The sequence below is a fragment of the Eurypyga helias genome, unplaced genomic scaffold (genome assembly GCF_000690775.1).
Source record: "Eurypyga helias isolate BGI_N326 unplaced genomic scaffold, ASM69077v1 scaffold30349, whole genome shotgun sequence".
NCBI classification, from domain to species: Eukaryota; Metazoa; Chordata; class Aves; order Eurypygiformes; family Eurypygidae; genus Eurypyga; species Eurypyga helias.
In genome coordinates, this window is record NW_010274425.1 from 12,628 (window position 1) to 78,909 (window position 66,282).

General features: G+C 49.7%; 2 protein-coding genes across 2 annotated transcripts; one reads left to right on the forward strand and one right to left on the reverse strand.

Moving 5' to 3' along the window:
* The first annotated feature begins 4,883 nt into the window (after positions 1 to 4,883).
* Positions 4,884 to 37,074, forward strand: SHROOM3 (shroom family member 3). Its single transcript, XM_010159812.1, has 9 exons — positions 4,884 to 4,915; positions 14,613 to 14,744; positions 17,715 to 20,955; positions 23,951 to 24,027; positions 27,733 to 28,650; positions 29,713 to 30,228; positions 31,062 to 31,209; positions 35,183 to 35,455; positions 36,104 to 37,074. The coding sequence occupies exons 2-9, from the start codon at positions 14,686 to 14,688 to the stop codon at positions 36,461 to 36,463; spliced, it is 5,592 nt and encodes a 1,863-aa protein (XP_010158114.1). The 5' UTR covers positions 4,884 to 4,915; positions 14,613 to 14,685; the 3' UTR covers positions 36,464 to 37,074.
* A 9,999-nt stretch (positions 37,075 to 47,073) lies between these two features.
* LOC104515726 (16 kDa beta-galactoside-binding lectin) lies at positions 47,074 to 55,977 on the reverse strand. Its single transcript, XM_010159813.1, has 4 exons — positions 55,969 to 55,977; positions 48,063 to 48,142; positions 47,755 to 47,926; positions 47,074 to 47,285 (listed from the first exon to the last, which is right to left on the reverse strand). The coding sequence occupies exons 1-4, from the start codon at positions 55,975 to 55,977 to the stop codon at positions 47,133 to 47,135; spliced, it is 414 nt and encodes a 137-aa protein (XP_010158115.1). The 3' UTR covers positions 47,074 to 47,132.
* Positions 55,978 to 66,282: the final 10,305 nt, after the last annotated feature.

Below are 66,282 nucleotides of genomic sequence, written 5' to 3' on the forward strand. Positions count from 1 at the left end.
ATGAGCAGATAAAACTTGAGAAGTTTGGTTTTGTACTGTTTCCCTGTGTAACACCTCTCTCCTCTGAGAATTATAGCCAGGCAGCTGAGCTTCCACCGCAGCGTATCCTCAATGGGAGCAGTGATTTATGCTACTTCTGTTAGTTGGGGAGCTGTTTTTATGAAACATGGGGTTTATTTCACTGAGAGTAGTATCTGTGCAGACCCTGGCTGAATTGGTCAGCCGATTCAGACAGAATTATTGGGGATCTGCAGGGCAGAGGCATGCACCACCACTTACTGTCTAGGCTTCATCCAGGAAGCCAATCTGTACCGGGATGTAAAGGTTATAAATAAGGATAAGGGAGACCAAAGAAAGTGAGAAAGAAGAGCCAAGAGCCCAAAGGTTAAGATAAATGGTGTGAAGCGTTTCAAGTATGCAGGTACAGGGAGGTCAGCATGGGAGGCAGATAGGGCGGCCAGAGGAGGTCGGAGTCGTCTGTGGCCAGAAGTGAAGGATCTCCCTCCCTAAAGCAGCGAATGAGTTGTGTGGGGATTGTGGTGGCTTGGGGAGGACGTGAGACATCAGATGGCAGCAACAGGCCAACCGCCTTGTAGGGAGTTGGTTAATATAAAATAAGGCCACCAATGCTTACATGGAGGGCTCTGAAAAGGGTGGTGAAGACCAGGGAAATGATGTCTCCTTCAGAAAAGGCAGAGGAGAGACTGCTGCGCGGGCTGAGAGGGGCTGCCTCTTCCTTCTGGCGGCTGGTGCTCTCTGCACAAGGTCAGTCAAACTTCTGAGGAGCAGGTTTTTCTTTAAAAAAGGCTTAAATCTGTAGTGGTCTATTCCTTCGCTGTTTGTCAAGCAGGCATCAAGAAAAAAATCCTAACAGGCCATATTTTATATGAGGGAAAAGCTGAGCAGAGTGTCTTTGTACAGCTACTCATTAACATGTGTGGTATTAAATACCAAAGGCACCATGGAAGCAGCAAGTATAAATAACAATTCATAATTAAACACGAACTTTGCAGAAAAGGAAAGATTTCAGAGGCAGCTGCTGGCCTCAGGTGGGAGGTAAAGGAGTTTTAAATAGACTGCGCTAGGTTTCCTGTCTCCCACTTGCGAGCTTTAGAAACAACGTGATAACACAAAGAACAACTGCAGGCCACTCCTCGCCAGGGATACTTCTTAGCCGTGCAATTGTGCGGCACTTTGCAACATCCCGAAATAAAATGCAGCCCCGACCTTAAAGAGCATCCCGGCGGGCTGGGTGCTGCTGCAGAGAGCCGTCCCGCTGTGCGACGCGGGGCAGCTCGAGCTTTGGGAGCAGGGTTGCTCTAAGGAGAAGGCGTGAGTGGCGACGGTCAAGATGCAAGGTAGACCCTCAACGGCTTTGCACTAGGGTGCCTGTTTCTGTGTTAGAGTGCCTGTTTGCACGTTAGGGTGCTTGTTTCCGTGCTGCAGTTGAAGAACTATCTTCCCAGAGATGAGCACACTCCTGATGGTTAGACTGAGCTGCTTTAGAAAATGATTTGGACATGTCTTAGGAAAATCTTCCGGGATAAGCAGTCGGGTCACTTGACTGAGTGGGAGGCAGCAAGCTGCAAGGAGAAGGAAGGTGTTGGGGTTGTGGGCCCTATCTGTGGAGGTCTCCACCTCTGGAGCTGCAGCCCTGATGCTGGCCTCGGCTATTTTCCCTGCTCGGCCACCTGTGCCCTCGCTACAGGCACCCCTGCGAGGCTGTTGTCCCCTCCGGCAAAGCATGCATGGGGACCGCTGCTGAAGAGCTGCTGGGCTACATCCCTGGTGTGTGTGTGCTCCACTGGTGGAAGGATCCTCATCGCCTGCGTTTCCCACTGGGCTTGATTAACGGTGTTATTTATAGACTGGCTGATTAGTTTTCAATGTCTTACTGAGCCGGCTGTTCCACACAGAGCTCAGTAATTACGGTTTTTTAAGAGGCTCGGGAAAAACTCCGTTGCATTTCCTTCTTACCCTGAACAACAACCCCAGAGCCCATGCAGACACTAATTAACGTTTCTTTGTCTCTGGGAGGTAAACCCTGAAGTTATGCATGCTGGCGAGCACGGGTTTCTCACCGTGTGAGGGGGAACACCCAAGCTGCTTACCCTCCCGCTGCTTGTAGCTGCTGATTGTGAGGGTCGGATCTGTGTGGATCCATATGGGAACGCTTGGAAGTGACTTGCTTGGAAAGCTCTGCTCACGGCAGCGTTTAGAGTCTGTGTTGTCTCTTGCTTTCTGCATGTGTTTTGAAAGCTCTCTTTAAAACGAAAGACGCTACGTGCTGAAAGATCGCTAGGCTGTGGTGAGGGGAAGCTGCAGGCACTTGCTCCTCTGTATCGGTTTCTCAGACTGCTGATTACTCTTTTTAATGTATTTGGCACAGGGGCAATTTCCCAATCCTAAATATTGTTACTGGCTACTCCGGAGAGAAGACACGAGCAGCTTTACTCATTGAGGGAGTCCAGCTGGTGTGTAGCCTGGGAGAGCCAAAGTCTGCTGTTCAGGAAACGAATAGGGAAGTTACAACTGAATGTGTTGGGAAAGTCCATTGCCGATCTGAGGCATCTCCTATGAACATGGCACAGATCTTCCACTGTGTCAGCATCTGCTTTCAAACAGGTTTAAAGCGCACTCTGAGAATTGTCTCAAAGAAATTGCCTCGCCTTTGTAATGTTTCGGTGTTGTGATGAGAGTTAACATGCCGTGGCAGTTGGCAACACTTTGGGACATCCAGATGCCTTTTCCGAAAAGGCTTAGCACTTGCATTGTCCCTCAAAATCAGCAGGAGCCACAGGCATCGGCCCTTCTGCAAAGAAGGCTGCCAGGCCAGCGCCCAGTCGTGACCCAATTCATGCAAGGGCTACCCCGAATCAATAGGGTACAGTCACAGACTCTTCTCCCCTTCAGGCTAGGGTAGTGTCACCCCAACGTGGCACTGCCTGAAAGCATCTTCAGGTAGACTGTATCATCTCTTCACGGCCCCGTTGGCAAATCAGGGAGGTGTCAGGGATGTAGTTCCCTGTGTGGGAAATGAGGCCTGAGTACAGAGGTCAGACTTCGCTCCGGAGTTCCAAGTGCCTGTGCTGACATCCTTCCCCTCTAATGGGATCCTGCCACCACGCTGTCAGGGACACACCTCGTTAGGCTTCAGCACGATACGCAGCAGCCTCGCCATGGATTGGAGCTGTACTTAAACGCTCCCGGGGGCTTTGTGGGGCCCCTTGTCACAGAAATCTCCCAGCGCCAGCGTTGTAGGGGCAGAAGTGCAGTTCCTTGTGGCTGGGACTATGTCTCCGGTGTTTGCATCCAAAGCCTTAAACAGAGGACTTTGTCCTCTGAACACAACAGCTGTAAATATATTTTGCTTACAAAACTGTGTAGCTGTTTGTATATACAAATTATTTATGTACATTCTTTTAAATCCTCATCTGTACCAGGCCTTCTGTCCTTTCTCTTGCTGTGAAATCTCTAAAAACGAGTAATTTTTCATGGTAAACCTGGGAAGCAGAGAGAATTGGAGCAGTTAATGGTGTTGGCACTTGACAGGGTACAGGAGCCGGGAGGGGGATCTCTGGTTTGAGCTTGACATCATCCCAGAGGGAGGGGTGGCAGAGGAAAGCAGATCGGGATTCGGCACACGGAGAGAAAAGGCAGCTAAGGCAGGATTTGGGGTGAAATTTGGACGAAGATCAGCAGGGTGAGCAAAAAGGCCGTTCCAGACCAGTTGCTTTCCCTAATCTAGGTGAAAGTGCTGCTGCGCTTCCCTGGTATATCTCATCCGCAATGTGAGGCTTAACATTCCTGCCTGGCACGTGGGGGCTTGGGGAGGGAGCGTGGGGGAGGACCAGCCGGACACAAAGACGGCTGGCCTCTCACCGGAATGGCATTCAAGCCATCTCAGCTATCCAAAGCCCCAGATGCCGGCGACTGAGCACACAGCGAGGGGTGGTCACGGCGGGCCGGGGTGCTGCGGGCCAGGGTGGCGCTGGGGGGGCCCATCGGATCCGCTTCTGTTCTGCGTGGGGGTCCCTTCAGCATGGACAATCTTCAAATCTCTCCCGCGTTTCAGTGCTAAAACTGGGAGCGAGTGGGAATACCGGCTCGTTTCAGGCTGTGCTGTGCCCGGGGGAAGGAAGGAGCTGACAGGATGGTTACACGATGTTTGGGTGACTCCCGCATGCGTGTGATGAAGCACGGTAAATACCTGTTTGGTAACTTGGTGGAGATATCAGTGGAGGGAGGGCACAGGCTTCTCTTTCTTGTTCTCGCTGTGTGGACCTTTCTCCCCTGCGTTCAGTGTTCCCTGACCTCTCATAAGGTGGTTATGTGTGGAAAGGGCACATGCCCACAGTGGAACCCTTGAACTCCACACTTAGTGGTTTCGAGTCCCAGAATGCAGATGTAGGGTAAGAAGTTTTGTGCCGTGGATGCTGCAGCCGACCTCGCTCCCGTGTGCCGAGAAGCAGTACTGCGGTACCGTGCAGCTCCTTCGGAACGGTTGTGAGGGGCACTGCAGGGGCTGAGTGCTGCCGAGGAGTAAAGGAGAGCAGAGTCTCGCTCCTACAGCCTTCCCGGGCAACGGCACAGAGAAGAAAAGGGGTACATGTGGCTTTCTGTGACGTGTTCCTTGCACTTCTTAAAAACTAGACTGATGCCCCTGCCTTGCCCACTGCGTCTGTGTGTCACCTTCTTTCCTAAAATCCTTATTAAATGTAGGATACAAGGGCTGTAGGATATTTATCTGTGTCGATGTTTACACGGCCTTGGTTTCCTTTGACAGGGACACGCATGCAGCAAAGGGATGCACCGACCTGTCTCCCGGCCCACTCACTCCGGACTGCCTGACCACTGACTTTCCGCCCAGCAAAACCACGTGGTCGGGAGGAGTTAAGTTACGGCTGAGGGCCAGGTGAGCACGTGTGTATCGGTGTCCCTGTCTGCTGTGTGTGTTTTGTGGCCGCTGTGCTTGGAGAGCGGCTGGCAAACCCCACTTCCCTCTTCGGGAGTGTGTGCAGCAGTAATGCTGGAATGGACTCGTGTGACTCCCCAGCATCTGTGGCCTTAGGCAGCGGAATAGGTCCAAGACAGTTTCGTAACCTGATGCCAGCCTTTTCCCAAGGCTTCCTTGCCCTCAGCATGGTGCCAGGGAAATGAATTTGCCTTTTGGGCCTTCAACATTGCTGGTTGTCAGTAACATCTACATAGGGCTGGGTGTAAAATAGTTACAGCTTTGGCTGCCGACATGCCTGAGGGTGACAGGCTGAGGAGGAATCCTGGAAGAGGTGTCATTTCTCCTCAAAAACTTTTGTCAGTGGTAGTAAATGTCATCAGAGATGCTGGATCAAAGTACTTCGACAGAAGCAGTGTAAGCCTGCTGTGGCTCCCCGCTTTAGGTGCCTGGCTTTCCAAAATCACCTGGCTTCCGAGTCCATGAGTTGCAGTGGAAGCTTGGCATTCGTGACAACCCTGCTGAGTGCCTATCTGCATTTTTAAACGATTAAATGCCTTCAGAAGTCAGTTTCCTGAATTGCTCTGGATCGTGGTGTAGCAGAGCCTGACTTCCTTCCTTTGTCCATGCATTTTAGGAGCAAATCCTACAGCATTTACTCAGGCAAAGCTTTTGCTGGCATCAAAAAAGCCTCTTACATCAGTCAGATGGCAATCTGGATGACCTCATAGATTTTTGTGTCTCAGTCTTCCGAGATTTGCACCGTGAAGTCAGAGCAGTGACTTTTATTGGCAGCATTGCATCAGGCCAGACTTACTTGTAGTCAAGAAGCTGCGTTGATTTCCTCTAGCTGGAGGAAGTGTGGCCCAGCGCCTGTTAGTGAGGAGCTGAGAAGGGAATGGGACATGTGAAGTCACATTCTGATCTTACCAGCAAGGGTGCACTTCTGGAACGAACCAGAGAGTTACGGATGCTGACCCTCCACGGCCTGGGCAGCTGCAAAAGGAGAAAGGGCTCAGCTTTTGTGAGGAGCAGAGGATTTGCACCATGAACTATCTCTTTCTCAGATGGAGCTGATTTTACAGGCTGAAATCTTTCCTCAAGCTAATTTTATCAGGGAGAGATTTATCTCTGACTGGGGGGTGGGACTCTGCAGTTCCTGAGGTATGTGACCCACAGCAAATTTGGAAAAGGAGCTCCCATACATCCACCACCGTTCTCTAGCAATGAGTTATCCAGCATATGCCTGCTGTAAACTCCACTTGCTCATCAATCTAGTAGCAGATTTTCGCAGAAGCTCCAAAGTTTAGCATTTCATTTGGATGAATTTGTCTTTGGATGCAGAGCTAATGCTTTGCTTTGCTTTTCTGGCAAAAAGTTGGGGGCTGTGTCTGCATATCTCAGCGTAACTCGGGCTGAAGCTTCAGTTACAAACAGGAAGTTGCTTTAATGTATAAGAATTTGAATGTGGGAGGGTATTTCAGACTCAGCAGCCTTTGTTTTAGCCATGGCACCGGGTGCAATTCCTTTGCTTGTTTACTCTCCGCACTCACCCTCGGCGATGAAGGCAACGGGCTGTCAGCAGTCCCGATCGTCTGGTGAAATTTGGGGTGATGAATGAATGCCCTTAGTCAAAGGGGAAACCCAGAGCTCGGGACCGGTTTCTCAGGTGTTGCAGTTAAGCATCTCTGGGAAGGTGTAGCACAGCACCAGTCTGCAGTTCGCCCTCCCAAGTGTATGCTCGGCGATTGCTCGACAAAACTTGCCTCATTTCCTCCGCTGAGCCAAATAAACAAGGCCAGGGTGGTATTGCCAGCTGGTGCAGCCCTGCTACTACAGCTCTACAGCTGGCAAAGGGCAGTCTGAGATGAGAAGGAGGGAAGAATTAGGTGTAGAAATGCAGGGGTGTCTTTCACCAAAAAAAATGTTTATTACCAAAGCCGTTAAAAGTGTCCCTGCCGGGAGAGGACAAGTTGGTTAGCATTCTCAGAGGAGAACCCAGCTACTGTCTGAAACGCCAGCCCTGAAAATCCCCTTGGTTACCTGCTGTGACGTTTGGATAATCGGGCTCACAGGGCGGTGTTTCTACTGCCAGCCACTGAGTTCCTCCTAACCACCGAATGAGACTAGGAAAACACATTCCTTCCATTGTTTTTAAGTCTCTCCTGCTGCAAGTTGCTGTGTGTTTGATATCAGGGTGCAAAAGAATCTAAGCTATGCTTGTTTTTCTGTCTTTTTAACTAATTTACTGACTGGAGGAGAATGAGGAAAAGATTATTTGAATTAAGCCTGTTGGGCCAATTCATCAGTATGAATAAATCAGTGCAGCTCTGTGACTTCTGCAAAGCCACAGGCAGGGGAAGGCACTGTAGGGTCTGGCTGCTGAGATTTTCTGCCCGTGCTCTGAGAGCTGATGTGAAAGCTTGGCCAAGACAGGAAATAACAGGGTCCTTCTCAAAGACTGTCGGCCAGTCAGCTGTGCCTTTTCCATGTCTCTTCTTTCTTCCTCATTTTTTCAGTGAGGGAAACACAGTAAAATTGTAGCAAAAGAGGAAAGTTTCAGAGGGTCTTTAATCCAGTGCTCTCCAGCTCCTCATTGTAGCCTCCACACGCTCTGAGTACCAGGCAGGAGGCTGACTTGGCTTCCACATGTTTAAGCAGCAGTCCTGTGTGAACGGCACAGATGGACTATCCTGGCAGCAAGTACTTTCTCAAAACAGAGATCTGAAATGCTCTTTATTTTGCAATTTAAATTGTACTTACGTGTTGCTTGGTAATGCTTTCTTTAAAAGAGAAAGCTGTCAGAAGATCCCAGTAGGACAAAGTCCTTGAATCCAGTAATCAACAAGAGTGAAGCTTGTATACATCACCTCTCACACTAATAACCAAAGCCCTGCTGTTCCTATTCAAGCCTGCTGTCTGGTTAGTGTCAGGGAATGTCAGTGGGACCCTTTCTTTGTGTAGGGCAAAGTCCTCAGTCTAAATATTGCCTGTCAGACAGACGCTTGGGCAACAGGAAGACGGAGCGGCGGCGCACGGCCCAGTCCCTAGCGCTGCACTCTGCGGTAGGCCCGTGGGTGATCTTGTGTAAGTCACTTCACCCCTTCAGGCCTTTGTTTCTTTTTCTGGAAAATGGATAAATCCCCTTTTCTTGGATAAGGCAGCCCAGGGGTTACCAAAGGAACGTGATAACACAGAGGTGTGACGTGCAAGGCCAATAGTCATTAATTACAATGTTTGACTGTTCCTGAGTTCAACCAAGGAGCGGCCGTTGCTCACAGCTGCCATCGCCTCTGAGCGATCCCAGCATTTCCTTCTGCAGCCTGGGCAGAGAGTGTTTCTTTCAAGAAAAGCCAGCCTCAGTGTCCTGCAAACGGGCAGGACCTTATCCCTCACCAGAGACAGCACGATGAACATGGCTGCACCCTTGGGGGTTCCCATCCACAGCATAATCTCTCTGCACCATTTTTCACTGCCTGCTTTTGGTGCCAGGGAGAGGAGGAAGAGAGACAGGCTGTTTCCTGCATGTGGAGATGAGCAAAACAGCAGGAAAAATCTGTGTGTACATCCACATCATCTCTGCTTTCTCCCAGGGCATTCCTTTGGAAACTGTTGGGGAGTTTTTCCCAAAGAGTTGGTGATGGTAATGGTAGGAAATCTGAGCAGAAGCCTCTTATTCTCTGTTTCCTTGTCCCAGAGAGACTTTAGGGAGCTCAGTACCTGTCTCCCAGCTCTGACATGGCACTCGGGGCCTGATGCAACCCAGAGATCCTAAAGGATGCTCGTCAAAGGGAAAAAACAAATGTCAGCTGGAAACAACACTCAGGCACAACATCTGCCTGTGCCATTGGGAGAGGGGCTGGAGAGAGAAATGCAGCCGGACTGGCCTGGGGTAGAGCCCTGAACTCAGCTGGGGTATGGTTCTCCAGGGGTTTCCTTTTTCTTTTTCTTTTGTTTGAGACTGAGACTGCTAAAACTCGTGAGAAGGAATTCCCTGAGTGGGGAGTTGTCCTCTAGAAGCAGCAGAGATTAGCATATTATGGAAAAGAAGGTTGTGTGCTGGTACGAGAATATTCACATGTTTCACTGAAGTATTCTAAGTGAGGGGGTTTTCAGTGTGTTTTACTTAAGGAAAGTTATAATCTGAGCATGAAGGGGTGGGGGGTGCAACTCTCCCTTTCCGTTATAGGTGAGGAGACACTCTTGCCCCAGATCCATGACATGAAACATCATTTCATACACTTTGAGTCTTTCTAACAAGTTCTCCTTCTCTTTAGTCACAATTGAGAAGGGTCAGACCTCACTCCAGGTCTCTCCTGTCCCAGAATTTACCAGGTGGGCCGCTGTGAGCCGAACAGGACAGATTCAGTGAAAGACACAGCAAGCTGACGCCATTATGGTCCGACTTCTTTCTAATTGGCCTCGTCTGTTATGCTTATTTTTAGAACCATGACTGAGCCTTAATTAAGAGCGACATTGCTTTGAGTAGATTGTGGCCTCGCTCCGTCGAAATCCTAATAGGCTTCCAAGTGCTTTAGTTTTTCCTTCATCTCCTGCTTAATAGCTAGGCAGAGGGATCGCAGCAATGCGTTAGGATGTCTGCAGAACGTACCCTTGTTGTGCCAGCGCTCCTTTTAGCTGTGGCCATCTTGGAGACAGTCCACAGCGGTGAAAATTCAGGCCGTTGTTCATGCTTTGTGTCGATGCAGGTACACGGTCGCCCTACACTCCATACAGGAGGAGCCCACTGCCGCGGGCAGCAGGGTACGGCTCAGGACATACTACCTCGGCCACGTCCTTTTTGTTAGTTTAGGAATATCATTAGCTTGCAATCTTAACTGCTGCGAGGATGACGTGGTAAGGATGGGCAGCTCGCTTCTTGGCTTTCTCTCTTGTGACTCAGTGCCTGGGATTGGGTCCGAGAGGCACAGGCTTTGCACTTGCGTCTAAATCTTCCTTCCCTCCTGCAGGAGGAGGGTCTCCATGGCAGAGCCATTCCACCTCCCCAGATGAACAGGTCAGGCCATGGCTACCCCTTCCAGCTCCAGCTCTCAGCCACACAGCCACCTGGGCCACATGGCTGCTGGGGTAAAGCACATCCACAGGGATTGTGGTTGTCTGTGATGACACAGAGTGACCCTATTGGCCTTAGGTCTGTTCTCTGTGTCTTCCCATCTTTCTTGGGCATGTTAACACCAGCAGCTGGTCAAACCATCCCTGCAGGTCGTGGAGAATGTGTCCCGATGACCACTGCTCCTGCCCGGATCCGCAGGTGGATTCTGCTCCTTGGGGAGAGATGCTTTTCTTGAAAGGTTTTCCTGCCTTAATGCTTTATCCCTAAATGCTTTATCCCTAAATGCTAAATCCCAGCATTTATCCCTAAATGCTTTATCTTCAGCATTCCCCATCTCTGCTGCGGAGGGGTTTGAAGCTCACTGGGACAAAGGACAAATGAGCACAAGGTCAGCAGTAGAAGGAGAATTGTTCCCAAACATTTGGCCATCTTGGATGATGTGTTTGACAGATGTGAGGTCGATGAGAACTGAACTGCCCACAAGCTCTGTGGGTGTGTTGCAGTAGGAACAGATCGGTTTACTGGGGCATTGATGACTCTGAGTTGCTAATTGATCAGCCTCAACATCCCCTCCTTGTCTTTCTCTCGTTAGCTCTCTAAAAGGCCAAGTTACATCCTGTTACTGTCTGCAAGGATAAAATTCAGCCTGTATTCCCTAAGAGAAGGTGCTTTCCTTGTGAAATCCTTCTCTTTGAGTTTCAGCAGCCTGCTCTGATACTGCTGGCACTGCTGTATTGCTGTGCTCCTCGGCCTCAGCCCAAGTGTGCCGCTGGCAGCTGGGAGGCTGCTGGCGGAAGGAGCAGAGCAGTCTGCAGGGGTTAGTTGAACATTGTTTTTTGGAGTTGTTTTTCTTCAAAACTGCTCCACTTGGAGGTTTAGGAAAAGGGAAACTTGTCTAGGCAAACACAGCAAAAATGCAAAGGGCAATTTGAAGAAGCTGGGTTGTTTGCTTCAGTTAAAGATGGGCCTTTTGACACAGAAGTGTCTGTGTGCTCTTGAGGGACACTGGGCTGGAGTACAGCTGAATTGCCGAGTGCTCGGGATGTGCACGTACCCTGGCATCGGTGAGGAACGGTATGTAAGGAACGGAAATTACACCCAATACATTGTTCTGTATGGTTTGTTTGTAACCTTGGGAAAAAGATAAATCAGCCTTTCAGTTATACCGTGAAGAAAGCTTCAGATGGCGCCTCTTTAGCTGCTGATTCATTTGTAGAGTTAGTGCCAAGGTATCTTTATAAAGTTCCATTACTCTTTTGCATACAAAGCATAAAAATAATCTACAGAGATTCCAGAGAACATGCTCAGCTCTTCCTAATGAGAGAGTGCTACGGAGCCGTTAATGGTAAAGGGCTCCGAAGTGTCAGTATGGCCCCTGCAGCCCAGAGCGCACCAAGCCTTTGCCAGGCTGTGTCAGAGGAGCCTGCTAATGTGCCGGCCACGGTTCTGTCTGAAAATGCTGTGACTAGTGGAGCAACAAGGAGCACCCGGATAACAGCAGCTGGGCAAGATTAAAGACTATTCTTTCCCCTTTGGTTTTCCAGTATATGGTGTGGATTTGGCAGTGTCTGGTGCGCGATCAGTGTTTCAGCTGCCGTGGAGCCTGTTTAGATGCCAGCGTTGCATCAGGGTCCACCGATTCCTCCAGGTATCTGCGCTCCGAGGCACTGTTGTCATGCCAACCTGACCTGGATGCCCAGGTTATCTGGTCGCTGGAGGTGTCCATGAGGAACCGGGAGTCTCTTTTCCAGCCTTGGCATGTACAGCAGAGGGATCACTTTCTCCATTACCTGAAGTGGAGAATTTTTAGTAATGAGATTCTCCTTTGCAAGTGCGGTACAGGTGCAGCCCTTGAGGAACTAGTGTAAAGGATAAGGGGATGAGGTCGTTTTGTTACTGTTGTTATAATTATTACAGTTCTGTATTTTTAAATCTTGCAACTTCCTGGAACAAAGGGTTGTCTGTCGCCCCTGGTTTTGTGGAAGGCAACTGAGCTACGCCAATTTTCTATCTGTTAGAGGTAGAATGATTTATTTGTCTTAAGTCAGGAATTAGCTGCTGCATTTGCAAGTTTTATCACTCAGCCAGTTTGTCTGGGATGAATCAGGATCTGATGCTGTGGGCTTTAGAAAAACAGTTCTTCTCCCCTTGCCTTAAAGAGTTTAATCTCGTGCTGGCTTTTATTGCTTCCTGAAAGTTGTGCTCTGCAGTCCAGCAAGAGTAACCGAAAGCTGTTGCAAAATGGGCAGATTAACCATGTTCAGCTCCCCTTCCCTCTGTAACGGGAGACAGCTCTTCTCCTGTGGGTGCTGTGTTGCACTCCAGTTCCAGCCCTTTTCCCTAATTAGGCAGTAATAATTACAAACTAAGCTCAGGGAAGCAGGGTAAAGCAAGGTGCTATTTTCAGGTGTTACGGAAGGCTGAAGGTAGGAACTTCTTGGCGTTCCCTGGACGCCCACACACAGGCACTGGCAGCGACAGCTGTGCTATTCTTTTACAACCCCAGAGCTCTGTCTCCAGGGGAGCCTTTTGGTTGGTTCAGAGCAGACCGGGTCAGGCCCCCCGCTCTCTACCGTTCCGTGCACGTGTGTGCGCAGAGACCCTCCATACTTCCATCCTGCCGCCTCCTTGGAGATCACCTGCGTGAGTCTGCAACACGAGCTGGAGATCATGTGTACCACAGCGCTTCCTCTCTTGGCTTAAGCTCGGCTAAGATTCGGTTACCCTTAATCCACATTTCCAGGATCAGGTAGGTGTGGAAACAATGCAAGGTTATCCCGTGCTGAGCTGGTACGGCATGTCTTCTGACATATTCACAGCTTTGCCATCCATGTGCTGTGTTAGTACAAGGGTATCAACCACAAGGATTTAAAATACCTGTGGCTCAGAAGGTTGGCTACACAGCTCCCTTGCTGCTTTTTGCCGATCAAATCAAGGGATAACGTGCTTTGCTTGGGATCATTCAGTGTGCATTCCCAAGCAAAAAGTAATGCTGGGTGCTCGTACCACTCAAAAGTACAAGGAGAGTCTTTAAATCTCTGCAACAGAAAAGGCAAGAATGCAGCTTATTCTTAATGAACACCTTTGTCAGCTTCCCATCCGGCAGCATTCAGCTTCCTTGTTTCTCCGGGCAAGGAGCTTAACAAAAGAGCTCTGTTCTAAACACACCTACGCGTGTAGTGGTCAAACGGCACTTGGTTCGGCTCTCCCTCTGTAAACCTCCAGTTCAGCTTTCCTGAAGACAATCCTGTCACAACAAAGGTTAAAAGGAAAAGAGGGTCCTTTTTGTTGCTTCTTTTAGCTGATGATGAGAGAATGACCTGTGCTTCTGAAATCTGTGTGGAAAAACTACTGGTGAAGTGGTTCCACCTCTTACTTTCTGGCGATGCTTTCCCATGTCGTAGAACGTTAGCCAGTGCCGGTGTTAAGTTGCGGTAGTAAACAATAATTTTTTACTTTGTCCATTTTCCTGTATTGTTCCTTTTTGCCGTCTTAGGCAGTACTAGGAGACTCCTTTCTCGGTGTCTGGTTTACATCTGCAGAGGGTGTTTTAATCTATTTACTGACTTAATCAGGATGTGCTGTACCGTGAAATTTTCAGTGAGACAAGGACTTTACAGTTGTGTCATATCCTCCTCTTGCCTTTGTGCTTTATAGCTAGTCAAGGTTGTCCTGCAGGCTGTCACATTTGGGACTTTGGTGGTACACAGGTTCAGTGCTGCTCCTTGTTCTCACAGGGATAGTTAGAAACCGCAGGGAGGAATGCTAGAGTACAGGAAATGGTCCCCCATGGAAAGCAGAGGGAGGATTAAGGGCAAGCCCAAAGGCTGGGGTGAAGGAGAGTCTGTGCGGCATGTTCAGCTTACTGGATCGCTAATCTCCTGCTTTGACTTTCCATTGCACCACCGTGTGCTTTAAATAAGGCTGTCGGTGGGGGTTTTTTCCCTAAGATCTGGTGGAGGCCTTCCTTAGCGCTGGTGACTGAAGCCATCGAAGGCCTGGGTGCGGTGCCGTGCCTGGGGACAGCTGGCTGGCTGCAAGGCCCTGGGTGATGCAAAGGACACGCATTGCTGGCACTTGGTTGTCACGTCTCTTCCTGCATTTTTATCAGCACAGAGGGGGTGCAGGTTTCCATGCCCTCACGGTATTTGATTCTTTAGATGACTTTGCCAGCCATCACTTTAAAATGAAGGGAATCTTTGGAGAAAAGCACTCCTTTGCCATCCATCGCCCTGCCTGGGGCACGTGTGGGAGTCCACACGCAGCCCAGCCTGTGCATGGGCCCCCAGGCTAGTGCCTGAGGTGTAAGGCTTCTGGCAGGGAGGTAGAGGGGAAGACCCCCCGCATTCAGTGATAACTCGCTTGTCTGTCTTGCGGATATGAGGGGGAGCATGTTGTGCTGAGCAGGTGTCAGGAGCAGTGTGTGATTACTGCTCGATTTGCTCGGAAGGGGCAAGAACATAGGAGCGAAACAGAAGCGAGCACGAGCAATTGTGCATGTGGCTGTCGATGTTTCTTCACATTCCTCTTCCTTGGAAGAGCCAGCCTGTTGCTGATGTGCAAAATCCTTCTGCTTTTACCTAGGCGGAGTGAAACTCCAGGCCGACCTCACTCCTGGCATTCAACTAAACTTGTGGAGAACCACCCCGATCCCAGCATGATGCAAATATCTCAGGGTACGCTTGGCACCCCTTGGCATCAGGCCTACCACTCCAGGTAAGCACTGCGCAGCTGTGGTCCTGTGCTGCCTAGGCAGACGGGTACAGCAGTGTGCAGTTTCAATTCAGTTGTATTTTCCCTGTTTTCACATATCTCCCACGGGTGTACAGATCAGCCTTCCAAGCTAGCACGCCTCTAAACTAGTTCCCCAATCCATGTCCTTCCTTGTTTCCCGTGTCATCCTGGCGTCAGGGAGGCTCTGTCTCATGCCCAAGGATGTGGCTTGATGGTATTGACTACAAGACCAAGGCTTAAATCCAGAGCACAGGAGTGAAGGAAGGGGACAAAAGATGTGATGGAAAACTCTTACCAGTCACTGCCATACTGCTGGACAGGCTTACAAACAGACAGGGTTAGGATTAGAGTTAGGAAGGTTTCAGTTCCTGTTGGGTTATCCATATGAAGTGGCCGTATTTTCCTCCTTTGAGTGCTCTATGAGGTGATTAACAGCTAGGAAATGAATTGCTTTAAAAATCTCCCTTCTCACCAAGATGGGAGCTCCCTGTTAGGGCGTTAAAGCAGGTTTCTGTAGATCTGGATGCAGGAGCTGGAGTCCTGCTCTGCATCCTGCGCACTGCCCCCATGTAGAAATGCAGGATGGTTGTTTTTCCCGCACAGAAAAAGAAATCCAAAGTCAAAATTAGCTTAATAAAAGATGAAAAAAAGGAAGAAAAAGGTGTAGGTAGCAGATCAGCTGTGCCCATCAGCATAACTGAGCTACTCCCAGGAGAAGGCAACAGTAGGGCATCAGCGATAGTCCCAGGGTGAGAGGTTCAGAGAGGGATTTCCTGGGTTTGGCAATCGCTTTCTGCAGGGGTCAGCTTTACCATAACTGTATGTGCATGACTCCTTCTCTAAGAAGTTAGTGCAGTGGTTTATCGGTCCCCAAAAGACTAAACTAGTAACCTTAGTGCTGTTAAAAGAAGGTGGTATCAGGCACTTCTGGTTTTGGCCGTGGACCATGGCCGAGGCAGATCGGAAGCAGCAATGCGGTCCCAGCGAGTCGGGGCCGTTTCTGAGAGGCCATGCAGTGTGGTGAGTACGGGGAGGAGAGCTGCCCGGGGCAGCCATACCCCTCAACTACCCTGAGCAGCCCCAGAGGTACCTGGTGGTAAGCCCTGGGGCAGCTTGAGGGGGGACAAGTTTAAATTCTGCCCTGAGAGGATTTTCCCTGGAAAGAGAGAAGGGTGTCAGGAGCAGGGAACTCTCTTTATCGCCACTGGGATTTAAACATCATTTATTCTACAGGCGAGACTGAGGCTTGGCAGAGGGGAGGAAGCAGAAAACAGGCTTGGCAGAGGGGAGGAAGCAGAAAACAGCATTAAAAGAAGCGAGGAGATGGCTACAGAGAAAATGCATGTTTGTCTTGGGCCTGCAGCACAGATCACGCTGTAGCATTTCATTTGCTGCCGAGGGGCTCCACTTCCCAGGCGCAGCTCCTGGCAGAGCCTTTGGCAGCATTTCTGTCTCCTGGGTGCTTGAAGAGGAGCACGGGGAGCATCTAGTGGCCAGCTGGCCAGGGCTGCGCTGGGCATTGCCAGGGAGATACTGGGTTTAAACTAAAATAGAGTGGTGCATAACCACTTTCTGCCTGTCTCTGTGTTCCTCTGGATCTTTCTGCAGAGCTGCTGCTTTTGGCCCTTGCAGGCTGGCTTTCTGCTGCTCTTCCTCATCCTTAGCAGCCTTCTCCATCTGTCCTTTGGGCCCGTGGGTGTTAATCCAGCAGGGTGGAAGTGCCTGTGACTGGGATATGACCTGAAGCAAGCTTTAGGCTCTTCAGCAGACACCCATTACCAAACCCACATGCTGCCCCCTTGATTCCCAGGGCTGCTGGGCATCCCCAGCTCCCGCACTGCGTGGAGCACGTTTGGGTTTGTTATCCCGGTGAAGCAAAGCACACAGAAATGGAGCTTGTCTTTCCCTGTGCCAGCTGAGCCTGCAGCCTGCACTCTGGCAAACCCAGGCTCCTAAAAAAAAGAGCCCTGCCCCACCGCCTTTTGCATGGGACAGCAGTCTTTCCTGGTGCTTTCCTGTGGCTCTGCCAGGACAGTGTATGTGGTTGCACAGGAACTGAGAGAAAGCGATATGTGAGGGAGGGGAGCTGAGAACAGGGGGAAGAACAGTGAAATCCTCATGCTGCAGTACCCAATCCTCAGTGTATTTGCTTGAATCTGGGAGATTAGCTGGAGAAACTCCACATAAATTTGTGATCTCCTCTTGCAAGGTGTAAAAAGAACTGTGGCCAGCACGAGGAGCTCCCTTCCCACTGATCTCTGAATATCCTTTCTGAACACAACCTGGCGGCCACGAGCCCTCTTCTGACACACGTGCATCTCGGAGCGGGTGCCGAGGTGTGCCTGCACCTGCCGAGCTACGTGGGGAGGCTGTGAAGGGTTCCCGGGGCATTCTCAGGCAGCTTCTGCCATTGCACCCCCACTCGCCTCCGCACACAAACACGTGCATCTCCTCTGTCTTGTCGGTTTAGTTTTCTTGCAGCAAACAAACTATCCTTGGGACAGCTGAATTTCCAGGAAGCCTGCCAGGGCATAGCCTTCATCTCCATAAAAAGAAATGAAATGGGAAAAAAAGAAAGCGATTAGATTCCCCCCAGAACGCCTCTCGTGCTCCTCTCCTCCTCCTCGGTGGCGTCGGTGCTCATTCAGCTTCCAAAGTGCCTTGGATAGGTTTGATGGGTGGGGTTGATCCTCCCTGGCTCCCGAGATGCACTGTCTTTCTGTCTGGATTTCCCTCCCACCCTTCTCTGGTAAATAAGAGCCATGTGTTGCAATGTCAAGCAGTTCCTCTGTGTGAACTGGGATGACTGCAAATAGGATGAAGTAAGGCCCAAATATGGGGTTTCATCTGCACTTCTCAAAACTAAACATCTTGCTTCTGAGCTCGCTTATAAGTTGTTATGCTTCTCCTCTGCTGACAGTGAGTTTTTATTCTTCTCTCGCTCTTCCCCAGCTCCTCAACCAGTGATCTCTCTGGCTACGAGCATGGCTATCTGAGGAGAAGTCCTGATCAGTACAGTTCCCGGGGCAGCATGGAGAGCTTGGACCACTCCTCCCCTGGCTACCACCCTTGTCACCTGTCCCCAGCCAAATCCACCAACAGCATCGACCAGCTCTCCCACCTCCACAGCAAGAGAGACTCTGCCTACAGCTCCTTCTCCACCAACTCTAGCATCCCTGAGTATCCTGCTCCTCCATTCAGCAAGGAGCACTCCTGCTCCACAGATAGCATGCAGCCCCGAGGCGGCCTGCAGGAGGGGATGAGGCAAGCTGACATCAGGTACGTCAAGACAGTCTACGATGCCCAGCGAGGGATCTCCAAGGAGTATGAGGTCAAGTCCTCCGCCTTGTTTCCAAGCTGCGAGGCTCGGGCCTCACTGGAGAATCGGGGCCACGGCAGGCTCTACGGCTTCAGCCGGCACAACACAGCTCCCTCCTGGGCGCAGCCATGCCAGGGCTCCTCAGACAGCAAGAGCCCACCCCTCAAGGGACCCCCGTTGCCTCCCACTCGCAGCGACAGCTACGCAGCCATCAGGCATCACGAGAGGCCCAGCTCATGCGCCGACCTTGATCTGAACAAGCCTGGTCGAACCCAGCTGAAAGGGGCCTGGCCTCCATTTGTCAGCACCCTGTCCCAGGGGCTGCTGCTGAAAAGTCCCTTTGGAGAAGGGCATCTGCACACCGTGGTGGAGAAGAGCCCGGAGAGCAGCCCCACCGTGAAGCCCAAGCAGAGCTATTCCCAGCCAGCCCAGCCGGGGCAGCCCCTGCTCCCTACTGGTGTCTACCCGGTACCTTCCCCAGAGCCGCACTACGCCCAGGTGCCCCAGCCTTCTGCAAGCAATAATGGGATGCTTTATCCAGCCCTGGCCAAAGAAAGTGGGTATTCTCCACCTCTTCCAGTCTCTTACGACAAGGCCATAGCCAGCAGCACCCTGGGATTTGATGAGAATGGAAACCAAAGCACTACAAACAGATCCACCATCTTCTACCAGCCCCCGGCAGCTGAGAGAAAGCACGAAGCTGCAGCAAAACTTCTCCAGCAAAAAACACCTAGCGCTGCAGGCCCCGAAGTCTGCCTGAGCACATCGAGAAAGGAGGAGCTGTTCCCCCCTTACAAGGTAGCACACAGCAACCAAGAGACCCCAAGCACTGCACAGGCCTCCAAACACAGTTTTCAAGCTCCACAGCCCCAGCTGAGGGATCCTAGTGAGAGAAAAACCCATTACCAGCCCAAAGAGGACTGGACGGCTGAATCCCAGGAGGACAAAAATGGCAACGCACAGGTACACGAGAGAGATGCTGCTGCTCACCGCCAGTGGGGTCACAGCAAGGCCAAGCAGTATGGCTTCTCCTCCTTGCAGAACATCCCAGAAAGCTCCAGGAGGCAAAGCAGCTCCGAACTAAGAGAGATGCAACCAGGCGAGGGTTATTCCAACACCAAACTGTCCTTGAACAGCAGCAGCAAAGAGAATGATCACAGGGGACAGTGGAGTGATTTGGACTCGCAGGCCTTTGCGAAGCAGGAGGAGGAGAGCACAGGTGTGACTCCCTTCCATGCTGGTGAGCCGAAGCACGAAGAGCCTCCTTCTCCGCAGCACCCAAAGACCTCTGATTTTGGGAGGAGCCGTCTCAGCTCTAGTAGCACCCAAAGCTTTCCCTATGGCAAAGCAGACACCGGCAAGCCCCGCTGCTCGGTGCTGGAGAAGGTCAGCAGGTTTGAGCAGCGAGAGCAAGGCACTCACCGTCCCCAGAGTGCTGGGGTTCCCAGCTTCGGCCAGCACTATGGGCCAAGCAGGACGAGCCAGCCCTCCAGTGTGAGGTGCTCTCTGAACAGCCTGGAGGACATGAGGAGCAAGCTCCGCGAGCCTGGCCAGCTGCCCAGCGAGCTGGGCAGGGTCTCCAGCCCCTCCGTCAGGAACGAAAAGCTGGAAGAGGCTGACTGGCACCCCGTAGAGCTGCAGATGGTGGCTGCGGCAAAGCAGGCAAGACCCAGTGAATACTACAGCCTCTGTCCTGAAAATGAGGCGCAAATACGAGGGGCTCAGCTACCGAGGAGTAAAAGCACATTCCAGCTGGGAGGTGAGCCTGAGAAGGAGATCCTCTGGAAGGATAACGTCCAGGATGCCCACGGGTCGCTGCTGGACACACCATTTAACAGGGCCTACAGGAACAGCATTAAAGATGCTCAGTCCAGGGTGTTGAGGGCCACTTCCTTCCGTCGCATCAGCCCCCCGTTTGGGAGTGCCCCCAGGAGGACAACCCAGAGGCCTGCCTCAGCCCACGTGAGCATGAGGAGCACGGCGGCGTCTCCCCACACCCCGAAGGAGAGGCACAGCGTCACACCAACGGAAGGCAGCCTCTCTGCCCTGGACTACGCCAAGACACAGCACGTCTTGCGCATCGGGGGCCGAAAGCGGCTGACAGCAGAGCAGAAGAAGCGGTCTTACTCAGAGCCGGACAAGATGAACGAGGTGGGCATCTCCGATGGGGAGCCATCGCCTTTCTCCTTCCAGAAGAAAAGCAGCCGGTTTGTTTTCCCAGAGAATTCGGTGGCTGACCGACGTAAGATCTTTGAAAGGGACAGCAAAGCTTCTTCCGCAGCCAGCCTCTCCAAGCCGGAGCTCAAGCAGCTCCAGCAGAACGCCCTCGCCGACTACATCGAGCGCAAAACAGGGCGACGACCGTCCTCGCAAGATGTGGGACTCCTGAGGGAGCGCTCCCACAGCTCCTACCTACAGGCAGGTGGCCTGGACAGCCAGAGCCTTTCCTCCGCCTCCAGCATGAATTCCCTCCAGGACCAGAACCTTTACCGACGGAGAGAGTCTGTAGAGCAGATATCCAGGACAGGGCGAGTATCTTCTACCCTTCCTCCTGGGCTGCTGGGCTGCTTCAACATGAGTGGAGATGACAAGAAAGGGCGCCAGGACAGCTTGGTCACCAGCCAACCAAAACCAGAGAGGTGCCAGGACTATAGATCCAAAATGGAGCTCACCAAAGGCATGCAGACAGACCCTCTGGGCGTGCCAGGCCGGCCTTGCTACGGGAAACGGGAACAGGTTTTTGAAATACCCTCCTCTGCCAGGAAATCTGGGAAGTCAGTGTCTGTGGAAGACTTGCTGGATAGGTATGACAATCAGACAGTCCCTGTGCATATACGTTCCCGGTCGTCTCCCACGGCGGACAAGAAACACCAGGTATGTAGGCACTGGGTCACGCGTGCAGGCAAGCAGGGCTCTCCGAACCAGGGAAAGAAGGGGGATGTCGGAGGACAAGCTGATCCTCAGTCATCGCAATTACCCTGTTGGTTAGAGGGAGGTTACATGCACACTGAGACAGAGAGCATTTACTGTGTTTAAATGACCAGGACGCTGGTTTAAACACTTGCTGGGGGGTTACTGCTTCTGTTCAGCTTTCTTACTGTGTGGGCTATTTTAGGGATGTCAGAGACGCTGGGATTTCAGTGCATACACTGGCAGCATGCATGTGTTCCTGCTGCTCCTGACATCCCATCTCAGGCATCCTGTTCTTCCCTGCCAGCATCACCGGAGAAGCACCGGTGGCCTTTCTGGTGGGTGAGGCAGTGGTGTGCTGCTGCTCTGCCTCAGCCCCCTTTACTGGTGAAAAGTAGAGAAGATTCACGCTTGCTTGAAATCGCCCTGGCTCCCACTGTGCCCGACAGTGCTGGGAAACAGCAGAGGCAGTGCCAAGTAACCACTGTGTTTTGCCTCTGGCCCTGGAGGAAGACATTGCAGAGAAAACTTAGCGCAGACCCTGGCCGCTTTTTCCATGTCCCCTGCTTGGCAGTTGGGAACATGGCACTGATGTCACAAACAGGGAATTCGACTGACTCTGATGATGGTAAACAGTAGAAACAAGCTAACTTCTTAAAGAGCAACTGCCCAGGCCAGCGCTGCAGCTGGGTGCACTCTGTTCAGACCGATTTAGGTAACGGCAGCTGGAAAAAAGATTTACAGCAGTGGTGGATCTGCTGCCCCACCACACCAGGCTCCATTCATCACGGGGAGAGGGAGGAAACAACCACGATGTGTGGACAGGCTCTCACTCTGCACGCTCGGAGTGTTTGGACAGTCTTGCATATCTGTGGGGAAGCTGAGATCCAGGACATCTCCTTCTACACTTGCACTTGCTGCTGGCCCAGAGCAGATTCTCCAGGTGCCACAGAGTGGTGCTGGGTCAAGTGATGTGAAGGAGGCTCTGGGCAGCGTCTCGGAAACAGGCCAGACCAGGGTGCGGGGGAAGGAGCTGTCCTCCCAAACTCACGGTGTGCTTCACGCTACACGTCCTCCCTCAACAGAGCTCACATCCCGTGGCACGTTTTTAAATAGATTTAAAAAAGCAGCTTGTGAATATCAAGTGACTGGAATGTCTTTCCATACCCACTGCTGTCTCATCCCATCACCAGTATTTTTCCACCCCAGCCAGGCAGCAGGCTCATCTGTGCGCTCTTGTCACACTTCGATCGTAGTCCTGCAGTCACTAAGAGGACAGCCCTTAAGAAAGGCAGCATGAAGGCCAGGCTGAGGCTTCCAGCACATGTTGTTGTTGCCCAAACATGTTGTTTCGGCAACAAAAACAGGTGCCCAGAAAGAGAAAAATCACTGAAATGGACACTTTAAATGACAGGTTGGATGTCGAGCAGCCCTAGTTCATTTTACCCACCCCCCTCGCTTGGGCAGGCGACATACAGGGTAGTGCTTAAGCTCTCTATTTCCCCCTTGTCAGCTCATTTTTACTCTTGCATACATTCAGCAACCAAACCAGAGTTTCTGCCTGTTGGAAGCCGACTCCAGGAAGACGATGAACAGCAGCGCAGACCCGTTAACAGGGTCTTAGTTCAAGTGTAGAAGATGGGAGAGCCCTTACTCCTGTTTCCCAGAGTGATTTAGCTGTAGCCACTTCTGGAACGAGCATTTCATCCCGTAGGCAGAAAGGCACTTGGGAAAATCCTGTTCTTAAATCCTAATTCGAGAAAGCCTGTTTGTCTTCAAATATATACACCAATCCATAAGTGGCTGTTTGAAAGGGAAGTATATGTTTAAGTGCTCTCTTAATTCGGTTTGTTTCTGATCTGCCTCCAATACAAAACCACAGCTGTAACACGGGGGACAAAGCCAAACCAACTTTTTTTTTGCCTTTTCAGATTTTTTCATGGGAGTGTTTGTTTCCAATGCAGCAGCGGACTTCTCTGCCTCACTGTGTGCTTTTCAGGGCCTTGTGTACAGTGTCGAATGTTCATTTCGGACTGTATATAAATCACATTGCAACGTCACCGTAGGAATTTCTGTAAAGATATAAGGAATTGGGTAGCCATGGGGAATTATTTGCTCTCAGTCTTCAGGACATTCTCAGCCTTCCTTCCTCTCTGCTTTTTTAGTCGGTCTCAGCCTGCATATCTCTGGGAATCCCAAATCAAGATCTGCCCTTAGCCTCTCTCTGCAGCAGCACTGACCACCAAAGCAAATCGCGAAGGCTGCGGGAAAGGGGGGCACTGAAACACTGTCTGCTGGAAAGATCTAACCTCTTCAAAAGCAGGCTTAGCATTTGCTTTCCTGTCTCATAATAGCCCAGTGCCCTATGGTGGGAGCTCTAGGGCAGAGTCAGATTCACAAAGGTATTTCAGCTGCAAAGTTTCTCTGGTTTGAGATGACATAAATACCTGAAGAGGAGGCAGTTCCTGGGCTTTGGCGCTTTCGCCAAGCGCCAGACTTCGTGGTGTTTTTCAGCACCTCTGTCTGTGGCTGGAGTTTCCAATCTTTGTGGCATCTCTGTAGTGTTTCAGTCCTGCGGTGGCACCGGGCTGGGGCACAGATTGTTCAGTTTAGCTTCCCCTGTTAAGGCTGCTTCAGTGATGTCTCAGCTCGCCGGCAGAAGTGAACGCCCAGGTCCCACTGATACCATTGAGCATGTTTTTAGAAGAGGCAAGGAGTTGCTGAGGGGTTTAAAAAAAACATTTCTCTGAGTAAGTCTGCCTGGTGCTCCACAATCCATCCAGAAAAAGGCAGACAGGTCCTCTAAGCAGGAGTAGGGTGCTGGCGAGCAGTACGCCACGATGGTTTCCCTCCCGTCTGTCGGTGGCACACGCTGGGCTCTCTTCTCACTAGGAAGTGTCAGTGATTTGTTATTTTGTTTTGCTTACTGCTCGCTGCTAATGCTGTCTTTACCCTCCAGGACCTGCTGAGAAGGGAGAGCAGTGAATTTGGCTCCGTGGTGAGAGATCCTTTCTCTGTGGTCAACGCGGGAGCCAGGTAGGTGTATGTTAATGTCCCCCTTGTCACTGCAGGATCAGTTCTTGCCACCCTGCTGCCAGCAGCAGTTGTCATGCGTTGTCTGTGTGAACAGACGGATCGTGACAAACTAGGGGAAACATTTGCATGGACACAGTGCTGTGCCCAGCAGGGCTAGGAGGAGTAAGTTGCCGTGAGCTTGTTTTTTCACTATGGACATTAATTCACTGTCAAGTCCTCCTCATGTTATCCCGGGGCATGTTTCTGCAGCAGATTTCCAATTACGTATCTTCCAAAATGTGCTTGGTCTGCCGTTAGAACTCACATCCAGATGCCATCGTAACTGACAGATTCTAAAGGAAAAAATACCTTGATGTTCCACTCGGTCTGTTTTTCTCTGGGCCAGGGGTGCTGCCTCCCCAAAAGCAAGTAAACATTTGCATGGAGTAAAACCAGATTTCATTTATCTTGCTGACATGGGAGCTTGCTTTTAGGCTGCTTCGCGTTGTGCAGGCAGGATATTTTGCTCAGGGGAGAGAGAAAGGTTTTTAAAAATAGAAAAGTGTAATCAAAAAAACTCATAATATTAGGGCTTACGTAACTATCCACTTAGCAGTGGATTGTTTTGAAGTTAACTAGAACTGAAGTTGATCTTGCTGGGTTTACATTTAAATAATAAATAGATGCCTGCCCAAAGCTCTGAAGGACTAAAAGAATTATTCACAAAGGAGCTCTCTTTCTCAGAAACTTGCAGTAAATGTCATCCCACCCCGTTGTCACGGTGGGAGTTGACGCTGCTGTCTCCAAAGGCTTCTCCACACAGCCGTGGGTCAGGGAGCAACAGCTCGGAGTGGAGGAAGGCTCCTAGCCTAGCTGGGTCTTACTTCTGGCTGGTTTTGCCCCTGAGAAGACATAAATGTTGTTTCAGAGGGACTCAACCTGGCTTCAGGCACATCCTTTCACGATTATTTAAAACACCCGTTTCCTTTGATTTGGAGTAACTTTTTCCATTTTTTTTTCCTAAGAGAACAATGCAGCTGCTTTAGTTCACTCTGCCTCTCTGTTTCTCCTAGAGGTGGCATTTCAACATTCTTCTTAGTAACTACTTGCTGCTTCCTTCCCGTTTTCCAAGTAACAGGATTGAACACCCAGATTGAAAACAAGTTTATTGGGGCATGAAATGTAGGTTTCTCATTTTCATGCTTCACTGCACAAGGATTATTGATATTAACAGTTTTATGACGTTTCTGCTGCCTGGGCATCCTGCATGCTATGTAAGCAGATTTCTTCTGGGAGATGTGAGGTTGCTTTCCCTTCTTGACGCAATTGGATTTCCCAAAAGATGGAATGAAAGGATGGGGGGAGTCAGGAAAAAGCCCAAGGCTTCGAGGACACAGGGTCCCTCTACACAGGCTGCAAATCACTCCCTACAAGCCTCAGCTGCTGAGAAACTTCTCCTATGCTAGTGCACCTGAAGTGACCTGAAAGAGAACGGGCATGAGTTTTGGAAGCCAGTGGGCTCTGACATGCACTGCTGAAGCCAGTAGCAGTTTTACCTGTATCCTCCGCAGACCGAAAGGGACAGATAGACCAGGGCCTGACCCGTGTGTCAATCATTCACAGGAGTTCCACCATTAGGATACTGTTGAATGTTCCCCTGCCCCAGTGTGAGTGAGTGTTTCACAGTCTGGTTTCTGTGGGATTATTGTAGCATCCATCCCTTTAATCCATGTCTTAACCGATGAAAGCTTTGTCTGTCCTGTGGTCGCAGCCCAAAACAGCTGGATTTCTAGCTAGTCCACTCACATCTAACCAGCACCATCCTGCTGTTGTCGGCAGCGTAGTCCCTGCGCGGGCCTTCAGGGAAGGCCAAAGCAGGCGGTAGTAGTTATGCTTCTAGGTTTCCTTGGGACACAGCTGCTTACTGTGCTGGAGAAGAGAGGGGACCATCCCCACCACCCCTCTTGCTCAAGGAGGCAAACTGTGAAAGGGTGAAGTGACAGAAACCCCGCTGCAGTCACACGTGCTCAGCGAGTTACGCTCCGTGCTCTTACGCTGCTCCCCAGGTGTCACGCGATGGCTGTCTCACAAGCACTGTTGGTTGCTGCTCCACCAGTTGTAGTATCCACAATCGCTTCCACAGTAGGAGAGATCTTTCAATTAGGGAATTACCATCTGGCATTTATGACAAACACTGAGCATCTGAAAGGAATACACATTGCTACTGTCCAGGAACCACAGGCAATACCAAGAGCAGTATGCCTGGGAAGTTTCCCCTCCCCCAGGCAATGGCTGCCAAATTCTATTCTCAGTTACACCAGAATAAAGCCAGAACAACCCATGTCTTTGACAGAGTTATCCTTAATTTGTACCAGTGCATCCAAGCGCAGATTTGGGGCCCAAGTCTTAAACATCAGAGATCGGCAGTGTTGGATTATTTCATAGAATCACAGAATGGGTTGGGTTGGAAGGGACCTCAAAGACCATCCAGTCCCAACCCCTCTGCCATGGGCAGGGACACCTTCCACTAGACCAGGTTGCTCAAAGCCGCATCCAGCCTGGCCTTGAACACTTCCAGGGATGGGGCATCCACAGCTTCTCTGGGCAACCTGTTCCAGCGCCTCACCACCCTCTCCAGGAAGAACTTCTTCCTGATATCCAATCTAAACCTACCCGCTTTCAATTTAAACCCATTACCCCTTGTCCTGTCACTACAGGCCCTTGTAAAAAGGAATGAGATGCGTTTGAACAATACATCTCAAGAACAGAAAGTCTGTTGGCAGTAGAGCTTGATTATATTTTATTGTTTTACGGTACAGCCTCATGGGTTTAGGCCATCTTTTCTTGCATCTGCTAGCACTATTATTACTGCTCATTTTGTTTTCCAGCTAAATAGCCGTATGGGCAAGTAAGTTTGGCTGTGTATTCTGAGCCACATCCTTGCTTCTAAGGCCAGACACTCTTCCTCAGACTCACCTGAAAACATCTTAAAAGACCTGAAAGGAATAATTTAATCTGCTGGCTCTGCAGCCTTAACATCCATTTCCAGTTAAAGTGCATTGGCTTTGTTTTTTGTAACACCTGCCTATCTGAGAGGAGCTCTTTTTTCTAACAGGATTCCAAGGTTGTAAAGACCTGGGGGTGGGGGTGTATTTTTCTCCACAGTCAAAATAGTGCATTTTTTGTCTTCACTTTGTTCTCAGGGACAGTTGAATCATTTTAATGGCACTTTTCCAAAAGAAGCAGATAATGTTATGGGAATTTTTGGCCCATAAAACTGAAATTCTTGAAATTATCCGCAATTGAGAATGGAGTTTGATGGTAAATAATGTCAAGCAGTCTATCTTACAGCTGCTAGTAGCCCCATCTGTAACAAACCAAACTCAGAGCAAGGCTGAAAAAGAAGCCAGGCAGTCAGGTTTTCCTAAATCTTTTTTTATTGTTATTGCTGTGTGCATACGTGTGTGTGATCTAGCACACACGGAAAATGATGGGAGATGGTGAGTGGGAATGGAGGAGATGGTGAGTGGGAATGGATTTGGCTCTGTGTCTCCAGCATTAGTACACTGGATTTTCCTACCAGATTCAAAGCACTACGTCACCCAGGTCAGCAGGCACTGAGCCAGGCCTCTGATATGGTTGCATGATTTGCTTATTAAGGAGGTGCACAATAGCTTTTCTTGCTCATTTATTAATTATTAATCTTGTCTTTTTCTTGGTTTTTAGGCCTTTCAGCAAGCAAGAAAGGAGCCACTCGGAAAAAATGGCATTCACAAGTTGTTATCCCCACGTTCACCACAGCAGCGATGTTGTCACCGGGTCTGCCACGCTGATCGAGAAACACAAGCTCTCAGAACTTCCCAGGCCAGATAGCAGGACTTCTGCATTTTTCCCATCGCCAACAGAGCCAAGGAGTCACTATTCTGAGCAAAACCAAGGCTTTAAACCCTTGTTCCTTAACCTTACTCCTTCTGGATCTGGCCAGTCCTCCCCTAACACGCCCACCCAGACTCCCTCAGACTTCCAGAGTGCAGGTGATGACCAGACTCTGAGACAGCACCATGCCAAACGAGATGCTATTCCCCTCGAGGGCAACGGTAATATACAGGCACAGTCTCTGGATGCTGCCCAGGACAGATCCCCCGAGACTCCCACGGAAGAAATGATGTGGAGAAGGAAAGCCGGGCTCCTTCACAGATCCCTCCCACCCAAAGTGGTGTGGGCTCATTCGGTCAAAGACAACAGCTGCCCAAGGGCTGTGGTGTCTCCTCCAGCGGCTGGGCCAAAGTTCTCCCAGAGGTGGCAGTCCCTGCCCACACAGAGCAGCACTTCTTCTGACCCAGAGACTCCTTCTCCCCAGGGGACAACCCATCTCCGGATCTCGGAGTCATGCCTGCAGCTCACACCCCCCCCGTTGCTGCAGGACGATGAAGACGACGAGGTGTTTGTCATGCCCTCCCAGCCCGGTGTCGTTGCTCCACCCTTCTCACCCCCGCTGCCATCCCATCCTCTTCCCGAGCTGAACTCCTGCACTTCTGCAAACGGCACGGAGGAATTCCCACCTCCTCCCCCACCAGCGGTGCTTGAGGGGAACGGGGCAGCTGGAGACAAACCCACCAGACTCACAGAGGAGGCCACAGTGAGGTAAGGGAGGGCTGTAAGGCAGCGCCTTGGGTGCTGTAGAGCCATATACAGTAAGATATGTGGGGCTCCCAACAAATGTGACTGAGCTCCGTGTGCTGCGACGACACCCCACAGCTGCCAGCCGAGTGGGAGCCTGCGGACGTACGAGGGGAGAGGGACAGATGGATAGACTCGCTGCCGCTAGGCTTTGTAGGCTGCCAAGGGCGTTGTCAAATGACGTGGCCGGGGCAGTGCACAAAGCAAGGAGGCAAAAGGCTTTGCGTCCCGTCAGCAGATGCACTGACAGGTGCCTGGTCAGCAAGGCAAAGGGGGTTATGGGGAGAAACCCTCCTGGCCTCGTTCTCTCTGCAGCTGCTGTATGGATTTCAGTGGAACTACTTCTTGCCTGAAGAGTTAAAGTGGCTGCTGACTTCTTCCAGTTAGTGGGGTTTGAGAGAGAACTGTGAAAATCCATGACAGTTTTTCCAGACAGTTAGAGTTTCCCAGAATACATTTTAGCCCTGGCACAAAATAACGGTGTTATGAAACAGTGACCATCTGCCAAGACGTGACAACACAAATATGTCACAGTAACACTGTATAGTGAATTTTTCCTGAAGGAGAGGGCTTTGGGCTAGGTGCCTAGCTGGTTTAACTCGGCACAGCTTCTCTCGCTCCCCGGGAGCTGCTCTGATTTCCATCCAGGAAGAATCTGTCCGGGGCTGTGGTAGTGATTGGCTTTTCCAACACAAAAGAACAAATGAATATAGGCTGCTCAGGATGGTATTCCCAGGTGGTGAGACTCAATGTTCCCAGCCTGTGAGCAGAAAGCAAACTTACTTGTCACTCACTAGTTCCTTCTGTGTTGGAATGACAATTCCGGTGTCCAGGTTGAGGGGACAATATCCTTCAGGTGCCAGCAGCTTCATACTGTGGGCCTTTCCGTGTTGAAGTGAGAAGGAAGAGGCAAAAATAAGGGAGAGAGAAGGAAAACTTCCTCGTCTTAGGCCCCCACCATGTGTTCACAATGGTCTTGTGTGGTAAGTTTATCTTTGTCTCACAGAATTTTTCTGTCCATAGCAGCTTCAGAAGCTTTCCCAAAGCCCTGACCGAGAGGGAGATAACAGGGCTGGGCACTGGTGCCGGTGAAAACAACTGGCCCCTTTCAGCAGCTGCATCAAAGAGGACTAGCTCTCCGTCTGCGGTGGCTAAGCAGCCCCAGTTACCTGCAGCTTCTGAAGGGCCTGAAAGCACCGACAGACAGCCCGTAACTCAGCCTGAAGGCAACCACAGAGAGCCAGCAGTCATCAGCGGAGAGTCAGAAAACGGCAGCCTGGACTCGGGGACACTCAGCGCAGCACCGCTGGTGAAGGTAAAGAAAAAGAGCCCAGAGGATATTAAGTCAGAGGCTCTAGCAAAAGAAATTGTCCATAAAGACAAGTCTCTGGCTGATATCCTGGATCCAGATTCCAAAATGAAGACAACCATGGACTTAATGGAAGGGCTTTTCCCCAGTGAAACCAGCTTGCTAAAGGAGAACAACATGAAAAGGAAGATGAGCCAGAAGAAAGCTGGCAGGACAGCGGTTGAAGACCACACGTAAGCACTGCTTGTTTGGGTAGTGGGCTGATGGTGCAGCAGAACTCGCCGCTCGCTTGCCTTGAAGGACAAGCCGGTGCTGAATTTTTGTGCCGCTGTCTAGGTGGATGCTGGCAGGGAGCGAGTTCCTCAGTTCCCAGGTGTGAGCGCCGGCAGGGCACCTCTGAATGCCCTTTCTGGTGAGCTCAGCTCTACACGTGGCCTCTGAGCTTCCCTCTCTGGGCTGCCTAGAAAACAATGCTGAGCTTGGTAACGGGAAAATGAACCATCTCTGGAGGTGTTATTTGATTCTGCTCTCCTAACCTTTGTAACCTGAAGCAATTCAGCCCAAGGCACAGTAACAGAGATCTGAGGGTAAAATCAGGACCAAAATAGTGGCAGGCAGAAAGATGATGAGAGGCCAGATTTTGGAAGGAGGGATGGGGGTGCCTGCTTATTACAGGGGGATGCAAAGATCAGCCCAAGTCCTCCAGTGTGTTTTTTTTAAGACAGACTCCCAGGTGACAGCTGGAGAACCATACAGAAGTAGGCTGTAATGCACAGGTAAGACGCTCAGCCGCCACCAGCTGAGCTGTGCTGCCTTACAGTCAGCAAGGATCTGATCCCAAGGATCCGATCCCCGTACGGAGATGAGAGAACATTTAAACAGAGCAGCTGGGCTGTTCCGCGCAGGGGAGAGGTGAAGGCGGCTGACATGCACCCTCTGATGGCAGGAATCGGCCATTTCCCTTGTGGCGAGTAACTCTGGGAAGGTACCAAAGAGGGAGTGCTGGAGCTAGGCATGGGAAGAAGTCAGGCTCAGACTAAACTCCTTTTTCTTCACTGTGGTGTAGGAGAGAAGAAAAGGAAGCTCCCGTAACCCTGGTCACCTGTCCTGCTTATTACAGTGTTTCAGCACCCAAAGCAGAACTGCTGAATAAAATCAAGGACTTGCCAGAGGTAGATGAGGAAGAGGAGCTGCTGGACATCAACGAGAAGAAGGTAAATCCAGCACACACCACCATTTGCTGCTTGCATTCCTGAAATAATAATAAGACCTAAAGTTAAGAGCACTCCTATTTGAAGTCAGCTTTTGGCAGTCTCAAACTGTGTGGGGGCTGGGTGCATTTAGGCCACCTTCATTAGGGTGACCCAGATTGAACAAAGAGAACTAATCTGAGTACTGGCTGCAAATTGGAGTACGGCTCTTGCACAACCCTGAGGCGGGCCTGTATTGCACTGAATGCTGAGCATACAGGTTGACTGAGGCAGTCCCTGTCCTGTAGCAAGGAAGGAAGGTGGAGAGATGAAGTGACTTGAGCAAGGACAGCTCAGGTTAGGAACAGGAACAGAGTCCAGCTAGTGACTGCACGAGGTTTTGCCCTAGGATTTTCCTCTTCAGTGAAGCCAATGTGCCCGTTTTACCTGCTGTCTGCACTCCCTGCCTCCAAAGAAACATTGGCTACTCTTCTTCCCCTGCACTTCATGGTTTCACTGACCTGCTGAAAGCCATAAGCACCTCAGAAGCTCAGTCAGCGCAACCTCCGTGTGATGGCTTGGGTGGGAGGAGAGGAGGAAACATTTTCTTCTCTTACTGCGGATGCATTTCCCTGAGGAATGGCCCCTGCAGTTCTCGCTGTAGGCTTGGGTGCTCTTCTTCCAGGGCTTTTGCAGGGCCTTCTAATTTGTCCCTGTGGTTGTCTCACATCGGTTACCTGCTAATTACAGACATGTTACAAAGCTCACAGATCTCAAGGAGCCACAAGCAGGTACCTGCCTGTCTGTGCCTCTCTTCACACACCTACTACCTTCCTGTCAAAAGCAGCTCTGCCTGCCTGCCCGTAAATTTAAAACATCCTACATGGCACTGGACAGAGTAGCACAGCCCGAACTTCACCTACGACAGCAGAGCTTAAACATGCTGCATGATACAGATGCTTGTGCAAGTCCTGTATGCTGGAAATACAGCACTTCATTCTTCCTGCACTGAAACCAGGCATGGATTTAAAGACAGGCTCCCAGGCTCAGCCTCTGTCAAAGTGCAGAGAATTCAGGTGTCTCTAGCACAACTCCACATTTTCTCTCTGGACCCTCATCCCCATGCCAAGTGTAACAAAGCAGAGGGAAGGCGTGAGGCTGAGTGGTGTCATGAGTGTGCAATTTGTCCTGCAGCCTGGACTTGGAGAGCTCGCCTCTCTTTTTCATGCTGCCTTACTGTTTCTGCCCTTAGCTCTTCTCTGCTAAACGAAACCTGCTCCCTACCAGGCTTTAACACAAGGACAGCTAGAATGGGACCTCCGTCGAAGTGCTCTTACACAAATTATGAGTACTGAGTGGAGTGGCCCGATTTTGTGGAGCATTTGAGGTGCAGGTAGGACCCTGTCAAGTCTTGAGAAACAGTCATACCATGCCACTGGAGTGGGTTGGAGACCCTTTTTGCTGGGCCTGCCCTCTCTAATTACCATGGTCCTACACAGATAGATTATGCATGTGTTGCTAATCAAAAGCATTTGCCTAAGGCCTTTGTCTGCTGTTTTAATTACCTGGCCGAAGCCATTGGCTGCAGAGCACCCAGCTTTAAAGGTAATCACGGCCCCTGCCACATCTGTAGCAATCCATCGATTCTTGGGGTGCCCTTCACTTCAAAACCAGCTGCCTGCTCACACCGACCTCCAAGACAAGGGTGCTGCTCCTAGGAGTCGGTGGGCATGCTGCAAGCATCTGACAGGCTTGCAAGTAGATGTCCTGTTGTGGAGGGCAAGTCCCAGGCCTCAAAGGTTACATTTGCATGGAAAACAGAAATAGCTGGGAGTGATTACGCCCAGACGGCAAGATCTGCCTGGCATGTTTGCTCGTGGTCTGTGTGAAAGAGCATTTGCATAGGCATTATCTGAGAAGGCACTACTCTGAGAGGTCATAGGGATAAACCAAGCCCATGTCCATTGTAAGTATGCAAAGGAGCTATATTAGTTGGCATTTAGGATCGCAGGAGAGTCACTGATTAATGAAGACAAGGCAAGCATTTCTCAGTCCCCATCCAACTCCCACGCCTTCAGGACAAAGGTACATCACTACCAGCAGTCCTGGAGCCTCCTGCTAGGGTTGGAGGGCAGGGCTGCACCTTGATTAAAGCTCCCAGAGCAGGGAGGAACAACTGCCAGTGTTGAGCAGCTCGCTCCTCCTGAAAACCTGTCGAGGTTAATGCTGGACTTTGTGTCCAGCCTGTAGAGTCCTACTATGGAGTTTTTCCCTGACATCATAATAATTGAAAATGGATCCCTTCTTTTGCTCCTCAGGATTTGGTCCAACAGTCCACTGATAAGGACCTCGGACCTTTGTGTTGAAGGTGACATCAGCATCACAGGTGCAGGGAAGGGCAGGTGTTGGTTCTGGTCTCTTGATGCTGCTTGTCCTACTGAGGAGATAGTCCAAGTAAAGGAATTTTGGTTGTCCCTTATCCTAGTAGGTGGATTTTAGTACGACCTTTGCTCTCCTGTCCCCCTGAACTGCACAGCTAACAAATGGCGTGCCTGAGCAGTCATTCCAGCATAAGCCTGGTAGCGGATGTTTGTTTTAAGAGAATGTTACTCCCATTTTACTCAGCCTTTGCATGTATGTGGAAGCTGACAGGGGACTGTAGTGCAGCCCAAATCCATGCGCTCCAGAGGATGCACACCAATTGTACCATCTAGTGGTGTCTGGCTAAACAGTGCTGTTCACTTGCCAGCTGTGACACCAGCCTTCCCAACCCCACTCTGATGGCCACCCTGGGGATAAGGGCCGAGTCCAAGCAACCCCAGCATGACCTGGGTTGGGAGATCCTTTCTCCTTTGAAGTAGACCACCTCCTTGCTTGAAGTTACTGTCAGTTTTGATAGGAAGATGACTGTTAGTAAACTTCCAGAGAACATCTTCAGGCAACCTCCTGATTTATTTCCATTCCATGCTGCAGTGTTTGCACGCAGAGTAGATTCACGTATATATAATGGTGCCTCAGCGGCGCAGAAGCTGAACAGCCTGAAAATACGCAACCCTTGTATGAAGAGCTTTTCCTGCTCTTTGTGCTCTCACTTCTGAGTACATGGAAGCAAGAATTGCAAGCCCCAGGCCACAGACTTCTACTTTTGCATATACCTTTTCCCCTAAATCCTGACAGAAATCAGGATCTCCAGAACAGGCATAGCACTGCTGTTTCTTGAGTAACTGAACCCTGGGGGCCTCCTTTTCTTCAGCAGCGAAACAGATGCCAGCATTTTCGCAAAATGGGTGTGTGCTCTCCATGCCTTTGCTCAGTCACTAAGTAAATTTAGAGCATCTTTGGTGTAAATGATGCCCCTCTGTGTGAGGCAGCGCCTGCACAGGCAGGGAGCTGTGCTCACAGCTGAATTTGAGGCTTGCACCTCAACACTGAGGCAGTTGGTAGTTTCAGGGTGCTGTAGGAGGGGGAAATATGTAGCAATTCCTTCTTCCTTGCTAAGGCAACTAGTGAGTGTCAGCTCAGCCTCCTGTCACGCCATTAGCACAGCTTAAATTAATTGTTCTGCCAGTTGTTTTGAACAGGTCTGGGTTGTCACAAACTAACATCCAAACAAGAAACGTCAGGCTGGGCAGGGAGTGGGCAATATGCAGGAGATGTGGCTGTAGCTCTTTTCACTCAGAGACTATGAAGAACCTACATCTTTCAGACGTAGGCAGCTGGATATCAGAATATGGTACACCAAATCAGATCTCTTTGGTAAATGTTTGTTGGTGGTAGAACACGTATATCTTCATGCAATCTGATCCGGTATTCAGATTATCACCTAGATGTGGGTTTTCAGAATCTTCTGTTTCCTCCGTAATGTCTTCCTTGTGAGCTGCTGCCGACTTGACCCTGCTCCTCAGGAGCTGTAGCCGTATCCTCTTGTTGTCGTCACCCATGTGACCAGGATGATCATGGGGATGACCGATGTGGCAATGTGTTTCCCTTCTGGCAGGCTGAGCTCATCGGGAGCTTGACCCACAAACTGGAAATCCTGAAGGAAGCCAAGGAAGGCCTGCTTGCAGACATTAAGATGAATAACCTTCTTGGAGAGGAGGTGGAGCTGCTGATCAGCAAGCTATGCAAACCTAACGAGTTTGACAAATACAAGATGTTCATTGGAGATTTGGATAAGGTGGTGAACCTCTTGCTCTCCCTCTCGGGACGCCTGGCCCGTGTGGAGAACGTTCTGAGCAGTCTAGGGGAAAATGCCAACAGTGAAGAGCGGGTACGTATCTGCACACCCATAACGTCCTGGCTTTTTTTGGGATGCCTGACAGCAGCCACCACAAGAGCGTGCTTGTGTAAGCTAAGACCTCCAAAGGCTCGCAGGAAGGCAGGTGTCTTAGTACTTACGTACAGGCAGTAGGAAACGCGGTTCTGTCCCTGGGAATCTTGGTCCCGGTTTGCGTAGATGTCTCGGATCCTGCAGCTTTTGTCTCCAAGCAGACTGGCATGTTTGGGGCAGCATGGCTGTGACCTGCGACCGGAGGAAAGGCTGTATGGGGTGGTGTGTCGTGGAACAACCCGCTCATTGCCTTTGGCCTCGGTTGAAGTTAACGTCCTTTGGGTGGCTGTGAGGGGCAAAGCCAGCTATTCCTGGTCGTTGTTGCTTTCAAGACAGTTTTACTGACTTTGTTGGAGCACCTTCTGCCCCACACTGACTAGAACATTCGGAATCTGATTCAGTGGGATTCACATTTGATCCACAATGAGGAGTTTGTTCTCCTCCCCCAGGCTTTTGACTGTGTGTCTGGGGGCTTAGCAGCCATCCAGCCTCCCCCAGAGGTGGCAAACGGGGTGTCAGGGGGAAGGAGAGGGGGGATCAGTGAGTTTGGCGCTGCTGATACTGAATCACTCTCTCTGATGTGTGCAGAGCTCGCTGAATGAGAAGAGGAAGCTGCTGGCTGGCCAGCACGAAGATGCCCGGGAGCTGAAGGAAAACCTCGACCGTCGAGAACGGGTGGTCTTGGAGATCCTGGGCAACTACCTCTCCGAGGAACAGCTCCAGGACTACCAGCACTTTGTAAAGATGAAGTCCGCGCTCCTCATAGAGCAGCGAGAGCTAGACGATAAAATCAAACTGGGTCAGGAACAGCTCAAGTGCCTGATGGAAAGCCTCCCCACAGACTTCACGCCCAGGGATGCGACGGTGGCAGCTGCCCTAGCTGCAGCACTTGCTGCCTCTGCCGGGGTCAGTGGTAAAACACCTCCAGCAGTCCCTTCCTCGCTCTAACCTTTCCTGGGTGGACCCGGGATGCAGTCCTCCTGCTCGAGTCCATGTAATCCAAGTACTTGGCAGATGGTTCTCTACAAAGACAATGAACAGAGACAGGTTTAAAACAAGATTTTAATGAAGGAAAAAAAAATAGCAATAATAAAGGTTTTATTTTCCTTTCCTTCCACCTCTGCTTCCTGGAAACTTAATGTGGAGGGAAATCTCCTCCTGCCAGAGATGAGGAAGAGTCTCACGAGAATTAAACACATGACTTTTAATAAAAACATGACCTCCTCTCTTCCCTCCCTTTCCTGCCTACCTGGCACCTCATTAAATAATGAAGGATCTAAAAGAATGAAGCCTTAAAAATAAAACCAACCCATTCTACAGAACATTATTGATATTTATATTTTTTAAAGAAGAAGACAGAACGTGTAAGTTTTTGTACATACTCTAATCAGTTACTTGATTCTACTTTGTTCTGTATGTAGAAAAGACGTTTAATTTTGTATGTTGTGAAAACCTTAACAAAAAGAGGGAACCCCAAAGATAGTCATGCATTAGCTTGGAACATCTTTTTGTGGTTTTGTTGCTGTTGTCGTTGTTTTTTAATATAATAAAGGGCTACCGGAAGAAGCTTCAACCTGTTTCAACACACGGTAAACGTACCATTAAGTGGCCTTGCAAAGGAGATTTTGACCAGGAAAATGAAGTCTTCCCTCTTCTGGATTTTGTGATCCACTGGTTCTGGAGTTTAAACACACTTCTATGAGAGCCTGCATCTCAGGAGGCAGGTCAGCACAAAGTGACGAACTCAGGGCTGGACTCGCTGTAGGGCTGGGGGAAGTCTGTCTTTGCTCTGAATAATCTAACTCATGGTTGGTGGTGCTGTCGCAGCCTGAATGCATTGCTGTGAGATGTGAGTGGGGTCTCACGTGACGTTATTTATAGGCCTGTTTGTGTGAAGGGACGATGTACACTAGGACTTCTTTTCATACAGCGATACCTCATTTGTCTGAACCCACTTCATTAGAAATTACTTTACAAGCTAGAAATGGTACTGAAAGCCAATATTCTCTTCCCACCCTCAGGAATCATGCGCACGTCACGATAACGTCGTGCACCCTGGTTCGATAGACAAGAGCCTGCTATAAGGAGTGGTGGATTATTTCCCAGTCAGGGCAACCTGGAGTAACTAAATTTGCCCAACTGAACTTCATAACTCACCAGGTGCTGGAGGATTGCTGCCAGTTTGCAGGCAGCAAAGCAGATTGGGGCAGACCCTTTTTCTGTACGGAACGTGCTTTTCTCTCTCACGAGCGGCATCGCCGTTTAAGTAACGTGGCTAGAACCTGCACGCACCAATTACCACTGCAGCTGATGAGCCAGATTCGAGTCTTCTCTCTTCTAAGCTTGCCGAGATTTCCTGCTGCAGCAGCAATTCAAGCTTCTCCTTTCTCCAGGGCGTTGCATTGTTCATCCTATCTTGCCACCAGGACCAGAGCAGAGATTTTAGTCATGTAGCTTTTAAGTCCATTTGTTTTGAATTTCAACTCTAGCATGTGACTGAAAATTACATATTCATTGCTTTCAGCGCTGGTTTTAAAGCTCCCTTTTATTTAATAGCTCTTCCACGGATAGCTTGGCAGACTACAGAAAATGCTAATGCCCTTCCTTCATATCGAGCATCAGTTCTCAAACCCAAAAGAAAATCCACCTGGTTTTGTAATGCTTTTTGAAGCAGCAAGCCAATTCCTTGTGCTGACAGCAAACATGTCCTTTTCATTGCTTCTGAGCTTCAATGCTGTTCAGGCTCATGCAGCAATTCACGGGAACCCTAAGCAGGGGAACTGACTGTTACGCCTCAATAGCTGAACCAAAAACAAAATTGGAGGGAAAAGTATTTTTGGGGTCACTCAAGAATAATTATTTGTTTGAGTGAAGTTTCAGGAAAACTGTGGAGGGAACTGCTTCAAGCCAATCAAAACATTTAATTGGTCCTAAAAAAAAAAATCCTACACAGTACTTCAGTTTAGTTTCTCATATTTAAAAGTTGTTTTCATTTAGGATTTTTTTTACAGCTACCCTTCCATCCGATGCTGACCCAAACAAATCAGAAAGACTTGGCAAATCTGTCGGGCTTTTGTGAACACCTTGAGACTCCTCAATGGTGCATTTTCCATCTAGTAAGTTCTTTCCTGGAAAACAAAGTCCTGCAGTCTACCCTCAGGCCAGGAAGAGCCTCCCATCCAAGTGGGGTCTGCCTGTTTGCTCAGGGAACCAGCACTGACTTCAGTGGGAGCACCCTGGGCTGTTTTACAGGGTATTCAAATGTTGGGCAGGGCTCTGTGGTCCAGCAGGTTTGGGGGTTGGTGATGGAAGTCCTACGTGTGCTCCCACTGTAGACACAAGCATCAGCTAATGAGGCAAGTGACAGTTTATAACAGCTTAGATCTTCAGGTGAGAAACTTGTCAAAGCCCATATTTCTGTTGTAAGGACTGGTAAGTTTCTCATTATTAGAGAAACAATCTTTGGGTGACAATTGCTCCCCTAACTGCAGGGTTTGCTCAGTTTGACAGAAGCACATCTTGGTGTGAACATTGGCCAAGACTGTAGATTTGCTTCTCAGTGCCTCTGCCAAAAAGTGGAATCTATGCATTGCTCTGTATCCCACCTTGCTTTTCTCTTGTCTTTTTAAAACTAGGGTATAATGAAAACTCATGTCCCAGAGTGACGACATGATTTCATGGGACAGAAATACCACCGACCGGAATTTTACACTTACTGTCTAGTCCTTGTAAACTGATTTAAACAAATCTGAAATTTGGGTCTGGCTACATGAGATTTTTAGATCTGAACCTGCAGTTATGTGGCTGCAGTGGAAAACCAGTAAGCTAGATACAGCGAGCATGATTTGCATTGTAACCCCTTCCCCAAAATGCAGTGTCTTGTGCATCCCAGAACTGGGGTACTTCCCCTTGCAACTGCAGTCGGGGCTAAACATCACAGCATGTTAAAAACACATGATTCAAAACACATCTTGCAAAAATTGGTGAGCATTTTTTCTAAAAATGAGCATTATTTTCACAACGGAAACACCTCTTTGGGATACTGGAATGGAATACCCTACCCCCCACCCTGCCACGGGGCAGTGGCACTGAGTTTGCCAGCCAGCCTGTGTGGCCTTATCTGTAGGTGACAGAGGATGAGACTCCCCCCAGGTCAGGTCAGACTACCTGAATCAAGCAAGCACCTTCTCCACTCCAAAGCGGTCTCCGGAGAAGTCCATCGACTGCCGAAGGATCCTGCGACAGCTACCTGGCCCGTTCAGCTGGCTGCAGTCGATGCCTAGCACAGGGTGGAGTGCTCAGTCTCACTTTGCTAGCTTGAGGAAAAATCCTGGTAAGGACAAAGCAGGTACACTTTGGACATACATTGCCAGTTCAGAGTAAAAGCTAGTTGTACAAAGCAACGGGGTGCCTCAGTTTACCCAGTGCTACTGGCTGTTGTCTTTGAGGTTAGTCAGAAAAGGCATAGGGAAGACAGTGGGACTGTATTTTTTCATGAGTCAGCATTCCTTAAATTAGCTTCAATTTTCAGCCAGTTTCTGAGGGACCTCTCAGGAAAACCACAGATAAAATCATCGTTCCCCAGCCTCCTGCTTAGGCTGGAGCTTTGGCACTCGAGAGCTGGGGTGCACTTTTCCTGGGCTTCGAAAGTAATCCAACTGCGTTGCTGTCATAGCCTCCAGACCCAGCACAGGGGAACGGAAGAGGATGGACGCATGCACTTGCCCCGTGATGCTATTGTGCAGGGTACTGAAGCAGGTCTTTTAAACCTAGCTTTTAGCAACATGCTGTGCCTACAGTCTGCTTTGCCATGCCACGCCACGTGATACAAGTGCCGTGCAAATCTAGTCATCCGACTCGCAGTTTGCTTTTTTTAATCAGAGCCCTTAGGATGGTCACAAGGAATTCACATCAGATGCTTTCCTCAAGACTAAATCTAGAAAAGAGTGTTTACATGCTGGGGACTGCTGGTTCTGTTTACACACAATATCTTTCGTGAAGGTTACCTATAAAATGGGTCAAACACAGAGCACCAAAACAGTTTATGCGTCAGGCCTGATCTATCACTTCTACAACTTAGCCACTGTCCTGATCATTTAGACTGGTAATTAAGAGAAGCAAGCAAACCAAACTGGAGAGCATTTCATACTCACTCTACACAAATATTAACAGGAGCAGTGACATTGTCATTTCACATGGGAAATGGTGAGCTTTTCATACGAGAGCCCAGGCTTTACACCGATATGAGTGAACTAGGGCCATATGCAGAGAGCTGATCCCCAGGTTTCTCCATCCCTTATTCAACCATCCACCAAGCCATCAACCTGGGCTTGATTCACCTAAGAGCTGTTTTCTTCCTTTATATCCCTCCCAGAGGGGATGTATGCAGACCGTGGCATGGTGCTCTGGTTTGGCTCTGTTCCTACGGGACTGTTGCTTGTGCCTCCACACATAAACTGTCATCCGCCTCTTGTGTTTTACAGGGTGTTCCTAGCAAAGCCTTACTCAACAAACATTGTGTTGTGCACTGAGTGTATGTGGCCAGAGTGGTCTCTGTCTGTGAAATGGCCCTTTCCTGCCTGGTTTGGCCAGACTCTGCTGTCCCTCTTCAATACAAACTGCAGAAACAGGCTGAATTCAGGGTGTCAGGTAGTCTGGAGGGTGCTTGCCAGATGCTTATCCTCACGCAGTTTATGCTGTTGTTTATGTGCATACAGTAACACCACCTCTCCATCTGTAGCTCTGGCTTTTGTGCAGTTTGCTGTGTGTCGGCGCTAAAAATCCTCACAAAAATCCGCTTTCTCGTTGCCCATTGCAAGATGGCGGGGAGCTGAAGCCACTGAGGCTCAGCACCCTCGACTGGGCTTGGGCCCGGCAGCAGCGGGGGTTGTCAGCACAGCTCTGCCTGGATTAGGATTTGGGATTAGGAAGAAGGGTTCCACTACACCGCAAAGAAAACACGTGAGCCAGGCAGCGTTTTCCTCTGTGATCTGCACCTTGAGCCCATGTCTTTGTGCTAAGGTTGCTCTGTGAGCAGATAGCCTTCAAACAAAACAAGAGAAGCCATGTTCTTTTTAGCTGAGAGGATTGAAATGCAAAAAAACAAACCCAGCAAAACACACAATTCAGCTGGGGAGAATGAGAGATGGTGAAAGTGTGACTGAATACTGAGGAAACGGCTCACGAGGAACTGCCTATGCACAGCTTGTGCCACAGGTGCTTTGCTGAGGTAAAATAAGACCATGATCAAAAAAAAAAATCCAGGCAAGCTTAGAGAGGATGCCATTTGAAAATTAGAAGCCGTCGCAGGAGGTTTTGGAGGAGAAAGAGGCTTTCTGCAGAAGTTTCTCCTGGCTCTCCAAGCCGGGTTTGCGGCAGGCGCCATTTTACCTCAGGAGGGGCCGGGCCACCCCAGTCGCCTCACCATCTCTCACTGCCACACACTACCGAAGGGAGCAGTGTGCAGCAGGGAGGGGGACACCCCAGCATCCATCCCTCGCCAAAAATCTCCAAAAACGATCCCAGGGCTTGCTGCCCACCCTTCCAGGTGTGTTTTTACAGTTAGCACGGCCCGGGAGCCCGCAGGCAAGGCACTGCAGGAGGACATTGCACCTGAAGCCTGCTGAGGGAAGGTGAGAACGTATGTATTTCTACGCATTTTTTCCCTCCTGTGGGAAGGCTCTGTAGCCTGTGCCTGCCTGCTTGCACCTACTGCAGAGCAGCCAGGTTGGGGTTGAGGGGGAAGAATGTCCCTGTTTGTTGGTAAAGTCACTTTGGTGGCTCCCTCAGAGGGAGGGCCCCAGCCCACAGGGATGGGACAGTGCTCATATCCAGGGAGTCTCAGCATGGCATGCAGGCCCAGTGGTGTCCCACTGTTGTGTGGCAGGACTTGCCCTCATCCCTTGGTTCCTGTCCACAGACAGCTCCCCATGGTCTGTACCTGACTCATCCTCAGGCCCCAGTATTCCATGCCAGCAGCATCCAGCCTTGTGCTCAGACCTCCTTCACACTACAGGAAAAGGGAATTCTGTAACTGTTTCCTGTGCTCTGCACCAGAATGGTGGGTCAGTTATCAGGTAATGCAGCTTAAGGTTTGAGGCTGACTTTCTGAAAGTGAGTGAGAGAAGTTCCTTTTGGTTTGAGTGCTGAAACTGGGGCCAAGGGAGTGAGAGGTGAGGAGACAAAGAACGTGACCGTCAGCACACTACAGAGCTGGGTGGTGGTCAGCTTTTCATTTTGTACAGATGTCAGTTAATTTAAGTCTATTGTTTGGAAGAAATTGTCTTGCAACTTATTTTCTTGTTAATTGCTGTGGGAAGTGACTGAGCTGGCTTCCCATACCCCACCACAACCTGGATTGCCCATAGGCTTACCCCAGCACTCTCCTTCCTCATGCTGCACATACTTAGACCGCGCACAGTTTCTGCGTGCAGAGCGTCCTACAACTGTCTCTTGGTGCTGTGCTGAACAGTGTCACATGCATGCTTGGGTAGCTACAGAGTCACTTGGATAACCTATTTCTGTCAAGCAAAGTTAATGTGAACCACTCAGGGAGAAATTATTTTTTGAGAAGACAAAGCTGCTGCTCTGTCTTTGGCATCACTACTCTTTTAGGTCCTGCATGAGATTTCAGTTCCTGTCACATCTACTGTTTCCAAACTAATCTCTTCTGCAACTGGGTATTTGTTCTCCTCTTCCTAGACACGAGGTGGTAACATACCTGACAATTTTTTTTGTGGAATCATTTAGGTTGGAAAAGACCCTTAAGATCAAGTCCAACCATTAACACTAAGTTCACCACTAAACCACATCCCCAAAGCACCTCACCCACACATCTCTTAATACTTCAAGGGATGGTGACTTAACCACTTTCCCAGGCAGCCTGTGGCAGTGCTTGACAACCCTGGAGAAATTCTTCCTAATGTCCAGTCTAAGTCTCCATGTTGTAAAACAAAGCCCCACAGCTGTTTTGCAGGGTTTTCAAGGTCCCCTTTTCCCTCCACATGATGCTGTAAGGAAATAAAGTGGTGGAGCTTTGATTCCCGGTGAACACCCAGGAATGGAGGTTCAGTAGAGATTAGCAGACTTGCAGGATTCAGCAAGTGCCTCACTCCATGGGGATCAGCATGTGTCCTCCACCTCAGTCTCAGTGTTCAGGCAACCAAGGGGTAGATTCTTCCCATAAGCTCCTGGCTCCTGTCAGGATGTGCTGCTGACCTGCAAGACTGACTACACACAATGCGGGATTTAAAGATGACGAAACCCCATGCCCTTAGGCCATACTGTGGCGCTTTCTGCTCCTCCTGAAAACAAGCAGCGCTAAGCTCAGGGTCCTCCCAGAGATACAGACAAACTGCCTTCACCATGCACTTCCAGGAGAGCAGACTTGGCAGGGACCAGCCCTGCTTTTACATTCACTGTGACCCTCTGCCTCCAGCAGGGCATAGCTTTCTTGATGCCCTGATCACCCTAGCAGAAAAGTCTTATTATCACACCAGGAGACAGCCAGGGCATTCTGCATTTACTTGGCCTGTTTACCAGTGTCACTTACAGGAACAGGAGTATTTATAATTCTGGGACATGGGAGAACAAAACTCAAGAGGCAGGAAGTGCTGGCAAAGGCATGCTTCCTTCCTACCCTTTCTCCTGTTTTGTGGTCTCCTTAATGGTAGCTGCCAGTGTTAGAAAGCAGGATAAGCCTAATTAACTGTTGTGGAAAGTACAAGAAGGGGATGGTCCCCATGAAGGCACTGTTTGTACCCTGAGCATAGCTGTCAGGAACACTTGTGGCTAACTGACCTAGAAGTCAGGGCTGCCAGCTTAACACACAAAAGTGAGATCAGCTTTTCTCTTGCCAGTCCTGACAGATATACCCTCTTCTAATCAGGGCACCCAGGAACAGAGACAGTACTGGGACCAGCTTTAAGCTCCCCCATGCCTCTGCAACACAAGGGCCTTGTACTTTTTAGGTGCTTTTACACTTTATCACAGAACGGTTTGGGTTGGAAGAGACCTCAAAAATCATCTAGTTCCAACCCCCCTGCCATGGGCAGGGACACCTTCCACTAGAGCAGGTTGCTCAAAGCCTCATCCCGCCCGGCCTTGAACACTTCCAGGGATGGGCCATCCACAGCTTCTCTGGGCAACCTGTGCCGGTGCCTCACCACCCTCTCCGGGAAGAACTTCTTCCGGGTATCCAATCTAACCCTCCCCACTTTCAATTTAAACCCGTTACCCCTTGTCCTGTCACTACAGGCCCTTGTAAAAAGTTCCCCCCAGCTCTCTTGTAGGCCCCACCTAGGCTACCTTCTGTGACTGAAGGTAACACAGGGGTAGAAGGAGAAATGAGACAAAACCCATCCCCTCCTCCCTAAACCCCTCTAAGTACAAGCCTTCCAAAAACATTTCAAGACTTATTTCACAAGGCAAGACTGGTCTCATCCTTAGCCTGGGAAACACATCCTACCCTGTAAATAATGCAGCATAAGCAGGACAGGCTAGCCTACCTTCTGTGACTGAAGGTAACACAGGGGTAGAAGGAGAAATGAGACAAAACCCATCCCCTCCTCCCTAAACCCCTCTAAGTACAAGCCTTCCAAAAACATTTCAAGACTTATTTCACAAGGCAAGACTGGTCTCATCCTTAGCCTGGGAAACACATCCTACCCTGTAAATAATGCAGCATAAGCAGGACAGGAACTGTAAGCCCCATTATCTGTGCCCCTGGCAGCATCAACTGAGATAGCACACACCCTGCAGTGGCAGGAGCCTGGCCGTGCTGCAGGACTCTGTCCTACTCCCACACGGGAGATGGCTCCCAGCAGCTGCATCGCGGAAACTTGCTGAACTGTGACAGTGCAGCAGAGCCCGTTGTTATGTTCCCCAAGCATACATACCTCCCCGAAGGAGAGGTGCTCACAAAGCCGCCGCTGCTCTGCACACCAAGTCCCTTGCTATCATTAGCGGCATCAGCTCTGGAGAATGAAGAGGTAGAGCCCTGTCTATCTAGACTCACCACATCCGTGCCCACAGGGTGACTGGCAAGACACAGTTACAGCTCATTCCCTTCTGGCAAAGCTGCAAGACGGCCTCCATAATAAGGGTTATCAAGCAGCAGAGATAAAAGGCCTTCAGTAGAGCAGGAGGGTCTGCCCCCCAGAGTAAATCCCCCATCTTTCACAGGGTTGCCCAGCTCTGGGGCAGCTCCTACAGTACAGATCTGGACAGCGTTACTGCCATGCAGCAATCGTGATGACAAGAAGGCAACAGGCTTGCAGCCCATCCATAAAAAGCCTTCAAAAGGCTGAACTGTTCTGCAGAGCAGTACTGCCCCTACCCAAGCAGCTGGCCCAACTGCTCAGCTGTTCAGGGCAGCAGCAAATGCAGTCCCGAGATTAGCCAATAGGAGTCAAATTCCACCACTTCTACAGCATTTGGCTAAGGCGAGGCTTCACACCAGCACCGTCAGTTAACAGCTGAGCTGCACTGGGGCAGCACTGTTGTAGCTTCAGCAGTCACAGAGCCAGTCCCCAGCGCTGGGCAGCCTGCCCAGGCTCCCAACTCCCCACAGCACGCAGGACTTCTTCACCATTCATCAGGTCCTCAAATGCTGCAGCAGTCCCAACCTGAGCCCTGTCTTTGGTAGGCACAGTTAGCAGGCAGCTGGGGAACAGCAGTAGCAGGCACAGTCCACAACACTGCACGAGCAAAGAGGTTGTAAGCAGAAGAAACTGTTTACAAGGCTTTTTTTCCTTTTTGGTCTTCCTAGCTGTAGGTAGTTATACTTGGTGCGCTCAGGATTTAATACCTTTAGTAACCCTGTTTGATACAGCCCTTGGGCTGGATCTTAGCAGCCAAGTGTTACAGACACTAACCCACAGGCTGCTACCTGGCTTGTCACCCATACCAGACACGTTGCTAAGCCACTGACTTCATGGTACAACATACTCCTGGGTCTCTGATAGCATCAAGACCACAGTTCATGAACTAGCACAGCCTGGATTTTCTCAAGACCTCACTGCTAAGCTTTCTGTCAGGCCTCACCATACACTCCAAGTCTTTTCCCTCAGGGAGCGCAGTTAGCTTGACTTGCCTGCTCTTCTCTGCTGCTTACCTACACTAGCGCCAGGCTGCAATGCACCCAACCACTGAGCATGTTCTTGGAAAGCAAAGCTATTTGCAGGAGCACAAGCCATGCCCCATTCCGTGTCAGTCTCCCATCCCCAGTAAGGAGATGGGAGCACCACTTCTTGGTCAGAGATGGCACAATGCGTGCCAAACATAAACACCTTTCAGCTTCCCTGGCTGGGACTAGTCCCAAAGTTTAGAAACCAAACAGCCAGGGACCACTCACTGCAGCCAAGAGGGTCAGGAGAAAAACTACTGCTCAGGCAGCTTTAGGCACAGTAAAAATCATGCTTTGCCTGGTGGGTGGTCTCACTCAGTACCAGCTGCAAGCCTGCAGTGTAAGTAGGCACATAGATGGATACATACCCTTTCCCACCCCTACAGCACACACAGGAGCAAGCAGATTAGAGCAGGAAACAGCAGAGGAAGCAGCCATTGCAAGTTTGGGTTTATTTCACTATGCAGGGGGCAGAAAATAAAACAAACCAAGCTACGGCTGTTCGCTGAACTTAATGGCTTTGACTTTAAAGTCACCCTCCACAGCCAGGTATTCGATTTTCTCCATGCCCAGCCGATTAGGGAACTGGAACTCCACCTCGGGCAGCTTCACTGTTGCCTCCATTTCATTGAAGAAGATGCAAATCTGTAGAGAGCCACAGGAAGGAAGACTAACACATCAGAGTTCAGATACCTTGCTCCCAGACCTCCAGTCTGGGTGCAGGACAGATGAGGTGACTGTCCATATTGAGGCCATGCTCACTAGAAGCATGGAGGGGGAGGAAGCCTGTTTGCTCTGCCCCAAGGTCAGCTTCCCAGCTTCTGCAAAGGGATGCAACAGCCCCAGGCTGAATCTCAGGTCAGCGTCTTAATGGCTCTCACTTCTGTGGCTTGCAAAGGAAGGCCAGTGGAGCACTGAACACACCTGAGCTGTTGAGCACTGACCACAGCAGGTCTAGACAGTGGGTTGGCTTTAGCTGAGAGACTCTTCCCCCCATTGCTTCGTCCCCTTTCCATGCCTGCTCCTTCACCACAGAGGTGGAAAGCATGACAAAGCTGTGCCTCTGGCAGGCTAGCAGTCTGTGCCAGGGCCTTGCACGCCCCCCAGACCTCACCTCGATCTTGTCACCATGCTGGAAGGGGAAGTCAGCCTTCCTGTCCTCCTCACCCCACATGCCATCCTCCTTCGAATTGCACACGACAGTGTTGACATCCCCATGGCAGTCAAAGCGAGGGTTGAAATGCAACATGAGGTTGCCGCTGTCCTTGCCTACATTCACCGCAAACCTGGGGAATCGGAGAGGCAGTGCAAAGGAGGTGCCAGCGCAGCAGCTCCAGCTCCCCGGTGCTCCCAAGCTAAACACAGAAGCAGCCCAGACTGCCCCCAGTGCCACATCAACCCATTCACCATCTCCTCACTCACCCTTTGGCATCAGACAGGATCTTCCCTTTGACCTTGATGCACTCACCAGGCTGGATGTCCAGCTGCATAACGACCAGTCCCTGCAGGGCCAAACCACAGCAGTTAGCACCAGCAGCACCTGGGCCCAGGCACCACCCCAGTCTGGCAGACCCAACAATTGCAGTTTCATGTTCCAGAAAGCGCTGAGTACAACCAGCAGTCTGTCTCCACCCTCTGCCAGGGAATCCCAGTTCACAGCCACCCCACTGGGGTCTCCCACCCCAGGAAGCAACAGAAGCTGACAAGGAGGCGATTCAAGCCAGTGTAACTGAAGTAGGGTACAGGGCCTGATTTACCACCTGCTACAGAGGACATCCTTGCAACCCAGCTTGCACCTTCACGTCAGCAGAAGCTAGAATCATTAGCATAGGATGAGCTGGAGTTACAAAGCTTCCCTAACACTAGGCCTTCCCTAGGTGGGTCTCTAAACAACAGGAGCCACCAAAAAAAAAGTTTGTCTTGACTTAAAGCAGCCTTACATACAGAGAGGAGTCAGTAGAACCCACTTCTGGTGGTATCCCAGTAAAGCAGGACAAACCTCCCCCCAGGAAGCTCACGCTACAGAGAAGAGGGCTTGATCCTTTCCTCAGAGCCAGGTTATTCACTCCCCCAGCCACATACTTTCAAAACAGCCCTTAACATCTCCAGCCTCCCTCAGCTAAGAGGAAGATGCTGTTTGGGGAGGTCAGGCATAACTCAAATCATGCTTTACTGCCTGTGCTCTAGGCCAAGACACAATGATATTGAGCTGCGCTAAAGCAGAAGCCAGATAAGACAGAAAGATTAACTTCAAGTTAGGTGTATTGTTCACTTGGGCTAGTTCTCCTTGCCTGGCTCGTGCAGGTGCAGACCCAGCAGCAGCCAGCTGCTGTGGAGCCCAGTACTCCTCCCGAATTTCCACCCAGTCCCCACGGTGTGTGTCTTCTCATGACTACTTTCTGCTCTGCCCACAGCACAGACTGCTAAGGTCAGCCTTCCCCTAATCACTAAACTGCTTATCCTTGTGGCACGAACGCTGCTTTCGGGCTCTATTTCTAGGAGAGTGCTGGAGCACAGCCTGAAACAGCCTCAGTGCCCAGGGGTCTTTCAAGGAAAAGAAAGTTTGGTGGGCAAGGGTAGGTCTGAACAGGCTACCATGCTGCTTTCGCTGCTGTTGCTTTAAAAGTCAGACCAGTCCTGAAAACAAAAGGCATTTTTCCAGAGGGAAAGTAAAAAGCTGAAGAAAAAAGGTATAAGATAGTCAAACTGCAGAGTTGCACACGGTCCCAACCCTTCAGAGTACTCAAAGACATAAACACGCATTAGAAGAGCTTCCCCACTTAACATACTTGATTACAGGAGAAGAAAAACGGCTGGTCAGCCCTAACTATTCCTCCCACAGCCATGTATCAGCCCAGCATTTCCTTTCAGCTAATCCCTTTCCCCTCCCACCTCTGGCACCAAGCCCAAAACGCACACACAAGCAAACCCCAGTCCTGCTTGGCAGCCCGGTCCGGCCCGAAGCAGGCACTCACTCGCTCCATGCCGCAGCCCCAGCACCAGGACACCCCCGCGCCCCTGCTCCGCAGCCCAGCGTGACTCGGCGCTCCGCTCCCGCAGCTTAAATCACTTGGGCAGGACCATCACATGATGGAGGGGGGGTGAAGAAGGGGATCGGTTGCAGCTGTTTTGGGGCTGGAGCTTTCCCAGCCATTTAAAGGGGGCAGCGGGGGCTCTCTATTGATATTGTTCTTTGCAGGCAGGATGCGTATGATTTTAAAAGCTAGTGATTGTTTGCTTCTGCGTGATCCTAGAAATCCTTAGCGTAAGCTCTTCTAGCTGCTATGCAGTGTATGTTGGCTGTTATCCCGGGAGCCTGGGGGTGGCTCTGTGCCTGCAGTGAGGTGGCTGCTTTTTGTTAAGCGATCCCTGTCTAAAATCAGAGCTGGAGTCCTCATGTTTCTTCTGCAAAGCGACTGCCCCTGAGTGTATGTGTGTACGCATCCTCCCAGCCCGGCCTCATGCCTGCAAGAAGCCTGGGCCGAGGGGAGCCCCTGGGTACAAATCATTGCTACTTACAGTTAAATGAAACCCAAGGGTTTGTTATAGTCTATGCCAGCATTTTAAAAGTGCCTGGAAGTTAAGGTTGTTTGCGTGGGGCACTACTAGACGTGAGAATTGAGGCCACAGCTTTTGAAAAGTGACGTGATCTTGCCGTTTCCATTCCAGTTGCAAAAGACTCCAGAGGGAAAAGAGAAATGCTTTGTTAGCGGAGAAAGAGGCCAGGCAGGGCTGAGTGCCACCCGCAAGAAAAGAGCCTGCTTTCCCAGCTAGTCCCCAACGCCTGCTTTTCCCCTTTACTGTCCCTTAAAAGCTCAGAGCATCACTGCCCTGAGGGTCTTTTCAGGAAGATGAAGGTGGGAGCAGCTGCAGTGCTTTGTGGGTCAGCATGACCGGATGGACTGGGTGCTACTTGTGGCTCTGGATTGGGTTTAGCAGGGTCTTCAGCCCTCTTTGCCTCAGTTTCCCTCATACGTGAAGTGACATTAATGACATGCAGCCTCACAATCCTTGTAAAGCTTCAGTCAGGACTGCTACATAAATGCAGCGTGCTCCTCTTCGTTAAGCCATGACCAGCCCGTGAGATGCCTATCTGCCAGTGACTTCGGGCAGGGCTGCACAGGCCAGCTTACGGAACAGCGCAGGAAGTTACAGAGGTAGCAGGAGGAAACATGCTGGCCTGCAGGAGGCTGCTGGAACTTCGTTAGAGCATGCTCGCTGGTACACAAACAGCATCCTGACTCCTGACACCATCCTATGCCCCTGATCTCTCCTCACACACCCATTTCTGAGCATCCACGTGGCATTTCAGCATCCCATATGACTTCGGGTGAATCAAAGCCGAAGCTGTGTTTGAACTAGAAAGTCACAAGCCTGAATTGGAGCCCTGTGACTGGGGTGTATGACAGGGCAAAATGCTGACTGAATATACTACAGGGAAAATCCCGTACACACTCTGGCCTCCAACTAGCTCCCTGGCCACACGATGCATAGACAAGAGCCGTGCTGAAGTCGGGAGTTAACTGCAGGCACCGAGCTGCTGCAGATAGTAAATGCTGCCAAGAGCAGGCCCCTCCACGAACAGTTCGGACAAAGCCCAAGTAATTCCACCTTAAGTTTGCCCCTAGCATGATGTTAACTGGGATCACATGTTTTAGATAGGCTTTGGGTGCCTGCTTTCCCTCTGCCTGAGTTACTGTACAGTTGTTCCCCGGTTCGCTGCCACGTGTGAGGGGCTGAGCAAATTCTCTTCGGTCGGTTGGGTTTTTGCATTTGTTTTCCATTCAGCTCTGTGAAATCACTGAAGATCACTCTCTTCCTTTCGGCGCTGCAGCGTTTCCAGACAGAGCTGCTGGTGTGGGAGTTGTGGCGCTGGGGCCGTGCAGTGTCATAGGCCACTCTGACCTCCTTCTGAAATGTATGTTTCTTGTGAACTTCTTTCTGCCCTGAAGTCTCCTCCTCTGACCCTTTTATTCAGACAGGGAAATACCGTTCTCAAAATACATGGAGACTGCACTGTTTGTTTTCCTGAAGTGCTCTGCACCGGCAGCCTCGCTGGTTTAGTAACAAACCCTTTGGTCTTGCTCTGATTTATAACACTCCCGGTTTTATGTTCTGTGAAATCAGTGAAGTGTTTGTTCTCAGACTACAGTGCTGAGATACCCGACTGCCCTCCATTTTTCCTAGGGATTAAAGCCAATGGTGGAGAGGCAGAAGAAAGGACATCTCCCCTTTTGCAACCACCAGTGGGAAAAAGTGGAATAAGATTCCCTAGTGGCTCTTCTTCCCTTTCAGAGTGTATGTGATAGGAAACAGGCTACGAAGAAAGGCCGCGCTGCCCAGCCCCACCCCACCGAGGGTGACCACAGTCCCTCTGCACAACATGAGGGAGAGGACACCTTGCACTGCCCGCAGGGGACATCCCCGACGCACTCAGCTTCCTGGGATGGGAGTTTCGTGGCCAGGGAAAAAAGGACAGCTCACAGCAGGCAGGCAGAGAATTAGGGTGTGCTTCAAAGGCCGAGTGTGGGGAAGGAGGGGGAAGAGATGCTGCCCTGTGGAAGCTGCTCTTGCGCCCCGGGACCAGCAGGTGCCGTTCTGAGAAGGAGCCCTGGGCAGGGGACAGAAGGCAGGAAAGAGCCCAGGTTAGCCTTGTCTGGCTTGTAGCAGGGAATTGCAATACGCACAGACCCTGGCAGAGAGCAGCTGGGGTGCATACAGCATACATGATCCTGTTTCCCAGAGTTACTGGTCCCTCACGTGCTTTGGGGGAAGAGTGTTGCACCCACCAGGCAGCTCTGGCAGGAGCAGGGAGAGAATAGTCATCCCCTGCTCAACCAGAGGGTGATACCCAGAGGGATTGTCCCCTGTGGGGAAAATTAAAGGTGCTGTCCCAGCACCTGGCTTTGCAGGCTTGCTTGAGGACATGGAGCCCTGCCCAGCACCAGGTCCCCAGCCCAAACTCTTAATTCATCTCTTGATTTGCACAGGCTGAAGCCAGACAACTGGCCACTCTGATTTTCTTGTAACTCTCTAGATTAGCTTCAGAAAAATGTAGACACCACAAGGATGAGCATGCTGATTGTTACTCTTCTTATTCTTCTGTGAGAGAAAATACACCCTAGCCCTTGGCAAGTCATATCCCTGGTTAATCACTCCTGTCATTAGAAATGGCTTACCCCTGGTTTTGGACAGTCTGAGAACACACCTCTGCTGCTGGCTAACTCCAGGATTATGGAATATTCTCTAGCCTGCGTGACAGGGAATGCAGAGGCCAGCACTGTTGGCTCTTCAGTTTCTGTGCCTGGTTTGTCTTGCACTGAACCCACACACACTGGTAGTTGTTGATGCTACATCTCTGAAGTTACTCACTGCTGTAGCTGAGAAAGAAGCCCCACTTCTTGCTGAAAGAACAAATAGCAGCTCTCTCCTCCTCTGGAGATGGCATCCGACCTCAGCTCCAGCATAGCAGATATACTTCCCTGGAAGGAAACCAATGCTTCAGCCATCACACCAGTGGGAACACACACCTGAATCCCTTAGCCTGGCCAGAGAAGGAGAAAAAGTAATTTTCACTAATGCAAGGATTACACTGGTATAATAACAAGAAACACTCATCACCCCTTTCTAGTGTGAGCTAAAGCTTACCACTTGCTCCAAGTTAAGGGCTTTTTTTCCACTTTATTTAGGGAAGGTTTGTTCTTGTCTCTAAAGTTCATTCTCACTTCATCAAGCAAAGACAGCATCTTGCACTGTCTTTAGGGAATATTTGTGTCTATAGTGTCTGGATGGGATCCTGGTCTCTGCAATCACCCCTGGTTACTCTTGCAACCTAAATATTATGGTGTTACAGCATAGTAGATACACACATATAAACACACAGGACAGTTTCCTACTTGTTAGAATAGCTGGGGACTGTAACTGAAGCAGTCCTCTGCTACTGCTGTTGGTGCATCTGATTCTTCCTGTTTCTCTTGTAGCATGTTAGTTTGTCTCATCCAAGAAGTTTCTGCCTCTTGGCTTGAGTAGCCATAACCCCCCTGAGGAGCTGTGTTGCACAGTTTCTCTGGAGCCTCCTGCACCAAAGGTCCCTTGCATGGCTGGCTAAAACAAGGCTTTCCACCACCAAGATAACTTCCAGCCCTATGCTGTCCATGGGGAAAGTTCAGGGTTGGTCTGGAGACCATAGGGGAATAGAGCTGGACTCCCAGAAAAATCTTTAGCCTGCTCCTGAAAGACACAGATGACGCTGGAGCCACGGTCCAATTTGGCAGGAGGTTGAGAAGCCCTCCCAAAGCCTGCAGGCACTGAGCCTCCCAAAGCACTGCTTCAGAGGGAAGTTTGTGCCAGGAAGAAGGGCTGATGGTCCAGTCCACCCTGAATGCCAGCTGGGGTTGCATGGCCGCATGTCACTATAGCATTTTTATCCCAGAGGCTTCCCTGATTCCAGCTTCCCCTACATTAAAAGGAAAGCACCTCTATTCCATGTTAATTATAAATCAAGTTAATTATAAAGAACCTCTTGCACTATCTCTAAGTGATGAAAGGACTTTGCTGATCCCTTCAGTAGGATTTAAAGTATGTCTCATCATTTTATTTCCCTCATTAACACTGACCCAAGCTGACAATCCCTGTGTTTCTCTCATCTCTCCATGGATTAGATTTAACTAAAGCAAATTGTTAACCACTCAGGAGAACTGGGCCTTTGTTATTTTGGACTCATTTCACTTTGCCACCTCTCCCCATACCTTGAAAGTCTGCAGGTGGCAAACACCTCAGAGTTTATTGCCTCATCTCAAAGGAGCTGTTTGCATTTGTTCCTCATTGGACCTCTCCACCACTCTAAATTTAGGAACCCAGGTGCATGTTTTCCTCTTCTTCGCATCTCACCAGGCAGCAAGAAGATTAATCTCTCCTCCAAAGTCACCACGTTTCCATGAAAGCAGTAGCATGCTGCCCTGCTGCTGTACGCTGCCAGGCTGCTCCCGGCCACTCCTTTCACCATTCCTTACCACAGGACAGCATGAGACCCTCGTCACCTGGGACAGACCCGCTCTTGTTCCCCTGTGAGACCATGCCCCAGGCTCTCACCCTGGAGCTGGAGGCTAGAGCAGCTGCTGCAGTGGGCATTCACAGCGGAGACCACAGGTTACTGACCCTTCAAGTGCATGTTTTCCAGAGCTCTGCCAACTCCGGCAGTTTTAATTATTTCTTTTTCTCGAAAATGTTGTTGTTTACTTTACATCTATGACCACACTGCAAACTTCTGCAACAGGGAACAGATCCTGGAACATTTTTCACTGGGCTATCACAGGAGGATAGCAGCACTTCCCAAGCCGCCTATGTTGCTGTGGTCTAGCTCCAGACGAGCTGGGTTTCATGTGTAACTCATGATCAGCTGCAAGGGAAACTGCTGGGCAGCAGGGGGAAGATGGGAAGCTATGCCTTTCCCTATCCTTAACCAGCTGAATACAGTCTGTACAGGCCTTGAAGTTGTTTACACAGTGTGTAAGAAGTGAGTAAAGCTGCCCTCCTCAAACTACTCAGGCAGTAGAGCTGGTTAGGTGGGTCTGGACCCTATGTGTGTGGAGCAAGAGGAGAAAGAATACAAGTCACATAGCCTGTTCTGGTTAAAAATAAAAGGAGAGGTGTCCATGGAGGGAACATCACTGGAGCATGCATTCTAGGTAGCTTTTATCTTGAACTATGGTGACTGCACACAGGCTGGGGGTCTAGCCTTTGTTCCATTGCCTATTCACAAACCAGCTTTCACCACTTAGTGCCATCCATGAATTTAAATCTCCTGAGTTTTGCCAAGAAACCTGGGTTGCTCTTCTGAAAGGTAACTGTACACTTGCCCCATTACAAGCCAAAGAACTGGATATGTTCTCTTTTTGGAAGAAAGACGGATGTGTGTTGACACAGAAGATGCATCAGGAAGCATTACTTCCTCCATTATTGTCCATTATTGTCTGACACAGGAGCGGCTTTGCCGCTCAGATTGAAACTTAGTCCTGCTGAAGGGAGTGTAGGAGTTGGAGGTTGAAGGCACCTTCATGTTTGGAAGGTGTGCATTCCCCAGACTGCTTCCATGGTGCAGGTCATCTGCAGCAGAGGCCAACATCACTTACCTGCTCTGCAACAGCAAGATGTGCTGTGCTCAAAGCTGGAGAGCTGTCTGCTCTGCCAGTGTAGCTAACCACAGGCCCGGTGCAGTGACACTGCCAGGACTGCGCGACCTCAAGCTGCCCAAGAGCTGCAGGGAAACTTGGGCAAGCATAACCTGGATTGCTGATAAAAACAGCAGTAGTCAAGTCCCCTTTTCCACCTTCTCCATATATCAGACATGCAGAGGATGCTTGCGATGGGCTCCCCCCCCACCAGCAGCTGACAGAAATAATATCTGTTGCTCCTTTTATATTTTCTCCTTATGACTTTGAGGCTTTTTTTTTTCCTTCTGTCACTCTAACTATGCAAAACCTGCAAGGCAGAGGTCTCCCCTCCCTTATTCTGAAGGCCTGTAGTTTCTTGGTTTGGATCTTTGCTCAATTCAGTGGGGAAAAATACCTCACAGAGAGTTTGAATGGGGTGGGACCAAGCCTTCTGCATCAGCCCAGTGTCTACAAAAGCATTCCAGCAACCTTAAGCTGGGCTGATTTAGAAGACCTCTCCTCTAGCTTGACATATAGCCCATACAAGATGCCAGGATGGTTTAGAAACTCAAGCCATCTGGAGCTTTCCCACAAACATGTGTGTGCCAGAAATTGGCTCCTTTGAGCCACCCACAGTGAGAAGGGATTGTAATAAAGCTGGCTCAACTTTCTCAAATTTCAATTTAGGCAAAAGCAAATTGTCAGTAAGTATTTGGAAAATGCTTTGGAAAGAACAAGCTGATAAAAATGTGACAACCAACTTAAAGGAAACATTAACGTGGTCCATTCTGAGCCCCAAGATACTGAAGGGCCTTCAAAATCATACTGCTTGCAGTGGAGTTCCTTCCCCTTCCTGCCACCTTCTCCCTCGGTGTTTTATCAGCCAGATTTAGGGTTTACCTGAAATGAATCCTGGGTCACGAGGGCTGTGTTGCTTTAGAAACAAGCTCTGATCTTCTCTGGCTGTTGAAGTGCAATAAATAAAGATACACTCAGGTTTAGGACTAGTATTGCTGGATCCTTTTTAATACAACAGCTGTAAATCAGTGTCAGATACAGGCAGATAATTTGATCATCTTCCATTATTGATGACAGGCCATTTCTCATATAACTGGGACATGACATCTCAGCTGACAGCTAAAGAGCAAAGAGACAGAAATACACATACATGCACCTTGGAAAATGTGAGCGGCAGTTTGGGAAGTTCTGCTTGGAAGCAAGAGCATCATTACCAAGCACTGCAGGCAGATCAGAAACCCTGCTCCTAAATTCCCTGAAGGCTGTGGTGCTCTTGCTTGCGGCTATTGGGTGGGTCCATAAAAAGATTCTGGCCACAGCATGTTGAAATGAGGCAGTGGCGGGGAGCTCTGGGCACTGGAGGATGCAAGAGAAAAAGGAAGGCAGACAAGATTTCTGACACTGACAAGCAGCAGGAAATTGGGAGAGCATGACTCATGCCAAAGGCCTCAACCATGACTCATGGCATGGGCTATAGCCCCATGGGAGAGCACAAACACAGCTGGCTACCTCAATGCAGCCGCCACCACATTAGTCAGCAAAAGGTGGCAGACTCCACTGAGGCATACATACTCTAAGGCACTTCCCTCCCTTGGTAAATGAGAGTCTGCAGCAAGGTGTTCTCAGCACCAGAGAGGAAACAGTCCACGGTCTGACAGAGCCTGACTGCACATAATCCCACAGCACCTTGTGAAATCTCAGCCCGAGGACAGACAAGCAGCACACCTGCCAAAGTCTGCAAGATAACAAAATCCAAGGGAAGCAGCACTACGTCTGCTCTCTCCCTGCTTCCTTCCCTCACATTGGCTGCAAACAGGAAGAATAGGACTTTCCAGACGGTGTGTCTGATGCCTGGGCATACAGATCCATGACTGGCTGCTGCTCATCTCCAGCACAGACCATCCAGCAGCCAAAAGCCGTCCACCATTAAATCAATAGGCAAGCACTATGAGGAACAGCAACCTTGAGCTTGATGTGAAGTAGCAATGAGAAACCAAGGAGAAGGTAGAGTTGCAATATGCTTGCTTAAATCATCTATTCAGTGTTTATAAAGCATAGAGGGGAAAAAAACCCGAACAACCAAATCAGATGCAAATAACTCCTGAACTGAAAGATCGGCATAACATGAGTAAACCTCTTCTCTTGTTTATGCAGAGAAAAATGTTCCCTTGACTATGCCCATCTGTGCCTGTTAACCTGGAGGCAAAACTGCCAGGTTTACTGGCCTCCTGTAGATGGTATTTATGCAAGCCTCTTGTCTGGGAGCTGCTCTGCCTTGGCAAGAGTATTTTGTTGCTTTTTTTACCCCCTCCAAAATACTTAAGCCACATCCACTCAATGAGATGTACAGCTTTGTACAGTGCCAGGCAGTGGCTCATCTTTTTCTGGAAACAGATGTGTTTTGACATATACATACTATATGTTGTGAAACAACATGGCTCGTCCCCCCTCTCCAGAAAAGAGGCTTTACTTGTAGGGATTTCTGATGTTGTTTGTCAGCTTCTTGTGCTTGCTATAAACTAGCATCTCCCAGTGCTGCGGTAGATTCCTTGCTTTTGCCTGTGGACTGTAATGACCAGGACTCAGATGGGGAGAACAAATACAGGTTATCAGGCTTGTGGCTTATACAGCTCCAGCAGAAAAATATGCTAACACAAGATTCAGGCTTTACCTTCTTTGTCACTGATGTTATGACTCACAGAGCTGGAAACTCAGCTGATGAAGTATTTTAACTCAAGCAGCTATCTAAGAAAGAAAAGAGCAAGGTTATTTCCTAACACAGTTGTACTGTTTTATGCATGTTTTCTTATACAAGTTAATCCCACTCCAGTGTGTGCATCAGCTGTGCATTTTACTCTCTTGGGTAACCTTCAGTTCATACCTGGTGAAGGTCTTCCTGCTTTTGGGGTGACTTCATGCCACTTGGCATGAACACAGACACTGGGGAAGGGACAGGGTCTCACTCAAACACAGGGTGTAGTGCGATTTCAGGGTCACAGCACAGGGTCCCACCTCCATTGCCCAACCTGTGTACATGGATGCATGCATGGGCTGAAACAGAGGCCCTGGCACAGCCAGGCAGGGATATGAAGCAATCCACAGTGACAGGCAGGCTTTCCCTTGGGTAAAGTTACAGGGAGACTGAAACTGCAAGAAAGGAAACCAGTGATGGTACAGGGGAGGGACTGTTGCTACCCCCAAGCCCTGCACAGCCTTTGCCAGAGACCTGCAGGCTGCAAGTGAGCAGCAGCACTTGCTTTTCCCTTGAGCTGTAGCTCTGGAGCACCGCTATCCTCCCTGGCTGCTAGCAGGCTTGCAAACCATCTGGCTTCAAGCACAAACCCTGCCCTCATCCTTATCTCCCCATTTTGTTCCAAGGCCGGGGGAAGAGACAAACCATAGCATTAAGTGCTGGCTCCTGATAGCCAAGGACAGGATCCCCAAACAGCAAGGCTGCTGCCAGCCCTTTAGACAAAGGTTGGAGCACCATGCACTCATTTACCTCTGATAAGAGACCAGCCCAAATCCTTGCACTTCAGATACCATGACCAGGCAGTGTGAGAAACATTAGGGAGATAAGGCGGGTGAAGTGCTTGTTATTAGAGGGGGCGAAGCTCCACGCTCCTGTGCCCATAACACTCCCCATTAAGGCCTGGGAGGTATTTTGTATCCTCTCTGTAAGCGAGCCTCAAGACCTTCCCATTTCTCCCAAGCAATCTCTTCTGTTTACCAGTGGCATGCAACTCCCACGAGGACTTTGGACATCCTGCGATAACACCTGCTCTGTGCTTGGCTGTGCAGAGCGAGCTATTTGTCCCCTGCGGAGTTGTTACGGGACTCCAGGCCCAAGACACACACTTATACGAATTCCTCTGATTCCCACTTTCACTAGAATATTCTGGGCTACATTAAGGAACATAAACCACCTCTTCTGGTATCAGACTGATTAGAACACTCCTCAAGTCTGGAGCTATGTCTCAGGAAAACTGAAAGAAAAGACTTAAGCCAACAACTATTTTGCCAGGGGTGTAGCAGCAAGAGGGAAGTGACTGTGACACATCTCGAAGGGCTTTGGTCATTGCTTCCAACAACAGCGTTAGAAATGCAAACTGAGGCCAGAACCCACAGACTGACATGCTTGTGTGGAGTAACTTGTGAATAGTTTTGATGGGTGTTTCCTTCACAGCAGAAACTGACTCCTTCAAAGTGTTCATTTTAATCAGGCTGTGAACACATCTGCCTAGGAAACCGTATCACACAGACACAAAAGCATCAGAAATCTTGTCAGACCAATCTACCATGAGCAGTTTTGTGCATTCCTTTGCCCTCAGAGCTAAGGAAACTAAGAGCAAGGTAAAGGCATATTCCACAATCACATTTTGTTTTGCATATATTTCATGAACAGGCTGTACAGTAGGAGCTTAAATGTCCTGACTTGGCCAAAAAACAATTTAAAGTACTCTGAGCTGTAGGCTTTTTTAAACCATCCAGTAAGAGAGAGGTTTGCTCAACCAGATCAAATTAACTGCTCTATTGAAAAAACCATAACCTATGCAAGGTCACTCATTTGTGCCTGTATAGACAAGCTATTGTACTAGAAGTCGCTGTGCTAGGTTAGATATTTAGCACAACGGTACCTCAGTACAAAGCCTCCTATCCCTAACATTTAGTGTACAAACAGCTACCTTACCTAAGGCTGCAATGCTTCTCCTTGAGTCAGCCAAAAGCAACCCTGAAGTCATACAAGGAACTGCTGCATTATTAACCTCACTTCGCCCCACTTTGTAAGGAAAACTTAAGTTTTCTTCTGATTCTGCTCTTCACAATCATAGAACCATACAATGGTTTGGGTTAGAAGGGACCTTAAAGACCATCCAGTTCCAACCCCCCTGCCATGGACAGGGACACCTTCCACCAGACCAGGTTGCTCAAAGCCTCATCCAGCCTGGCCTTGAACACTTCCAGGGATGGGGCATCCACAGCTTCTCTGGGCAACCTGTCCCAGTGCCTCACCACCCTCTCCGGGAAGAATTTCTTCCTGTTCCGTTCTCTACTCAGCTTGTCCTTGTGCTTGGGATTGCCCCAACCCATGTGCAGGACCTTGCACTTGACCTTGTTGAATAATACCTTCCTTTATTTGTGCCCCCTATAGCTTTTCAAGTCTTACCCTCTGCTTCACTTCTTTTTTTTAAGTCAATAATCAAATACTTAGCACCAAAAGTTTCCTTCCCCTGTATTTATCCTTTTTAAGCTTTCCTTAAATATAAAAACCTGTCCATTTCATTGGTTTTCTTGGTTTGTTTTGTTTTGTTTTGTTTTTTTTTAAACACAACCATACTCCCTCAACCATAAAACAATAGAAAATTACCGACTTTCTTGTTCTTTGCCATCCTGCTGCTCTGCAGATAAGCATCAACAAAACTCTAGACTAAAAAGGAAATCACAAAGTGGGAAAAAACCACCCAACTCCAAGGCTATGGAAGGTGATAGGAACCATTATTTTCTTCAGGTGTGGGGGTTGTATCTCTGATATAAGGGGATGTGTAGACCTGGGAACAACATTTTTAGGTACTCTTGGAGGTTTTCGAGGTGGAATTATTGTATGTTTCAATGGGGTTTATTTTTAAAGATGGATAATTTAGGTGCTTTGGTAGCTTTTATGTATTATCATTAAATATTTTTGTTAGAATAGTTTAAGTGGATATTTTAAAATAGGGTTTTTTTTTCTTTTTTAAGTACAAGTTTTGTTTGTTTAAGTATTCTCATACTGGGGATTAAGGTTATTAATTTAGCTAAACTGAGAGTTCAACTCAGTGATGAAGTTTCTAAAGACAACATTCTTTTCCTATGAAAGGCAACTATCTGTGATTTTCATGGGAAAACTTAAGCTGGAGACAGTTGTACAGTTAATTGGGATTTTTTTTTTTTTTTTTTTTTTTTGGTCGTACCCACCCAGCTAACCTGCTACTACTTGTAGGAAATGTAGCTGTGAGAAATTCTAGTTTTAACAGGATTTAAAAGCAATTGGAGTTTTCTTATTACTTGATAGAGCTGTGCAAGACATTCTTCTCACTGGAGCTTTATATGAACTAAGTCAAATGACAGTTGTCACAGTAGAAAAAATGCATTTTGTGTGATGGACTCTTCAATGTGGGATTTTCTTCAATTCTACAGATTCTCTTTTTCACTGCTTCAGAAACTGCTGTGATGCAAAGGATGTCCTGGCCATTAGGTTAAGCTAGCTATGTTCTGCTGTTTTGCTCAGCTGCTCTGTCTGTTTAATTGGACAAAAGCATCTTGGGTTATTTGAGCTGGGATCCCACTGTTGCTGTAGCATTGGGTCCTTGTCCAGAGGCTTGTAAAAAAAAAAAACAAAAAAACCAGAACTGAAACACGGCAACTTGCTACCAGCTTATTGCTCTTAGACTGGGAAGGTTAGTGTACCTTTGGTGTGTCTGTACATGGGAAGCTTCTCAGAAAGCTCTGATGTGCTGGCTTGGAGTTGTTTTGTATCTTGACAAAATAGCCGTGCGACAAAATTGGACTCAAATTCACACACTCCACCTTCTGTGTTGAGTTTACCCCATTCAGCATAAAGGAGTGCTAGTTTAAGTGCTAGTCTTGCACTCCTGTGGCTTGGGTTTAAGTGACAAAGACCCTATAGGCAGAGGACAGTTGGTGACTGACAGAGACATAGTCAATAGCTGAGCTATTGCATCAGACTTCCAGCTCACCTGTGCAACTTCTGATAGCAAAGGCTGCAGAGTGAGTCTAATCAGAGCCACAATTTGGGAACATAATTGAGGCCTTAACAGAAGCCACATGGATTAAGATCAACATCCAGCTCTGCTGTGCTGTCCTCTTTTAGCAGTCTAATGAGTGGGTGCGAAAGCATATGCCCCAGGAACAGGGAGGTGCTGGGGAGGAGCGTACTGCCCTCCTTTCAGGGTTACCTTTACTGTAACTTTTTAAGGCTTGGAGCTCACAGGCTTGACAGTATGTGATGGGCAAAGGCTACTGAGTGAAAAAACACTCCGCTCCCTTGAAGGACATGGCTTTCAGAGTACAAAGCAGCTGGTTAGAGATAAGCAGAGCAGAGGGGGTGGACTTTATCATGTCAGCCATCAAGTGGGAGGTCTGTTTCCAAAGGCAATGAGAGGAGAGGGCAGAGTCCTGCTGTGCATTAATTCATGACATGTCATGTGTTTCAGGGTGGTGCAAAATCAGATGCCTGGATTGGGTGTGAGGCAAGGAGCCACGTCCACGTGCAATCAGGAAACAGCAGCGTCCATGGGTGTGGAAGGGGCCAGGCAGGCTGACAGGTAAGTAGCAAGGCGGTCAGGAACACTTTGAGACAGAGATGCTCAGGCTGCATGTATGTCTAACCAGGTGTGGTTTATTCCTGGGGGACTGGACCTATGATGCTCACATTGCCCTGCCTGCCTGGTGCTCCAGGGCAGCTGTGTGATTTCTCCAGGCATGGCTTGATGAAAGATCTGGCCCTACCTTCCACAATGGGCTAGAAATGGGTTTTACCCTGTCCATTGCTTTTTTCACCAGCAGAAAACTTGGAGAATGAGGCTTTCTGTGGGTTAAATAGTGATTATTCCCACAAACAGTGACTGCTTTTAAAAAGAGTAGTGTTGGAGCTGCGCAGTATTACTGATGTTAGCAGTCCAAGAACTCCTCAGTAATTCTAAGGTGATAAATCAGAGTGAATGGATCCAGTAGGGGAAGTTTCTTTTCAGTTTCAGACTTCCTGAGGGTTGCTTTATAATTTAAAAATTGGAGAAAGCAGCTTGTCTGTGTCATCTCAACAGGCGAGCAAACAGTGGTCATAAAATGATTTCACAGCTCGTTGTTAGACTGCTGAACTAAATACTACCAGGGAGAGAAAGCTCCTCTGAAGAAGACGACAGACAAGGTCTGCAATCATGTGCAGAAAAACCCCACTACTTAGATTTGAGTCACAGAGAGAGGTCATGGAAAGGCTGTAAAATGAGAATCCCAAGGTAGCGCTGTCCTTCTCAGTCTTTGTCTTAGAAACACTGGAGATGGTAAGGGGAAACCTTATTCTTTGGAAACTGTAGATGGCTGCGGATCAAAATTATGCTCCCCACCAGACAGCTTTAGTCAGCTCACGAACTTCTTTCATTTGGGGTTTCTTCCCTGAAGCTCTCTGTGCGCAGGTGGCATCTCTGATACCCTCTGTCAATAGGTTGCTTTTAAGAGCTTCTAGCTGAGGTTCATGGAAGGCTTTGACTAACCCTTTCCTGAAGGGAGCCTGGTGCATGATGTAAATTGTGTCAATGGCTCTGAATGTGGTGGAAAAGACTGCAGCGCTTTCCCAGGCAACAGCCAGTTTGCATGTTTGTGCTGATCCAGGCTATAAACCCTCGACAGATCTAAGAGGAAAGGAGATACATAGGATTCCTCCTCCTGGGGGGAGTCCTGGAAGGCTCCAGGTGTCCATGCCAATGGCTCAGAGGCCACATCAGAATTGAATTTCTTATAAGTTCAAGCTTGTGTTGTCCTCTCAGAGGGGAATGATAGTTCACAGAACACTTCCTTGGTTTACTGAGCTCTTTCCACTGTAAAAGGAGAAAACCAGGCTGGGAAAAAAACCACAACCTTTTGAGGTCATGGAGTCAGGCAGAGTAGCTTCCCTTCTGGAGGAAAGAATTCCTCCCACAGGTAAACCCCAAGCAAAGTGGAGACCTCAATTAGTGCTTGAGCAAGGACTTGAGGCATTCCCCAGCATGCGTGTTATGCAAGGGTCAGGTTCTGCTGCCCTGATTCCCGTTCCTCCCCGAAACTGCAGGCATTTAGGCACATACCTCAAATATATGAGCAGTCCCACCTACTGCCCTGGTCTGCCCCAAAGCGTCCTGCACGGCCAGCAGACCTAGTTTCACATGCACTGACACCCACTGGCCTTGTATCTGGGGTCCCCAGCAGCAGCATCAACCAGGCAGTGATGTAGCCCTGTCTCATGTATCTTCCTGCCTTCATAGAGGATCTATAAGAGAACCATATTAGGTACAAGATTAACCTATTGCATTTTTGGACAGTTTAGAAGTTCACTTATGCTAAATTGGAGAGGACAGTACATTATAGGACCCACGTAATCCAGTGAGGTTCCTGAAGCCAGCTTGTTGTTTGTAAGTTCTCAGGAATGACTTCCCTGACCCCCAGGGAAGAGACATACCTTGACCCCCAGTCCCACCTGCTCCCATCACATCTCAACATCTGTGAGGCAATTTGGGGCTGGGGTCTCTGGGGAAATGTAGTCCTGGTTATGAAACTGCCTTGCCCCTGCAAGCTTGGGACCCATACTGCAGCACAGCTCCATTTCTGCCCAACTCAGATTCCTGCAGCAACGTCTTCCACCCCCAGGCATGGGAACAGGGCTCTAGCCACAGCGTGGGTACCACTTCCTAGTCCTGCGGTGTGAGGAAAGGGACTGGAGGTGCAAGATGGAGGGGGTGGTATCGGTGCTGCCGGGCAGCCTGGGGCAGTCAGGGGAAGGAGCAGGGCTGCCGCGCTGCCCTGCATTCCTTTCTGCATGGGCTAGTGGGCAAGGCGGCCTCAGAAATGGAGTGGGTGTGCTACTCCCTCCTCTACTCGGGGCTCTCCACCTGCCGCCCTCTGCCACAGCCAGCCACTCTCTGAGAAGTCTTGCTGGAAGGCTGGACCTTGAGCAGCTGCATTTTGAAAGCAGGACTCATCCTTAATCTGCCAGGATTAAAAAGGGACGCAGTCCAGCTACTCCTCAGAATTTAGGCAGGGTAAACAAGTGTTTTGCAAATCCCAGGACCAGCAACAATCTGTCACTGTAAGCAAAAGCAAGCACTCCGCCCTGGCTGGGGACAGGCCATGAGCTTCACACCAGTGTCTGAGATGCCAGACCCATGGTCCCACTAATGCTGGTAATTGTGGCTGCACCCAGCAGCCCATGCCTGCTCTGTGGAGTGCATAGAACTTGCCTCCCCAGGGTTCGGATGCGCTTCCAGCAGAGTCGTTGCATCCTCTCTCTGGTAGAAAAGCAAGAAATGCAAGGGAGGGCAGAGAGGCTCAGACACAGTTCATTAAATTAATTTAAAAGTACATTCTTCAATAGGTTCAATCTGTTTCACAGGTTTTTTTCTGCCTGCCTGGCTTCCTCTTGCAGGATGGCTACCGAGGTCCTATCGCCACTGGCAGGGGATGCTAGGGAGCTCTCAGTCACTGTCGCTGATGGTTCGGTGGGATGCCACCCCACGGCCATGCTGCGGCCTGAGGCAGGCAGGCAGTGCTGGCCTGCCAGCGGTCAGCAAGCCCTTGCTGACGGAGGACATGCTGCGGGCCAGGGGCTGCGTGGGGAACATGATGGTGCCTGGGGGTGCCTCCAGAAGCTGCCAGATCTCCCCCGAGGTGGAGCTGCCCAGATACTCCCAGGGCCGGCGCCCGCTGCTGTCCCGCACCTGCACCTG

Bases quoted from the DNA above. Each gene is read 5' to 3' on its own strand.
- SHROOM3 (XM_010159812.1), top strand. From the start codon at position 14,686: ATGATGCAAATATCTCAGGGTACGCTTGGCACCCCTTGGCATCAGGCC. The intron at 28,651-29,712 runs GTAAGGGAGGGC...TGTCCATAGCAG, and splicing joins ACAGAGGAGGCCACAGTGAG to CTTCAGAAGCTTTCCCAAAG. The intron at 35,456-36,103 runs GTACGTATCTGC...TGATGTGTGCAG, and splicing joins ATGCCAACAGTGAAGAGCGG to AGCTCGCTGAATGAGAAGAG.
- LOC104515726 (XM_010159813.1), bottom strand. The intron at 47,927-48,062 runs GTGAGTGAGGAG...CCGATTCCCCAG, and splicing joins ATCCTGTCTGATGCCAAAGG to GTTTGCGGTGAATGTAGGCA. The intron at 47,286-47,754 runs GTGAGGTCTGGG...GGCTCTCTACAG, and splicing joins AGCATGGTGACAAGATCGAG to ATTTGCATCTTCTTCAATGA.